Source organism: Erithacus rubecula (assembly GCF_903797595.1).
Source record: "Erithacus rubecula genome assembly, chromosome: 3".
NCBI lineage: Eukaryota > Metazoa > Chordata > Aves > Passeriformes > Muscicapidae > Erithacus > Erithacus rubecula.
Genome location: NC_136689.1, coordinates 64,701,887 through 64,759,560, shown reverse-complemented (window position 1 = coordinate 64,759,560; position 57,674 = coordinate 64,701,887). Strand labels below are relative to the sequence as shown.

The 57,674-nt window shown below is 42.4% G+C and overlaps 1 protein-coding gene across 4 annotated transcripts; it reads left to right on the top strand.

The window, feature by feature from the left end:
* Positions 1-7,256: 7,256 nt before the first annotated feature.
* Positions 7,257-56,954, top strand: DSP (desmoplakin). Of its 4 annotated transcripts, none has more exons than XM_079301517.1 (24): positions 7,257-7,393; positions 28,864-28,966; positions 30,601-30,749; positions 31,096-31,270; positions 33,393-33,521; positions 34,671-34,721; positions 35,644-35,805; positions 36,721-36,825; positions 37,928-38,023; positions 38,225-38,350; positions 39,099-39,251; positions 40,295-40,449; positions 40,818-40,944; positions 41,483-41,687; positions 42,165-42,382; positions 43,097-43,263; positions 43,580-43,718; positions 45,381-45,574; positions 46,439-46,601; positions 47,208-47,291; positions 48,198-48,305; positions 48,876-48,974; positions 49,803-52,094; positions 53,619-56,954. In XM_079301517.1, exons 1-24 carry the CDS (start codon positions 7,368-7,370, stop codon positions 56,811-56,813), a joined length of 8,421 nt encoding a protein of 2,806 aa, XP_079157643.1. In that variant the 5' UTR covers positions 7,257-7,367; the 3' UTR covers positions 56,814-56,954. The 4 variants fall into 4 exon arrangements, with proteins under 4 accessions (XP_079157643.1, XP_079157645.1, XP_079157646.1 ...); XM_079301519.1 differs by lacking the exon at positions 7,257-7,393 and adding an exon at positions 19,558-20,028 and having other exon boundaries at positions 49,803-50,768; XM_079301520.1 differs by lacking the exon at positions 7,257-7,393 and adding an exon at positions 19,569-20,028 and having other exon boundaries at positions 49,803-50,300.
* Positions 56,955-57,674: the final 720 nt, after the last annotated feature.

The window sequence follows — 57,674 nt, the reverse complement described above, 5'->3', positions numbered from 1 at the left end:
TAGTACATTATAGAAAGGTTTGAGCAACTTCGGGGTGCCCTTTGTGCTGTAGGAGCCTCTTTCCAGAGGAGAACAGAAGCTTAGTAGGTGTGTGATAAGCAAAAGAACTTGGTGGGGGGAAGAAACTTTACCACTATCCCCTGTTGTTATGTGAGATCTCACTGTAGTTCATCTGGGGCTGGGTGGGAGCTGGGCACACAGAGAAGGATTGCTCAGCATCTTCCTCAGCCAGATAAAAAGGTTTTGAGATAAGGAAATGGATGAAACAAATAATCAAATCCAGCAGGCACAAGCATATGCTGGAAACTGTCCCTTGCCTTTTTGTTCCATTTGGGAAAAAGGAGGTAAGAGGTAAGATTAGAATGGGGCTCATAGAAGCAACATCCTGAAGGATTGGTTTCCCAGTCACTCAGCCATGGGGTGAGCCACCATCTGGGGTGTTGTAGCAAAAAGGACTGGACTCTCCTGACATCACCTGGACACACTATTCTTCCCCATCCATTCCCAAAATGGAAGATACTGCTGCTTTTATTTGGAGCAGCCAAGAGTGTAGCAGGTCAGGACTAGTTGTAAAAGAATGTATTCATCCATACCAAAATGTAACATTCCAGTGAAAATATTCTTGTAGCAGAAACTTATCTAGCCAGTTTAACTAGGAAAATCTGGGCATTGCAGTGGATTTTTCCCTCTTTCCCTCTTTTATCTGTTGTGTCACTTGTAATCTTTGCAGGCAAGGGTCAATGTCCAGCTTGGCTGAGATCCTTCTGTGATATAAAAGATACTATTCAGTGCTCATTATCAGGATTGTTTGCTTGGATTATGTTGTCTTTTCAGGTTGAATACACAGTACAATAAAAAGTACACAGTAATAAAAAATAACAAATAATGGAACTGTAAATGTATTTTGGCCCACTCTTCAGCTGCTGTAAATTATTCTGTATGCACTGAAACCTCCTGATAAAGTGCTGCCTTTTTACATGGCATAGTAAAATATATGTTTAAGCAGGTTTAGGAAGAGACATGAAGAGAGTTAAAACCATGTGACACGCAGTTCGATAAAGTAATTTCAAATACACAACTTTTGACAGAGGTATTCAGCAGGATGGGTTTATGAGCTCTCTTTCTGAGAGATTATTGCATGTGCTTTTTTATTGCTGATTATTGCATGTGCTTTTTGAGTCAGAAGGGAAGCAGGATTAAAACCAGAGCTTGTCTGAGAATCATGTTGAGGGATGACATTTGGTATTGGCAGGAGGCAGCAACATTAAATGCCATTAAACACTACACACCATGTTGCTTCACATAGAACTCCTTGGCACTGGTTGCAAGGCACAAATTGGGCACTGAGTTTTTCCCTGAGCTTCTTACCTTTTTTCCCTTGGCCTGGTATGCTAATGAAAGCCCTGGTCCTGCTCTTTCATCTTGTCCCACATTTTCCTTTGTTGATGTGGAAAAGGAGCGAGGGAGGGGGCCTGGACTGGAGAAGGAGAGATAAAGCTAGTTTGTTTTTGGCTGAGTCAGAGGACAGTCAGATGAAGAGTTTTCTTTGTAACTTAATAGCTGCATTAATCACTGGGACTGCAGCTACTCCCACTGATGGCCAGAGAAGAGCTTCAATTTCTCACAACTTTGCTGATACCAAATGAGTTCTCTGCAAATCGCTCCCCTAGCAGGTACAATTAGAGTGCTTTAATAGGCATGAAGGATATGTGGAAAGATTTTTAATTGTATTGCATTAAATACAGCACAACCTCACAGCAGGAACAATCTCTTTATGTAATTTCAGATTAAGTGAAATTATTTTGTCCAGTAGTGATGTAGTAAGAGCATTCCGGGCAACAGGCTAAGAGTGGTTGTATCATCAAAGGAAATGAGGTCTGGATTTGGCAGTGCAAAGTTCATGGATGGACTTCATGATCTAAGAGGTCTTTTACAACCTGGGTCTGTCATTCTATGATACTGCTAATACTTTATCACACTGCATGCATTAGCAAGGGGCTTAGTGAAAAGTAATCAATTTGGTTTGGACAGAGTGAAATCATGCAGAAGTTTTTGGCTGTGTTGAAACACAATTGCGTCAGGATAATGCAAATTTCTCCCCATTTTCCTTTATGAAGAGAAGAAGGGAGAGAGAAGATTTTTTGGTGAACAGTTTATTCCAGTGGAAGTTCAGCACTTTACCCCACTGGCCTTTGGCAAATGGCTGTCTGAAGATTTTTGGGCTCCTAACTTTCATCTGGATACATATCTGTTTTCCAAGCAAAGTTTTTCTGAAATAGCAGCCTAAGTAACTACAAAACCAAGTGAAAACTCACTAAGGCATCTCTGAAAAGTTTCCTTTTAAACAGAGGAACACTTTCCTGGAGGGACAAAAATGAGAGATTATTCATTTTTCTGAATAAAAATAGCACAAGGATGAGGGAAAGTGGAGTAAAAGATCACAACCCCCTGAACGATCCTGAAGTCCTACTCTTCTTGTCAATGCTGCCAGCATTAGATCCCCAAGTGCTGAATTGTCCCAGTTTCTTTTTGTTTGGATGTGCTCAGCCTCTGCTGTGAGCAGAGATAAGTTCAGAGCCCCTAGAATCAGTTCCTTTGCTTTCTCCCTGCTGGGTCTCCTGCCAGTGCTCACACAGGGGGACAGGTTGCAGCAGCAGAGTTTTCCCAGGCTGACCCCCCCCCTCACCTCTTTGTCTGGAGCTTACTCTCTTCTCCCTAGCACTGCTGACAGTTCCCAGCTAAAAAAGCCTCAAGGCTCTCCTTTCTGCTTGCCCTGTGTTTGCTGGAGCCAATGTAATATCTGATTTGCACAGCACACAGGCTCCAGTTTCTGTTTGCCTGATTGCCCAGGGCATGTGGGGTTTTATATTGTCCTGTAAAAGTGATATCTTCTCAATTTCCAGCAGTCCCACAGATGAATGCAGGCAATCCCACCTGCTCCTAGCACTGCAGTCTGGCAGTGCAGGCATTGCTCCTATCCAGCCCCATTGCTTATACCACCACAGGCTTTTTTGGCTTTTCCACCTCCCTCCCCCTCTCTCTCTCTTCAGTTTGGTGATTTTCAGTCTGGAAGGCAAGTGAATGTCAGGGAGGAGCTGGAGGGTGTGCAAATAGAGAGTGGCTACATTCCTGGTTTGCTGGTACAATGCTGCAACAGAATGGACCTGTAGCTGCCAAGGAAAGTGGGCATTTCCTCAAGTTTGGAAAATAGAAAGGTGACTGGATACACACTGCAAAGCACTCCTCTCCACTGATGGTTGTCCATGTGGGTTTATTTTCAATCTTTCTTGTGGTCCCTTCTATAATGGTGCTTGCTAGACCTGTAAAAGCAGCACCTCGTGCTCTCTGCAGGGCTGCCTGGTAATTACTCACAGCCACCAATGACAGAACCAAGGCAGGGAGGCAGCCAAGGGGCATGTTCCTACCTGCAGCTCATCCAGGGGCATGTTCCCACCTGAGCTCTGTGTGAAGGATGGTTTATTGATAGTGTAGGAAAGGGAGGGAGGGAAGGGATTGCTCTGTGCTAGGGCAGCTCCACAGCAGCTGCATCAGGGATGGATGTGTGAGGTAAATTCTCCCCTCCTGGCCCAGGAAAAGGGCAGGTGCAGTGTGACTTTGGAAAGAGTCAGTGGGAAATAGTGGGAAACAACTCCTGGGGCAGTTTGGCTGGCATGTTGATGTGGTTTCTTGTAATGTGGCTATACTCTAAGACAAAACTCTTGGCAGGTCAGTTGAAAGTCCCTCATAACTAAATGTGTGATGAAAATACCTGTGGACAGCCTGTGCTTTAAGGTAAAGGCTTGGAATACATGAAAACTTGCAGGTGCCATCCACTGTTCTATTCTTTGCAAGCTTATTCTGTGGGATCTCAAATATCACCTACCAAAGGATCTGCAAAATGCCTTTCAAAAGATGATTTCTAGATCACTGACTGTTTCAGATCACTTCTCATTAATATAGAGGAGAAAAGCAAAATGATTCCTTCTGTTGTCTCAAAAAACAGATGACTCTTGGCACTGTTACAATCATATCCACCAGAGCATTATCCAAACTTATTTTTCATGAGCAACGTTTCCTTCTGAAGATCACTGCTGGAGGGAGAGTGCTGGAGCTGGATGGACAGAAAGTCTGGGCAAAATTTGAAGCCTCTGTGCTCCTTTTCCCATTGAATGTACTCACCCAAGCTTTCTACTTCCCACACTGATGTACTTCCCTAGCCTCACTGCTCCATGTGGGGATGGATGATGTTTAATAGGGCTGCTTCAGCAATCACATGGAGAAGGGAGGTGGGCCAAGGCCAGCAGAGCTAGGACTATATAAAGGAGATAAAACCACACAATATTTGAAAACAGCCATTTCTGTTATCCTGTGGTTAGCTGCAGTGCAGCAAATCCATCCCTTGTGCACAGCTACTGGTATCAACAGACTTAAATGCAAGATGTGTTTGGCTCAGTGGGTGGAATCAAATGTTTCTGTAATCTGGTGCTTTTCAGATCAGCTTCCAGGATCACAAGAAGCAGAGAGAGACCACTATCCTCCTTGGACCTCTCATGCAAGTTGCAAGAGCTTGGGGAGCAAGGCAGGGGCCTCAGCTCTCCCAGGTGATGCAAGAGGGGGCAGAGATCCTTACCCTCTTCTCATGCCTTTTATTTAACTGGAACTCAAACAAGCTTATTGAGGACTGGGATAATTGCATTTCATATTTGGGGGGTGGAGGCCTGCCTGTATTTCCCAGTTCTTTAACAGATATAACAGAAGAGACCATGAATGGAACATGCTCTAAAAAGAAGGTAATTGTCTTGATGAGATTGCAGTTTATAAATACAGCAACTCTACAATCCAAAAAAGAGTTTCTGTGCCAAATCCTTCTATGTTAGAAATAAACCTATTTCATCATAAATAAAATATTTCTCCAGGCAGCATGTTTGTACAAACTGAGCTTATTTGCTAATCACCAAAATTAATCTACAGCTCTTTTACACCTCAGGAGACCTCAGGTTTTACTGTGAATAAGTGAAAGAACTAAAAATTCTGCTTGTTATGTGGATGGACACATTTCTTAGTCTAAGTCAAGAGATTTAAAGATAACAATACCTAGCTGGCATCAGACAACACCTAATCTTCTGCTAAGTCCTCCAAGGTACCAAAAGCATGGAGTGCTATTTCACAGGATTAAATTAATTTCCTTTTGTTATACCAATCCTGCTTGTTTCAGTCAAAGTTCCTGGAGGAAAAGGGATCATGCTGCAAGAGGACCACTGAGGATTTCTTGTTTTTGGCCATGCCTCATGCTACCCCTCCTCTTTTCAGGAGGTAAGTTTGGCAAGAGCCAGTTTTGCTGTGTGCCAGGCCTCCCTCAGGATATGCTGCCTGGCAGGGTTGTGAGGGGAGGGGAAAGGCACAGCAGCTCTCTGTTGGGGCAGCACCACTGAAGCATGCCTGAAAAATTCCTAACCACAGATCTGCTGTTAGTTGCAGCAAGATAAAAGGCATATTTTATGGAAGTAACACATTCCTGTGTTGCACGAGTGAGTCAGGAGATGGACAGCATGCACATGAGTGTTTGAGTCCATAAGTTTCCATCTATAGGACCAAATCTTTACTATTTCTGCTTAACAGCAGATCTTGAGACCATCCTACCAACTTTGAGCCACATAATGGGGATGTAATAAGCTTTGTTATTTTACTGTGGTTTTCTCCTTTGTTGAAAGACATTTTTTCGAGTGTGCTGTTTTCTGAGGTCAAATGCAAGATGCAGGAGTAGAACTGTGGTAGCTGGGATGATGTAAAAGAGAAAAAAGATTTGGTTTTTTGACTAAAAATCTTTGGCTCAAGTAATGTGGCTGGAAAGATGGACCAGCTTTCCACCTCAGCATCCCTTTATCATGTCTCTTTTTTTTCTCATCTAAGCTTTCCTAGCTGGTCCCATACAAGGGGCACTTGCTCCCACTGCTTGCTAATCCAGGGATAAGGAAAAGTCAAACTGCCAGCTTCATAGACCTGTGATACAAAATGAACCTGTGAAGATATCTTTTCCTCTTGAAGCCCTTAACCACCTGACATACAGTCATCTGAAGTAAAAGTGGAATTGACCATCTTCCCAAAAGTTATGCTTTAACTCAGCCATAAAATGTAGGTTTGATAAAAGATTAGATTTACAAGGTGAAATTGCATAGTTTGCCCTGTGCCAGGGACCAATTATATTATCAAACTAGTTCCTTCTGGTTTTAAAATTTCATCTCTGTGAGAAGTAGCCCACTGTTTTAAGCTACAGGTGTATGCAGGATAGAGCATACTTAGAAAATGGCCTCTGGTACATCTCTTTTAGCCATCCTGGCTGCCATATCCATCTGTTTATTGTTTGCTGTTTTCCTGTTTTAGAGGTTTGCTGACCTTCTTACAGTGTCTGAGGGCATTCACAGATGAGAAGGTGCACAAAAAATACCCTTTTCCTGAAGCACACTGAGATTCCTGCAGTTGCAGGGCTGGATGATTTTCCCCACTCTCTCGTGCTGCACAAGCTGCATTTTTGCAGGCTGTGGGAGCCATGGGATCCTGGGTCTCTGTAAAGCTGCTGGGTTTTGAGCAGCAATAAAATCCAGTTTGAGCCCTGTGCCCACCCATGCCTGCCTTGTTCCTGAATCTCCATGTTGCCCTACAAGGTTTTGCTGCTAAGGCTCTCACTGTACCACAATTTTACTGAAGTAAATCCTTAATAGAGGGCCAAGCTGCCCTCTGCTAAAAAAATTATAACATTCATAGAAAACATGCATACCATATGCAGAAATATTGTGCTGCTCTTTTCTGCAAGAAGTGACCAGCCCTCTTCTTGCAGGTATTAACGTCAGTAGGTCTGGAGAGGTAAGATCTGTAACTCACACACAGAAATTTTTTCTTAAATCCCTTAAAAAGTGACAAAATGTATTCTTTCAACAGACATCATTGGTATCTAAAACTTGCAGGAAAAAACCAAAATAGTATTTTTATAAATCCTTGCTGTACATCATGGATTATCCTAAGTGCATCTATTGCTGAAGTCAACCCCACCTCCTGCCACGCTGGCCCTGCACACCCCCTCTCTCCAGGTTTTCCTGTCTCTCTGCACTGAGTTTGGAGCCTCTTGCTTTCACAAGTGATGCCCTTCCTGACCCCTGTCTCTATATCTGCTCACACATTCCTCCCTTATCTTGCTCTCAGGCTGCTCCAGATTCCCTCTGGACCATACTAGACCACACGTGTTCACAGAGCCCAGCTTGGTGCCTTCCAACAAAACTGGCTTTCATCCTGACACTGAGTCAGATGACCTTCCTCTCCTTTTTCCAAAACCTTTTGTATGTGCATGAACCCTCTAAACGACGACATCCGAAATGTTTCTCCGACCATCTCCATATTTGTAAGTCTGCATTTGTGATCAATGTTTGTATTAGGTAGCTGCTATGCTATTCTGAGTCTGTTCTAGCTGTATTTTACCTAGACTGTGGTGACCTCCAGGCAAAGACTGTTCTGTGCATGTTTATAAATCATTAAATATGCCGCTCAATATGATGCTCAAAAAATAAGAACATTATTCATCTTTTAAAGTACTTTGAAATTAATTTTATGTATGGAAGCAGCTTAAGAAAAATCTGTGGGGTGAGAATTTAGTCAATAAAGTAAATGGGAATTCTGCCACAGGGTGTTTTTGAGTACAGTCTTACAATTATTGTCCTGTTGCAGGTTTAGGTTATTAGTTTACTTTGACTTTATTTTTACATAGATAAACATTGTCTATATTAAGCTTCCTTTGTCTCTTAAATGTCACAGATCCAAATGTCTCCTGGCTTTATAAATTTGTAAAATTGACTACATTTTGCTTGTTAAAATAAAGTGACCTCAATGAAACATATCTTTTCCCCAAATGGTTCACATGGGGCAACACCTCCTCTTTCAGGGCGATACCCAGCTCCAGGGAGAGCAGACTCTAAAACGCACCGAATGCGTGTTGCTGTAATACACCTGTGCCTAAACATGTGGTGCTGTTACAAACTGCAGCCCTGTAGAAACCCAATTGTTTATCATTGTGAGAGGCTCCACCCCAAACAGTAATTAGAGCGAAGCTCCTGTCATAAATCCGCTGGCATCCCAAGTGAAGCCGGTGCTCTCTGGAAACAGAGGTTATCTCCTCCTTTTGCTGCTGGTCCTTTGAACTTCCTGTGGTCAGGGAATCCTCCTGGTTTCAGCTAGAATAACAATTATGAAACTATCCCTGCTCTCCTGGCTGGGGTTCATGTCTAATTAACTTTAACAGGAGTCATAATTTTAAGAGTGATTTCTCAAAAGCATTATAACTTAAGACAATTAAGGTTTGAGAGAGAGCGCGCGAGACAGGGAAGGGAGGAAAACAGAGGCACTCCTTGGGGCAGGGCACTTCATGCGTATTAAAGAGACGTGACTCATTCCTGCCTCTAGTCCCAGCAGAAGTAATACCTTCTGAATAAGTTCTGCATGCTAGATAAAAACTTGTTTGCTGGTGCAAAAATTGTATCGTGCGTGTTAGAACAAGCACCCTGATGGGCTATTCCCATCAACAACGAGGGCACGCAGCAGTGGATTTTCAGAATGTTGGTGTAAATTTTACACGGGGTTTTCAGCTGTGGAAACTCATCAAAGTTTGCAGAAAAAAAGGGATTAAGGGGAAGGAAAAGCAGACCAATGAATGAGTGAATGAATGCAGCTGCTCTTCTGGAGCAGGATGTTTTTATTCTTATGTGTGAAATATGTGGTAGTGTATATAGAATACACCCATCAGTCAATTTGATAGGCAAAACCTGATTTTCTTGAGGACATGTAAAACTGGAAGGGAGATCATAGCAATGTAGAAGATGAAAATCTTGGGGACCTCTAGGTCAGACTTTCTGTGTGTTTACTTAAAAGTAGCTCTGCATGCAGTACTGTATATACGACAGGTATTATCTTAAGCCATCCCACAGACATGATGGCAAGGAGGACAACATCTCCATGCTTGAAGGATCCAGCCATCTGCAAACATACACAAAATCAAGTTTTGTGAAAGAAATATGAAATGTTTGTTTGAAATCTGAAATGGTTTTAAGGAAAACTCCTGCTGCTGCTACATGGGTGATACTTCTCATTACTAGTAGTATGAGGATTCTAGAGGAAACAAGGTAATTTTTTACCACAAAATTGGATCAGAGCAAGTCTAACCAAACAGAGCCAAAATCCTAACTGATGTTCCTGGGGATGGACTGTTGATAAACCCACAGTGGACTATTTCACTGAAGAACTGTATCCACAGTTTTCACTGGAGCAGCCTTCCAGTGACCCTGCAGAAAACTGCTCACCTGCTCCAGTGAAGTAACACAGCAAAATGAGTATCTCAGTATGATGAGAGACTACAAGTGAGCCTACACAGCCCGTGGTCTGCTCAGGAAGCTAACCCTGACCACCCTGGGAAGAAAAGTCTGACCTAGGCAGTGGAGCATCTTGTGTCCTTGGAGCTGGGACCTGGGAATTTTGTGCCCTCTGGGAGGGAGAGAGTGGATTTTCTCAATGTAGAAGCCTGGGGGCAAACCAGCACATAAGTGGTACGGACAATCAGGGGCCCAGGAGTGACAGAGGGAGCAAACCGCAATGATAGTGTAGATGTGTCCTAAGGATGATGCCTAATGGTTTTACAACTTATTGTTGTAAGCAATGAACACTAATCTTCAGCTGTAAATCAGCTTGTTTACTCATAAGAATTTTGCATTGTTTTCTGCTTGTTGCATTTCTAATGTTAGCATAGCTGTTATGTCCTCATCTCATTAGTTTTTTGGCTCCTTTGGCACCTCTCAGACATGCCAAAAGGGGAGATTATTGGGAAGTATTTTGTCACTATTGTTACTGGCAAAAGTATGACCAGCTCTAATATTTTAGCATGCTTGAATTTGAGTATCACTAACACTTGGACACATCTATTCCCTATTCTTCCATTATAAAAATAATGTTAACAGCTCCATCTTCTCCTAATTGTTATCATCTAGCAATAACAAAGAAATTTAAAAAAACATACCCTAGGAAAAGGCTTGTCTTCATCCACCCAAAAGGCAGAAGCATCAGGGTCTCTACTGAATGTCAGAATTTGTGTGTATGCTACTGAAAAACAAAGAAGGTGATTTATGCCCTTTGGAAAGAGGACATTCCAGGGCAGATGTGGTGTGATCATGCTGCTAGCAAAACCTTTTGAGGGAGAGTGGTGTATGCAAAAGCTTTGTTACATGAATGAGAAGGTGTTGATTTGGAATAGTCAACATGGATTTACCAAGGCTGGATCATCGGATCACACAGGCTTTGCAGGACCTCTAGAGGTCTCTCATCCCACCCCTTCACCAAGTATATCTGGGTAGAGCAAGTTGATCAGGGTCTTGCCCAGCTGGATTTTGAGTATCTCCAGGGTGGAGACTCCACAGCCTCCCTGGGCACCTGCTCCAATGTTTACCCTCATGGTAAATTTATTTTCCCTAATATTGACTGGGAATTTCCCCTGCTTGAGAAAACTGATTGCTCTGTGTGATAATGAAAGAAGAGTGGTTGTTATCTGCTCTGAGTTTAACTTAATGTTAGGCATGATTTCCTAGAGCACCTTTGTATCTAGGCTGGAGCATTCTGGTTTGGACAGGTGGATTAGTAGATGGGTGAAAAACCACCTTGTTTTTTGAGTTTAAAGGGTTCATATTCTACCTACAGGCTTTTATAAGCAGAATTCCTCAGGGATCTATCCAGGCAATTTAATATATTTGTCAATGCTGTGAAAATGGAGACAGTATGCGCCCTCATCAAGCCTGCAGCTGACACCAAACTGACCAAAGGAGAGTGACTGGCACATGCCAGGGCAGAACTGCCACTCAGAGAGACGTGAGTAGCAGAGGAAGGGACCAAAGGGAACCCCATGACATTTGACAAGGACAAACGTGAGGTCCTACTACTAGGGAAAACAGCTCCTTGCGGAAGTACAGACTCATGAGAGTTCCTTCCTCCTCCTGCCCAGCTGCATAGGAGCTCTCCCTGGGCACAGTGTCTCTCTCTTGCCAATTCTCATGTGTGCCCTTTGCCCAGCTCACAGAGAGGTGGAGGAAACCCTGCGTGCTCCAGCCTCTCCCAGAAGAGCCAGGATGTGCTTCCTCTTCTTGTTCTTGGAAGGTGCCTTAGCTACAAAAGCACAAGACAGCACAGTGCTCTGCACAGCAGTCTAGTTCATAGTTATTATTTTATTGCTTTCTTGCAGACAAAACTTTTTCAAGGATGTGGCTAGAGTCTGTCCAGGAGGTGAGGCCATGCTAGTCCTGCAACTGGCAGGACTGGACTCGTTCTTAGTTTAAACTCATACTAAATTAACAGAGTGGCATGGGCAAGTGAAATTTCTGATTACATTGAAGGAAATCATACACACATACAGTGTGTTACACAGTCTTTCATATTGAATGGTTTTCTAGTGTCTGTTCAGGTGTTTTAAATCCTACTTGAGCACACTTAGGTCACTGAGACCTATGCACAAGGCATAGGAGGCATTTATACAGCGAGCTGATCTGGATTCCTACAATGCCATTTGAAGGTAATTTTCTAGGAATCCATGCAGAAAAAAAAATAGTACTGTTGACCCCTCAGTGCCAGCATAGGAGCTCAGAGCTCCTATGCCAAGAAAGACAACACAAAGTAATCATTTTTCTTCCTTGTTTCCCATCAAAGCAGTTTTGTATGTCGAGGGTTGACTCTGCCTGGAAGTCAGGCACCCACAAAAGCCATTCTATCACTCCCCTCCACAAGTGGGCAGGGGAGAGAAAACAGAACAAAGGGTTAATGAGTTGAGATAAGGACTGGGAGAGCGATGACTCACCAAATACCATCATGGGCAAAACAGACTCAACGTGGGGATATTAATTGAGCTTATTGCTAACAAAATCAAAGTAGGATAATGAGAAGCAAAATAAATCTTTAAAACACCTTCCCCCCATCCCTTCCTCCTTCCCATTTCTACTTCTTCTGCCATGGTGGCACAGGCAGACAGACAATGGGGGTTATGGTCAGGCCATCACAGAATGTTCCTGCTGCTGCTGAGCGAGCAGCTTCCCCTACTCCAACTTGGGGTCCCTCCTACAAGGAACAGCTCTCCATGAACTTCTCCAGTCTGAGTCCATCCCATGGTAACTGTTCTCCACAAAGTGTGCCAGCATGGGTCACCTTTCCACAGGGTGCAGTCCTTCAGGCACAGCCTGCTCCAGCGTGGGTCCCCTGTGGGTTCATGAGTCCTACCAGGCACAGCCTGCTCCAGGATGGACTCCACTTTCCACAGGTCCACAGGTGGAAAGAGGAGTCTGCTCCAGGGAGCTTCCCACAGGTTCACAAGCATTCTGGCATGGGTCTCCTCCATGGGCTGCAGGTGGATCTCTGCATCCTCACTGTCCTCCATGGCAGCTGCCTCACTGTGCTCTTCACCACAGGCTGCAGGGGAATTTCAGCTGCTGGAACACCTCCTGCTCCATCACCAGTGACCTAATATTTGAAGGCTGCTCCTCTCACATATTCTGACTGCTCTACTCTGGCTGCAAATAACTTTTCTTCCTTCTTAAATATGTTATCACAGAAGTGTTACTCTCACTCCTGGTTAACTCAGCCTTGGCCAGTGATGGGTCTGTCCTGGAGCTGTCTGGCAGAGGTTGTGGGGAAACTTCTGACAGTTTCTCATAGAAGCTACTCCTGCAGCCCCTCTGCTACCAAAACCAGACCATACAAACTCAACATAAATGTCAGCCTTGCTTGTTCTTTTGCTGTTAATCATGCAAAACATGAGCATTTTTATGGAAACAGCTGATGTCTCCTAAAGGGAGCTAAATCACCCTAGCAGAAAAGTGGATCTAAACGGAAAACAGGAAATAAAACAATAACTTTATTTCCTACATATTTTACTCAGACCTACTTACATAGAGAAGATGCCATAGATACCCACACAACCAAATCAGATGGAGAGCTGGGAAGAAAACACTGATGCAAAATAGCTTCTTTAGCATCTCATCATATTAGGACTTTAATTCTCTGGTCTCTTTATCAGACTTTTATAATTACATGGGGCAGAGAATGAGAAGGCAGAAAACTAAATGTAATTGATTCTGCTATTTGAACTACAAGATTTGTGTAGGTGTTTGGGGGAAGAAAGCAAAACACACCAGCTTCTGAATGCTGAGCAGCAGAACTACAGTGATAAGTGAAGAGGAGGAGAAGGAGGAGAATACTGGAAGTCTGAGAGAAACTTAGGCAGCAGTGGAATTTGATCTAGACTGGAGAACACTTTCACATTTACATCACCACATCTTGACAGCTGCAGAAATCACAGATGTTTCATGATCTCCAGTGGCTGTGTTGTAGTATCCTGGTCCCTCTAATAACAATGGCTCGAGGTCTACATGAGTTCTAGCAATAGTTGTGCTTTTATAAGGAAGGAAAATACAGGTGGAATAAAAGAGCTCTCATTTCTGATCAACATGACTCAGCTGGAGGGAGGAGAGAGGCTGACTTCAACTTCTCACTTCTGAATTTGTCATTAGAGAGTTAAAGGGGGTGTGTGAGAGAGAAGGCTGCCTCTTTTTCCTTTATTTTCTCACTTGTACTGCAAACTTGACAATAACAAAATCCCCTGTTGAATGATGAGAATAAAAAGGACTCTTAGGAAACTTTCTGAAGTCAAGTTTTATTTATTTGGAAAGGCTTTTCCCGTGCCCATTAATTCTTAAAGCTGCCTTTGCCAAGTAGCGCGAGGTCCCTTTGGTGTGGTGAGTTCTGGCTGGCTGGGTGTACAAGCACGCACAGCTGGAGCACACAACACTGTGATAACATCTGGAATTTGTACAAAAGGTATCTTGGTAAGGAGGTTTCCAATTCTACCAGAAGATAAATTGCCCTCCATAGCCTCAGGGTTTCAGAGAACAAAATATTCCTTTAAGGATGACACCTCCACTCCTCAGCTGTGAGAAGCAAAGCTTCTGGCACAGTACAGAACTGAATCTTTACTTTCCCTGGTTGTTATCAAAATAGTTGTGGTATGACCCACAAATTGAACATGAAATGACAGGTCTGCTTGCAAAAACTAGTGCAAAGTGAGTTAATTGGCATTCCTTTATATATGTTACATCCAATTCTCCATTATCCTCCACAGTCTTGTATATGCCATAAAAGTTCAGCATAGGGGAGATGTGCACAAAAATATTTTTATAAAATTCTACCCTTCCCTCCTCCATTAAGTTGGTAAAAATGCTTGGAACCTTTATAACTGCTCAGCTCTGGTATTCTACCTTACAAGGTATTTTAAATTATGGTGGTAACATTTTAATAAGGCTATCAGTGCCTCAGGCCAGTGCCATAACCCAGTTATTTGGGATGTTGGGATGACAAACATCTGTTACGATGTGCAACCTTGCTGATGGAAGATTCACTCTAATGAGGGGGAAACCTGGGTGTCTACAGGGCAACTGCAGAGGCTCCCATTTGATCCTTCACTTTCATTTCAAAGAACGAGGGCACAAGCAGAAGAAAGGGATGGGTGTCAATAAAATCATGGTGTTCCTGATTCCCTTGGGCTTGAAGACACCTGGGTGTAAATTAGAGCAGCCCCAGTGTGAAGCAAGTGTAAAGATCCTTTGAGAGCTTCTGCTGTCCTGCTTCTTACCTTGTGCTGCATGTGGTTGAACAGCTCTGTGGTATCTAAAACCAATTATCAAACTATCTGAATAATGAGGGGCAGATGCATCTTGCCAAAAGTTTGTATTTTATTAAAATAATTAATTTTCATAAATGAATGTATTTTGCATGCATGGCATGTGACTGAAAAGATTTTTGTCCAACTACTAAAGAATAATTAGTCAGAAATAGCCTTGTATTGCTCTCAGCACTGTTAAGTATCTTGAGATATATTAACTTTTCAAGCTCTAGCAAACATCACCAGGTGTTGATGAAAGAAACAGAATGGTGAAGTGAGACTTTGAAGGAACCATAATAATGTAACATTAAATACTTAAATTACATTAAAATTTAAGTAAAATATTAAATATTTGACCTTGTACAGTCACAGTTTGAGTGCTCTATGTGCAGCAACATGAAATCAAGAGCTGTGTGAGAAATACTGTGTGCATGCTCTGTAGATCATGGCAGGACCATGCTGGGAAAACAATGTCCCATCTGGTCTCCTCCACCTGAAGCTGAACAGTGAGGCATCCTGAAACTTTTTGTCTGAGTAGTCAGTCAGGTTTGACAAGGTTGACACATCCCTTACCACACCCTCTACTTTTGCATGGTATAGAAGGAATTGTGCAGTCCTAAGCTTCATTCCTCTTGATGAATTCAAAGGCTTTGTTTTTTTTTTAACCCTGCCAGAGACTGAGATGGTAATATTCCAGGGATTGTCTGAAAGGAGCACAGCAGCTGTTCAGGAATCTGGAAATGACAGCTCTTGGTAGGCAGTCCTGGACTTAACTGGACACTAAAAGGGGCTCTGAGTGAGCACCTTGTATCAATTGTACCTTGCCCTCCAAAAACTCTCCAAACAATCACTAGGCACATCTACATTTTAAAGTGCATTTTGCTGGAGGGCCCTGTAAATCTGCCATAATTAGACACTGTTTGAGTGTATTTAATATATATCTTCCCCATGACAGGGATACAGCTGAATAAGTTGTCTGAGCCTTCTCAGTTTGTTATTAATGACATTTTGGACCATGTATGCTCTTGCTCAGAAGACTTCCTACTGGCACCAGCCTCTCTTCACATGCACAGAGCAGCACAGACTCTGGAGAGTTAACTGTCAATTTTCTAGGGAGAATTCTGTCTGAGCAAAGGGAGGAAGAGGAAATTCCCAGGATTGACTGTCGTGTCATCACAAACATGGACTTTATGAATGCTGCCCCTCAGCCCAAGCTGCCTCTTCCCAGGCAGCCCCTGCACAGGAGGGGTGGTGCATATCAAGCAACTCCCAAAGACACATAGCCAGATTAGTGGCTTGCACGTGCAAACTTGTCCTTGCTGCCCAAAAGTGTAGGAGTTAGGAACACAAGAGTCACATACTGGTTTACCTGGATGATTTGATTTGTTTGGAAGGCCAGAGCTGTTTTTTTGCAAGCTACAATAATGGAAATCAGTTACCAAGTCACATTCAGATTTGTACTTCGGATGTCAGATGTCAGTGGTTATCAATGTGTTTCAGCTACTTTAAATTTATTTGGTTCCTTTCCAGGCAAGGAGGGCATTAAAGAGAGGATGCCAATAAATAAGCTCAGAAGAAGCCACATGAAATAGGAGGGGCTGGCAACTACTGCCAAAAGCAATGAATTAACAAGCCACTGAGGGGAATTTCAGTGTGCCCCTTGGAATTCAGTTCTTAAGATAAAATACAGAGGTTTCCCTGCTACAGACAGCAACCAGCATAGTGTGTTAAGTTCATTTCAGGTAGTGTTCTGGTTAAAAACCAAGTATGCAGCAGCCTAAGCCTAAAATAGGGCTTTTGGGTCGACTGTTTGGGGTTGGAAAGGAGCCTTTTATTAAAACCAAAGAGATGTGCCTAGCACTAATACTATGTATAAAGGAGATTCCCTCTGTTTACTTAAGCAGTCATCAGCTGCTGACATTTTGCCTCTTTGGATATTGTCTCCTAATATCCTCATAGTGTCTGCAATTCAAGCTCTAGCTTGGGTTCAGGAGCTTGTAGGGAATATTATATCTCCTTTAGACTATTTGCTTAAAGAGAGAGGCTCCTAAGATCTACACAATTTTAATAGGTCCTTACCTTAGGAGAGAGAACTCTGCCAAAGGAGATGAACTATAAACTTCAAATTACTACATTTTATTCTCTCCTCCATGTAGTTTTCCTTGGGAGGAAAATCATACAATTATGGTTTGGTTTGAGTGGGAAGGGACCCTAAAGATCAGCTACTTTCAACCCCACTACCATGGGGAGGGACATCATGAGGGAGGGACATTATGAGAGTGCACTTTGCAGTTTACTGGCTATTTGCACTCAAAAACTCTTTGATACCAAAGAAAGTCAAGGAATTTAGGATGTGGCCCTAGGTATGTCAGGATTGGGCCTTTCCAGGAATAGTGGTTTAAGTGAGATCATCCAGCTATTACATTGATATTTTCATGCATTTAGATGAATTTCAAGCAATATCTATGTGACTTGATCCTGCTTCAAGATAACGGAGTCCAGCTAGGGTAAGGATCCAAGAAAAAGTTATTATTTCAACAAATTCAATTATTTCTGCTTATTTCTTTTATTTCTCTATCTATTAAAACATCTAAGATAGGAGAACTGTGCTGCCCACAGTACCATCTCAGTCTTACCCTCTTATCCTCATTTCAGTAGGGCTAATTGTGCAAGTAGGACCACCAGAACCCTGTCATTATTGAAGTATTTAATGATTTTTCTTTGTGTCCAGGTAACAGTGACTCATCCAGGCCTCTGGGTGTATCACACATGCTGTCTCCATCACAGATAATGGTGTGTCTCACTGAGCTGGCACATCAGTCCAAGCTGAAAGGTGGGGCTGATTGGAGGTGGTGCTAAAACTCTGCAAGAACCTCAAATCAGTGTAATACTTTTGGATCTCTAAATATGCATACATATAAATGGTCAGCTTTCAAAGGCAGTTGCTGGGAAAAAAAAAAAATACAAACACCTGGCTTGATACACCACCATGCAAAAATCTGACTTTTATGTATATTGGTACTAATTCAGAGATCTGTATCAAAGCACAAAGTCCAAGTTTCCCTCATTCTGCATTTCCTGCCTATTCTACAGCTGTTTTCTACTTTTTTTCCTTCCTTCTTTACAGTAATAAGCCTCTATATTTGTTTTTCTTACTCATCCTTGTTTTGTATTCTGCTCCCCTATGGCTTTGAAATGTAATGTCAAACCATCCAATCACGCAGATGTAATCTGTATTCAAAACAGCATCCCAAATCCACATATAAACACAAATATATATGCATGTCTGTATACATATATATATATGCACTCATATAATCACTCACATTACATATAATACAGCATATATATTACAATATGAAAGTCACTGTATGACTTCACATATAATAAGCCACCTTGCATTCTGCCTCTTCATACCTCCAGGCAGTGCCACCAGGAAGCCCCTCAGGACCAAGCAACCCCACTTGCTTGGAGGAGCTCTTATGCCTCCTCTACTCCACACTTGGCCCATCACCTCCAGCAGCAGGGCAGGTTCTCATGTGACCTGTGCCGTGGTGCTCCCACAGTCCCAGCAGTTTCAGTGGCACTGGAGAGAACTGCACTCAATCGGTTTTCTCTAATAGTTTATGAAGTCTTGTCCTTTGATACATTTATCTGGTTGTTACTGTCCCATGACCCATCATTTGGATTTAAAATACCAGGAGAATGAGGAATGCAGAAAAGACATAAACAGGCACAAGAATTTACACATGATGTGAGTTGCTGGTAATCTCACACAAGTTTAAAAACTTCCAGCAGGTGTGTTGTCACAGAGCATCAGGTGGCAGATATGGCTGGCTCATGTACTACACATCGGGATGAAAGCCTCAGGATTATCTCAGAAAAGCCTGGCACAGTTATTCATGAGTGACTGCTGCTTCTTAAAATCTGGCCATCTTTGTTTTCTAACACCATGGACAAGTGGCCAGACCAGCTGAGGCACTGCCACTGAGCCTAGCTAAGAAATGGTGCTCAGTTGACACTTGAGACTAATCCGATGGTCACTGGCTGGCAACAAAGGCCCCTCTGGGCATCCTACAGCAAACTGCCTTTGCCAGCACCCTGTATGCACACGAATGTGTTAAAATAACTTTGCCTCCTAAGATATGGCCTATTTGAAAGTTAATCACAACTTTCAGAGCACCAGAAATCCAGAACCAAGAACATCTGAGCAGAAAAGACAAATTTAAATGCCTGTTTCCGAATGTCTTCTTTCTCAGGCACAAACACAGTCAATGCACGGCACTAATCCAACATTTCATGCACTAGGGCACAAGTCTCAGCCCTGTTTCAGAAACACACTGGGCTTGGAGTGCCCAAAGTGCTCCTGAATGTGGGACCATGTGTATTTTGAAATTGACGAAGCACGCAAGTCGTTTTCCCTGAGATGCGCAGGGCAGAGGGCAGCTGCCAGCGGTCCAGACCCATCCTCGACGGAATGGTGCCTTGTTCTGGTGCCGGGTTCTTTCCGGACAGGCACGAAGCTGTTTGGTATCGAGGGCACCCTGGTCCCCCTCCATCCGAGCCGCAGCTCCAGGGCAAGCGCCAGCCCGCTAACAGGGGACAGGACGGGAGGAAGTTTCCAGCGGACTCCAACCTTCGCAGGGCAGCACAAGCACCGGGACAGGTGGTGGAAACAGCGGTGCGACGGTGACAGCGCCCGCGCGGTGTCCGGGGAGCGGCGGGGCGGGGAGCGCAGGGACCGGGACGGCCGCCGAGGAGGCGCGGAGCACGGAGCTCCCCGCCCAGGAGCGCCGCTTAAAACCTCCGCGGAAAGGTGTGGCCTCGCCTTTCCTCCGCCGGCGGGGAGGGGACAGGACAGGACAGGGTCTCCGCTCTTGCCGCCGCCGCCAGCAGCTCTCACCGCCCGCCCGTCTCCGCACCGCGCTCCTGCCGTGCCCTCACCTGCGGGCCGTCCCGACCCCGGCTCTTCCCGGCTCTTCCCGGCCCTCGGCGCACTGCGAGGGATCGGCGGCACGGCGGCGGGCGCTGCCGGCCGTGAATGCCTTTGGTGCCGTCGGGTCCGGCCCCGTGTCCCGGTCGCTTCGCCCCTCGCCCGCTGCCATGAGCATCAACGGCGGGTCCCACCCGCGCATCAACACGCTGGGCCGCATGGCGCGGGCAGAGTCGGGCACCGACCTGCGCTACGAGATGAGCTCCCACGTCGTGGGCGGCGGCGGCGGCGGCGGCGGCACCACCCACACCCACAAGACCTACTACTACCAGAAGACCTACGGGGGGGACTATGCCTCCGACGGATACGGGTAGGTGCGGGTCAGCCCTTCGGACAGCCGCCGTGAGCCCGCTCGCGGTGCGGCTCCCTAGGTGCGCGAACTTCCAAGTTTCTTCTTTCCGTTCCTCCCTGAGGCGTCTTAACTTCTAAAAGGCTTTTAAATGCAAGCGAAGAACTTACTTTTAAAAATCCGCTTTTGGTGGTGACTCTCCTTGAAGAGAGTAGCAGGACTAAAAGCAGCGCGTCCCGTTTGCACTGAGGGCTGTAAATGGGTCTGTGCCGGCTGTATTGACCCAACAGCTCTGTGCTGATAAAACCCCACTTTGCTCAGTGATGCAAAACAAGCTGAACCGAAGTGAATTGCTTTATACCCCATACACCCAGGCTCTGCCTTCCCCGACTAGTTGCATAAGTAGGGCTATAAAACAGTTTTAACTAGTGGGAAGTGTTCTCTTGTTAGTATTTGAGTTCATTTCTAGCTTGTGTGAGGCCTGGGAGTTTAAATCATGATGTTTTATACAGCGATCCCTGACATTTGGTGGCAGGGGACAGAGATACATGACTAGCAAAATCGGTCTGCTCTCCTCCCCCTCCTCTTACCATTTTAGCTTTCTGCTTGCCCTGGTGCTGTGGGCACAGTCAAGATCTTGTAGGCAGGGTGCCAGCTGTGGATCCTGGCTTGGGGAATGCCTGTTCTCATGGATGCAGCTGTACCAGCAGTCTGTGCACATCAAGTCTGATAAGGACTTTCTGCAGAGTGCAGTAATCATGACGACTTCTCCATTTATCTCCTTGTCTGGAAGGTCACAGGACTGAAAAGCAGTTACAGACACTGAAGGAAGCAGTGCTGGTGTATGGTACAGCACCATCACAAAGCACAGCTGGTGATGGCTGGTTTGTGTGTGTGGAATGGCTGTATTAAGTCTATTGGTCTAATTATGGATGCCACTGACTCAGGAATTGATGCAGAGGCCCTGTCATGTATTTTGTATTAGAATTTAAGCCCTAATTTTATGGATAGTTCGTAATTAGATTGCAAAAGGGTGAAAATTAAACATACGTACTAAATAAACAGCAGATGAGGAAAGACAGGCTTTTTAATATCAAACAGATCTATTTGTGGCCGTAGAGAATTAGGGTTATCCTAGAAAGCACAGACCAGTATGTCAGACCAGTTGCTGGAGGACCATTGAATGAATGACAAAACTTGTATTCTATGGATTTTTTTTGTTTATTACTTTGTCCAGTTCTTAGTTTTAGTTATTTGTTTGACTCTCGGTTTGTTGTGTGCATGAGTAAGTCAATTGTAACAAATTGCAGCTAGAAGACATCCAGTTACTGTTACATACAGTAGTATGAGAATATCTATTTATTGCTTTTTAATAAGAACATTTCAGTACTGCAGCATTGTGGAGTGCACTCACTAGGACTCCAGATTGCTGTGCTGCCTGTGTGAGGATTTGTTTTGCTAGGGGTGCTTAATTGCAAATACCTTTAGTGTTTACAGCAGACAGCCATGAAAAATGAATGGCAGCACGTTACTTCCTGTCTGTTCTCTTTCCCTCTTTTTACACTGGTGCAACTCTATTTGGATTCAGTATGGTGATTTCCATATCACTCCCAACTTTCACTAGAGGACACATGCCTTCCTTTAATTTAGCATTCTTTGGCCATAGTTACATATTTTAAGACAGTCTGTACTTTGTTAGGATCTTCTTTCTGTAGCTTTCAATGGTGATGTAGCAAGAGTGGAAAGGACAGATCAAGATGTTAACAACCTTATATCAACATTCTTTCATTTCCTTTTTATAACATAATATTCATTGCTCCTTTCTGAGAAGGTATGTCTGGCAAGAAGGTTGCAATGAAAGTTCCTGTTCACTTTACTGTGAAACTTCTGAGTGGAATTAAAGACAATTTTTATTGAGATTAAAATAAAAAAATATATGCATTTACATATTGTTTCATTTGAAAAAATCTGATCATACCAAATACTTTAAATATTTTTTTGCAACAGAGTATGCATGTTTGCCACCTTACAGTTATATGTTTATTTGTAAGCAGTACTGATATGAGTTAAAATGTCTCAAAACAAGGGGTTTATTGTCAGTTAATGAAAAAAGCAGTTTTGCCTGATTTTGCATGTGTGTTTGTGTGCACAAAATCCATTAAATGCTCTGCATGTTGTTTATCACTGATTGGGATCAGGCCATCATCTATGGAACTGTTTTTATTAATTGCATTTCTCCTGACATATTTGATGCCAAAGTTTAGTGGCATCTACTGAACTCAGAAAACGGAGACTTCTTTTTACCATGGGGAAGATCACTCTACCCTAATTTTTAAATGCAGTAGGATTCAAGTTAGGGTCTAGTCTTGTAGGTTTTGGGGCGTATTCTGCCAAACAAGTCTGTGCTGAGTGTTACATTACTCACAGAGCAATATGAGACGCTCCCTACCCTTAGGGCTCAGCAAGGTGCTTTTACAACATTCCCGGTTTCTTCTGGCTTGGGAACTCAGGATGAGCTTGGCCCGGAGTACAGATACTTAGCTTGACAGTGACTCACACTCTGCTAAACTGCCAATTCATCAGTCAAATATTTATCAATGCCTTTGCTATGGAGATAGAAAATCTGATAAACCGTGAGAGAAAAGAAAAAAAAAAAGCAAAGTTGTGCAGTTTTATTTGTCATTGCTGAAATTAGGGGAAAAAATTGCCTAGGATTCAGGGACACTGAACATAAACATAAATTAATTTACACAGTTCTACTTAAAGATTAATGTAACTTCTGTGCTTCAAGTTAGAAAAGGAGTTAGAAAATTACCTTCTCTGCCCTGACACTCCTCTGAGGAACCAAGAAACAAAGTAAACGTGGAGAAAACAGGCTCAGAGCCACACTTTTGCCTTTCCCATCAGTCTCTCAAGGATCTGTGGAGTCCTGGCTAAGCTGAGTGTGGAAGAGCTGGCGTGGTAACTTCCCCTTTGAGCTGCTCAGACGGCGAGGGAGGAATGCGTGAATTGCCGGGGAATACCTGCCCTGCCGGCAGAGCCTGCGCCGGGCTCTGGCTGCCAGGGAAAGAAAGAAAGAAAGAAAGAAAGGGAGAGGCTGCCACGCCGTGAACAGAGGCTGGGGCTGTGCCTTTGCCGTGTGCCCGTTCCGTGGGGCCGTGGAAGCCTCTGTCAGAAGGGGGTTTGCGCGTCCCGGGCGCTGCGCTCCCGCAGAGGCGCATTCCCATGGTCCCGGCTAGAGCCGGTGTTTGGCACCTCCCTCGGCCTTGGGAGGGGCAGCGTGTGAGCAGCCGGCTGCATGGGCAGGTACGGCCTTTGGGAACGCTTCTGTCGCTCCTGGTGATTCATACCAGTGCGAAAAAGCATGAGGAGTGGCACGGTCCGTTGTGAAACCCTGCGTGCTGCGAAGGCACTGAGCCCCGGCGGTCCTAACAATTCAATACTTCACTAGTGACTACTAGATTTTTGCACAATTTTAATGGGATTTAGAGCCCGATTGTGCCAGATGCAGGGGTCTTTTGAGGTTTCCAGCCATCATGGAAACCCTAGTCTATGTGCATACTTGGCAGATGGACTAGTTTGGTGAGGCTGGTCCTAGCTAGAGCAGAGACATATAGGGAAAGCTCCTGATGATTTGACAGTTTGTATTCACCTCCTTTGAGGCAGGGGGGAGAAAGCTGGGCTGTAGCACTTTAGCTGCTGGTTATACCCTTATGGATGTCGCGATTCACCACCTCTACGCCGCTGCGTTTTCCAGCGTGCACACACCCAGCTGGCGGGTGGTGGCGGATGGGCGGTGGCATGTGCAGGCTCTCTGCTGGGAATGCAGATTCCAGGTCAGGTTTTTCCTCTGACTTGCCTACCCTGGGCATACCAGGTAATCCCTTTATGAATCTTTTGCTTGTTCAAACAAGTTTGTGTGGAGGGGGATGGGAATTGTGAAGAAAAAGAAGCGCTTTTTTTTTTTTTTCTTGTTGAGTTATGGGAGTCATTCAATATTCTGGATCTTCTCAAAGACTTTCTTTTAAAGCTTCCTCCATTTTTTAATGAATAAAAAATATTTAAAAACTTTGAATTTTTAAAAGGCTAGGAGTTTTGTGGAAGGCTTGGAAAATTTAACAAGGATTATTCTAATTTGTTTTAAATAGTATCTTCGGGACAAGAGCAACCTCTTTGTGCTCCCAAAGCTTTGTGGGAAGGCTCCTCAGAATTGTTGGATGTGTTTCTGTGTCTCCTTTGCCCTGCTCCTCTGGGCACTGATCACACCTGGATAACACAGCAGCCTCTGGATGTGCAGTAGCAAAGGCAGACACCAGAGTAGCCCCCACGGTCCAGGTGTTTGTGCTGGGGGTGTGCAGGTCTTGCAGCAGCAGGAGGCAAAGGAGAAAGCAGAAGGGAGCTGGCTTCCTTGCCCCTTGGGTTCTGCAGTGACAACATCAGCTCCCACAGTGGCCCTGTGGGGGTGCAGGCTGAGTGTTTAGGGAAGGTATTTGGTTTATTCAAAATGCATCACTTGGGATAATTTTTTGACTGCTTGAATAAGTCGGTGCCAGCAATACTCAGCTCTGATGTGTTCTGAGGATGTGGGCACTGCTGACATGTCTGTCTCTATGCTCCTAATTCATCATATGCCTTGAGCATTTTTCTCAGTCCCTTTTAGGAAAAGCAGGAATAGTTCTTTCTTGTTTCAGTAGAGCTGGGGGTCCTGTAAAGATCACAGGTATTGCTCATCAGTTAAACACAAATCCTAGTTCAGACACTGAGGATTCAGCAGTGGCTGGATTTAGCTCAGTTAGGGTATATTCCAGCAGGGAGGTGTTCCTTGAGCTGCTATCCTGCCCAAATCCCAGGCAGCAGGGGTTGGGCTGTCCTCTCATTCTCAGGGAGAGCAGAAGGATATTATAGCAAGGGAGCAATGTGTTCTGCCTTGACATGCACTGAAAAGGGAGGCTCCTGTACAGAATGACGACAGAGAGATGCTATGCCTTTCCTAGGGCTCTCCTGACAGTGGAGAGCAACAGGCCTACATTTCAACATCCCAAGTAAGAGCAACTCATCTGTGTTTTAAAGTGTTTTCGTAATTTTAAAACAAAGACGCTATCCCCTTTTGTTTTCCTTTGTTCCTTTAATAGTTAATGACTATTAAAATTATTTTAATGAAGAACTCTGCTTAATAGGACCTTTTTGAAATTCATGAGCTGCCTTCCAAATAAGTGCCATGGTCTAAAATGAGTTATAGGGACAAGTACGTAGTTCAGGTCAAAAGCAGTCCAGTCTGTTTCACTCAGCACTGCTCTGCAGGGTTTACAAAACCAAAGCAGCACAGCAAATAATCAGGTTATTGTAAATGTATACATTTATTAGTAGTAGACCCTGCACTCTTTTGTTATGAGTCCTGATAAAAGACCAGTCTCCAACTCTTTCCATTTCTGCTGGAATGGTTGGTAACATATGCTGCATTTGCAGGAGTGCAGTGAAACCAATTAAAAATCTGCCCATATTTTCACTGCATGGTGTGCCTACAGTGTTGGATAGAGTAGGATCCTATTCATAGGTTAGAGGTTTGGCTGCTGTCAGAGTTAAATCAAATTGTCATAGCAGCAGTAGGTGTTACAATGACCAAACATTACTCTAAACTTGTTCAGTTTCATGTAAACAAAATCAGACTAAACAAGAGAGACACTGACAAAGTACCATGTAAAGTAACCCACTTAATCTGTGTTCTCTGAGGATTGTTGGTATCCTACATTTTTCTAAGGGACATAAATATATTTTTAGATACCATGTAGGTTGCATTTTTTTTTCTTTAAAAATCCAGCTTTGTTCTTGCCTCTATACTATGATGCTGTCCAGCATGTTCAGGGTTTGCCTCAGTTTCTTTGGCCCAGTATTTTCTGTGTTGGGTATGGTTTTACTTTGGCTGTCTGTTTCCTACTGCCTCAAGGTTGTTTGTCTTATTACTCTGAATTGGAGTTGCTGCTTTGATCTGCTCATGCCCATTAAAGGCCTGTTGGCTTTGTTAAGAGGTAGATTATACTTAGGGACTTTGAAACTGCTAATGAAGTACTTTCCTGTCACATGGTGAAATGTACTGAAGATGTGTCCCTGTGAGATTGTGCTAGTGCCATCTGATATATCAAAATCAGTATGTCTGTTGAGGTATTGTCTCACTAAGTATTTTTTATTTAAGTCCAGATTTTGATTTATGCCCTTGGGCATGTTTGTACAGCTAAATCCTCTTCAGATTTGAAGTTCTTGATTCCTGTTGGCTTGGTGGAGCTATGCCATCAAACATCAGGTCCCATGCTGGCATCTGCTGTTTCTGATTGTGTCCTAGTAACCCCACGTCGCTCTGTTTGGTCTTCTGACAGATTTGAAAGTGCCTCTAACAGGCCATGACCTTTTTATCATTATCATAGGATTGATCTCTGTATTTTTATTGGCAAAACTGGTTAGATTTTTGACAACAAAGAAAGCATTAATAAAGTAGTGTGCTCTTTTCTGTTTTCAATTTGTATAGTTCCAGCTTCTGCCATTATTTTGGTTATATCTTTATCTGCTGGATTGGAGAGATTTAAATATATGCTGCTTTCTTCTTGAGAAGGTCTCCATGAATTGTAAACAAGTAACTTGTTACTCTCTTTGGAGACCTGGATAGGGGTACTTAAGCCTCTCATTTCAAGGCCTCTGCTCTTGCTTTTGAATCAATTTTGTGCATCTATATTTAGCCATCTTCAGATTTCCTTTTTATAAATTATTTGGGCAATAATTGTTGATATGGCATTCAAGCATCATTAGAATGAAAGCAAAATGCTTGTATTTATACTTCTTTGTATTTTAATTTAATATTTTGATTTATTCAAAAATAGCTTTTCTTCACAACTTCTTATGTTAGCTGTAATAGCTGTTGTTTAGATTTCTTGCCATGGTGGAGTAATGTTTTTGAGCTCAGTGAAGTTACCCTGAAGCCAGTGGAGATAGACTGACTGGTTGCAGTATAAATCTGGTCACTATCTATACTTTATTTGGCTTTAATGGATATCCAGCATTTGTAGCTGCCAGATTATGATGGAAAAAGTGATTCAAGAAAAAATACTCTTCCAGTGTTTTAAAAAGAGAAAATTGCTCAGAAGTTTCCTCTCCTGTCTTTATTATGTTTCATTCATAAGGATAATTGTGGGTGTAATTAAATGTAAATTTCAGATGCAGTCAGATATTTCTATATCTAAACACAGCAGTGATGCCTAAGGAGAAGGAATGATTTAGAAAAGGAAGCTGACACAAAGCCTGGCACAAAATCAGACCCATATGTTATTTTTCATAATTGTTTTCTTTAAGCAGTTTCCAAGATACACAGGGGTGCATAGCACAGTGGGGCGCAGCGTTTGTGCAGCCACAGGGTCACTGTACAAGCTGGGGGCTGCATGTGTACAGCTTGTTTTATGTCACCCAGTGACTCTGCAGCTCTGTCTCTACACCTCTGAGGGTCTGTTCCCTGGTGTGGGGAAAGCTGCTGGAAAGTTGCTGGAACCTTTTCTGTTTGTTCCAGATGAGCTGGTAGGAGAACTGCAGGCTGCTGGTGCATCCAAAGCACAGAGCTTTTTTTTAAGAGCAGAAGAGCTCTTAAAAATATTGAATGTTTCTCACCACTCCCATGATTTTTCCAAAGACTCTTCTGACTTTTTCATTGTCACAATTCCTTTTGTCAAGGATGGTCAGTCTGTTCAAGTCAGTAGAAAGATTTCCATTGAATCCCGATTGCTTGCTGGTGCTGAGTTGGACAGGTTCACACTGGTATTCTTGTTGGCATCACTGTTGTAAGGAATGCTTGTCTCTTCAGTGATTTGTAATGGAAAAGGTTACCTACTGTGAGGAGTTAGAAAACTAGGCAAGGCTTGGAAACACCTTAGCTCTCACTGTCTGTTAGTTATTTATTTAGTTTCACTGGCAAGTGTTTGGGTTTAGAAGTCGCCTGGGCTTGCTTGGGAGGTCTGATCCCATCACCAAGGAATGGTTCTTCACTTGAAGCACCTCACCCCCATTCGCCTACAGTGGCTCACTTTGATGGCTGAATCCTAAATGCTGGAAAAGCAGCATTCTGGCAGTATGGATGCAGTAGATTATGTGCAAGACAGCAATAATGACCCCGTTAACTGCCTTGTTTTTTTCCCTCACTAATATTTTTCATTCTGGAGTTTTACTTAGAGACTCCAAACTCACACTTTATGTATTTGTAAGAAAGTGTCTTCTGACTCCAGCCCTACATCTATTTTTGTCGTAGATTGTGTATCTTGCAGTTCATTCCTAAGACCCTGCACTAACTTTGTGCATTTCTGCTGATAAAAGGGCCCTTCTTACACTTGTGTGGACGTGCATGCTCCTGCGCTTGACTAGCTGAGAATCCTGCTTTCCTTGTGTGCCCTGACATTTGATGGCTGGTGTGATAACATGAGCAATTACATCACACAAAGGCTATGCTCTAATGTATTGACTTTAACAAAGATTGTGAATAATTCACTCTCGCTGTAATGCTGCCAAAGTTTTGTTGATCAAAGCTAAAAATACCTGTGCTGGAAGAAAAGCTTTCTCCTTTATGGCATGCCAGTTTCCATGTTCTACTCTATTCTGTGTTAAAGTCAGTCCATGCCTGCAGTTGCAGGACTATAAAGTGGCTCTGCCATCGTGGAATTGTCATTATCACAGTGCAGTTAATGTGTATCTGTTTCTGTGAGCTTTTATGACGTGGATTATTTTGTGTAACTTCTCTTAACTGTTCTGAATTTGTCTTTCTTGTATTTCTTCAAAACATGCAATTGTTTTGTGTTTACTTCACCTTCTTCTTCTCCCCCACAACAGCCAGAATGGGACCTGTACCATGTCCAGACGCCAGAACACCATCCAGGAGCTTTTGCAAAGCTGTGCGGATTGCCTGACACGAGCTGAGCTCATAGTGCAGCCTGTGAGTGCTTCTTGTTCTTCTTATCCAAAGTGATTATGAATATTACATACATATTCTGTGTTATCTGGACTCACAGGCTCTGCTTCTTCATCTTCTTTCTCCCCTTTCAGCTGTTTGTGTGAGGCCACTGGGAGTGGAATGATAGAGCTCCTTCTTAGGTCTCCTTCTTCCCTCTACTCTGCTCAGTAAAACTGATTGAAATGCATCTGGTTAATAAATGTGGTCTTCTTGATTAAAACAAAAACCAACCAACCCTCAAACAGATTCTACTGTATCTTATTTTTTGGTTTTAGATCAGGGCCACTGTCAGTGTCAACACATTAATGACTACTTACATTCTCTTAGTGTATTCTGTAGGATACTGTAATTGTTTTCAGGACCGTAATGAACCTGAGCCACCTTAAGAAAAACCTTTTTTTATTTCTCCAGATGATTCCTGAAGAAGTAAATAAAACTAAAGTCTTCCTGGCTGTTTCAGCTCCAATACATACAGATAATCTCTGCAGTATGCTACTCTGGTACAAACACAGAGTGCCTGGGGGTGGGTTACTCACTGGTGCTCTGTTCACTCCTGGTGAACCTGGGGCGTCCTCTGTTCCTGCTGAAGTCAGAGGGGGTGCAGGGTGGTGAGTGCATCCTGCTGTTGAGGCCACTGAGATGTGAAATGCTTTCACAGTTCTGGCAGTAGATGTGATTTAATGTGCACTTTTGGACCCTCTGTGGACAGAAAATTCTTTCAGAAATGAACTCTGTGGTTAGGAGTTCATTTCCTTTTGAGAGATACAGGACATATGAGCATGTTTATGTAAAAATCAATGCCAGAGTAAATACTGCCTTTTGTTCAGGATTAATATTATTCCAGTGAAGTTGAAAGAAAGAGATGTTTAGTTCCAGCTTGGTGCCACACCATGCATTGCTTGCTTTGTTTCTTTTCTTTCTAAGGGACAGAGCAATGAGGTCCATAATATTCTATTTGCAAAATCAGGTCACAGCTGCATTATTTTTTGTTCAGCATGGCTGTGTCAGTGTGGCATGAGGTCAAAGAGCTCTGTGTTCCTGGTTGAAACACCATGACCATGGTGGTCCAACTGCACTGAGAGGGTGCATGGAGAATTTGCCTATACTTTGTGTGATAAGGTGGGATGCAGATGTGATGGGGAATGGAACTGGATCCAGGCAGACTGTGTTGCTCATGTTTTTACAGGAGGGGGAAGTCTTTGTACCTCAGGGAACCTTGTGGAAAATTAGAAGCAATATCTATCATCTCCTACGACAGTGTTTCCTTCTCATCTTCTAAACGCAAAAGCATAATGCCTTTAGAAGTTAGCACACTATGTGAAACCTTGGCTCCACTGAAATAAATGTTAAGATGTGCTGCTCTTTATGGAAAGTTTTGTTTGACATTACATTTTAATAATTTTATTCCGTATTTTATTTTAATAAGCATTTTCCTGTGACTGTGGATCCTTTGTCAGCCTTCTACCAGTTAAAACTGGCAGTCAGAAGCCTGACTGTTGAAACTTACCATGCTTCCTAAAGAAAAAAACAGTCCTCACAACATTTATTTTGAGCCAACCAAAGGAGGCTTAGATGATGAATATTTAATTTAATCTCCCATCCTTTTTTTTCATTAGGAACTGAAATATGGGGATGGTGTCCCACTTAGAGGAAACAGGGATTTGGAGGAGTGTTTTGCACAGGCAAATGACCAAATGGACATCCTGGATGGACTGATCAGGGAGATGAGGCAGATGGGCCAGCCCTGTGACATGTATCAGAAAAGGTATTGTCAGGGAAGAGTTGGGGTCGGGAATATGACTGATAAAAGTTTGTGGCACCTCAAGTGCTCACCTTCCCTGCTGTTGCAGGATGTAATAGAAATCAGTGAGGTTGAACTAAATCTGTTTGGCCACACTAATATGGAGAAGGGTCTTGCAATAATATATTTCTGATAGAAATTCATGCCTTTGTTTTCTCCGTGAAATCATAGTCTGTATATTATTTCCACTGTCTTTGCTTTCAACACTTTGTCTTGAACAACTGGTGGTCCAGTAGGGGAGATAAATTGCATTGTCTGTGTGTGTTTTCTGGGTGTTTTGCTCTCAGACACAGTGGTTCCTTCCTTTCAGGCTGCTGCAGCTCCAGGAGCAGATGCGTGCCCTGTACAAAGCCATCAGCGTTCCCCGTGCCAGGAGGGCCAGCTCCAAAGGCGGTGGCTGCTTCTCCTCTCAGAGTGGCTCGGGCTGGGATGAGTACACGAAACGTGTCACCAGTGAATGTTTAAGCTGGATGAGGCAGCAGAAGGTAAATGTGTGCAAAACCCAGGGACAATGCTAAAACTTGGTGTTCATGAACGTCACCCCATATGTAGTGATGTTTTGGGTGTCAGTGGAAAAGCGAAGGTGTGCATGAATACTCATATGTTATTCTAAGTTCCTTTTTTCCCCTTCCAGTATTGTACATACAGTGAATTCTCAATGAAATCCAAACGTGGATCGGGGTCTTCTTTTGCAGAGGAAAAAGTGTGGAAGTTAGTTTTGAAAGCTAAATGAAGCACAGCTGTTACCAGAACAAAAGGCATTGGTGTGTTTGTGTTAGAGATTATTGTGTTCAATATTTTCCTCCTTCCTTTTTTGCACAGAATTCCTTTGGTTCATATTTATTTTAACCCTTGGCAGAGACAGAACTATCTTCACAGATTTAATCATTGTTGTGTTCTACAGTTGTTCTACCCCTCTAGTGTGTCTTTATCATAGAGATAGAGTTGATTGCCACAGGACTTGGCTTTCAGAAGTCAGTGCTGAAATGCACACAGAAGTACTGAAGCTACTGTTTGTTGCATTCTGTGAACAAATTTGCCAATTCACAGCTGTTGCTGATGTAACCTGGAGTGGAAAACACACACTGGTTTTGTGCTGCTGGGTTGAAAGTTGTGAGTTTGTGGTTGGGCAGCCCTTATGAGAGACAGGTAGGGAGGATGGAACAAGGTGGCTGAAATGACCCTTTGCAGACTCTTTGCAAATTGAAATTGCATTGCTTTTATCTCTCTTTATTAGGTTGTTGCTTTGTGATTCTGTCATTATTATCTGTGTATTGCATTTGCCAGGTGGCTTTTATGCAAACCAGATGAGGAGGGTAGAGCTCTGTTGAGCTGCAGCATTTTTCTGTGAGTGCAAGTTGTAGTCTAGTCTTTCAGTGTGGTGTGTTTTAGGGGAGGAAGGGAGATGCACTCCTTGAGTAGCAATGTGTATAAGCATTGTGCCTGGACAGCAAGAGCTGACATGACTGTTCTGCACACACTGTGGGAGAGGAGGCTGATTGTCAGAGCTGCCATGGCTTGAGGAGTGATGTTGGACAGACTCTGGGCACACTTCCAGCGATGAGGGATGGTGAACAGGCTGCACCTCCCAAAGGCTCCACGTGACGCCCTGCTCAGACACCCCTCACTAGACACAGCAAGTGCTTTATAGCTGTGCTCCCACACTGAACCTCCTGTGAAAGTGAAAGGCTCTCTACCTCTCTTCCCCTTCATGCCTACAGCAAAGCTGAGGTGGGGCCAGTAAACACTTACCTTACTGGGAAAATTAATTTTGAACTTGCCAGGATGCTGCTTCTTTCTGTCATGCCTTGCTGTGTCCCTTTACTTGCTCACACTGAGACTAGGATAATGTTTCCCCTCTTAGTGTGGTGAGATGTGGGAAAAGGTTCTGAGCAGCTGCAGTTCTTTGCTGTTTTTCTGTTTTTTGTCGGGATGCTTTGCTGGTAGGAGAATCAGGTGGTGGGGAGGGTTGGTCAAATTTCCAGTGCAGAACTGGGGAAAGTGCAGTAAGATCCAGACAGCCTTTGTTCACATATGGCAGCCAGCCATGACTGCCACTGTTGCTACAGTCTCTTTAGACTGTTTAAATATAACGAGAAGGGTCAAAGTCCTCTAGCTTTTAAATGGCTGAATGAAAAATGGTTTTGTTTCTTGGATCGTTTTCAGCACTGCCTTTGAACCCCTACGCTTGAGTTCTGGCTTTATTGTCATCTGTTGACTCATAGAGATTTGACTCCCAGCTGGTAATTACCAAATTCAGTCCCAACCCAAGATTAGGATACCTCTTTCTTTACTGGGCATGTGCACAGATAGGCACTCAGACAGAGTCATAGTGTGTCTTTGCAGCATCTGAAAATACACTACTGAGTGTGCTTCATCTAGTGTAACCTTAGACAACTGAAATATTTTTCCTATTTTGTTTCTTCTGCTGTCACACAGTTCAATTGATGACAATTTAAAGAAACTCTAAGACCCTCTCCTGAACTTCTCTTTATTTCAATTTTACTCTCTATTGCATAGTCTGATTCCTTCAGTTCAATTCCTTTATTCTCCAATTTAGGCAGTAATGTTAGAAATGTAAGTACCAATCCTGTTTCTTGTTCCTAGGTTGAAATGGAGCAAGTGAAGTGGGGCTTTGATGCAGCATCCATTGAGCAACAGATTGGTGAGCACAGGAGAACTCACAATGCCATTGGAGACTATCGTTGGCACCTGGACAAAGTCAAAACAGATCTGGTAATTACTGTCCTCCCTTACATGTTGCTTCTTCTAGGTATATAGCACTGGATTACTGGTGTTCCACTACAAAAAAGAAATGTTGAAAAGTTCCTCCTCTTCAGAAAGCACTGGTGTCATGATAGCAACCACTTTCAACTCTGAATTCCTGGATAATTTTGTGTTTCACTTCTTTCCTCGGAATTTTGAAATAAAAATTTAGTAGCTATTCAGCTTTTTGTTGTTGTGCACCAAGGCTGGCAAATAAATATTGCCGTATTATTTGTGAGACAAATGATTAAGAATGATTATTCTCACTTGCTGTCTCAGTATATTAAACAAGAAAGTGAAAAAATAAGGTGGATGATGCAGCCTTGAGTCATCAGGTTTTTTTCTGTGAAAAATGCCCAAATTCTGGGCTAAGATTAAAGCTTTTCTTAAGTGTTATTATTTATTTTCTTTTTTTCTTTTTCTTTTTTTTTCATCTGAGACTTCTGTTGCCCTCTGAATTTTGTGATTGGAATAAAGAAGTGACTGAAAATGCAGTTTTAACTTCCTTTCCTATCATCCCACCACTTAGGTATAGTAGAGAGGAGGCTTATTTAATTTCCATTCATCTTTTTTCTTATTTGTCAGGAGAGAGTTCAATCTAAAGAAAAGGTGGTCTGTTCTGGAGCCCTGATCTCTCAACCAAGCTAATGAGTGAAAAGGATTTTTTTCCTTTTCCCTTCTGCTTTAAATAGGAAAGGTGATAGTCTGCCCTTGGAATGCCAGTTCCAAGGCTGGGCAGGTTCCCAGCTGTAGAAATGGGGATAAAGACTGAAACTCTCTGCTCACATTGTAATTTATACTAGTTCACAATCTCCAAAGCTTGCTCCAGGACTAGCTGGTGTAGGAGTTTGGTGCAGAAAGAAATCCAGTTTTGAGTGTTGTTTTGGTATTACAGATTATGTGCAGACTTGGTTGCATACCAAGCATCCCTGAGAGTAGTAAGTTTGTCCAAGCCTTGGTTTTGTACGTCTGAATCATCCAGTGGAGCAAATCTGCTATTGACAGATGTCTCTTGCAGGCATTTGTAGGTTACCACCTGCAATTATTATGATATTGACACTGTAAAGGAAATAGGCAACTTGTAAAAAGCTCACCAAGTATTTGCTGTCTCTGTTCCAGCGGGAGAAGGCTGCAGTTCATCAGCTGGAGGAAGAGTATGAAGGCCTGCTGGTAAGCATGGGATGTGCTCATTTCTGAGACCCTGTTTGCTTTGTGAACACCTGTATGATTGTCAAGTGACACTTCAGGTTTTGACAGTGACAGATGCTCATTTAAATAATTCCATTCAGCAGTAAACTGAAAGTGCTTTGTAGTTTCTGAAAGATTCATTTTGAGTCATGGACTTGATATTAATGTGTTGCCTGCTGTATAATTGATTTACTCTCACAAGGAAGTTTCTAGTTTGCACCTGGTGAAGGGAGTTGGTCACTAAGCAAGTGAAGAATAGAACTCTGCCTCCTTAATAATAGTAAATGTAGTGATAAAATTAGGCTGTATATGAAGCTTAAAAAGTTACTCAAAGGTTGGACTAGAATCAAATACTGTGCATCTTCCCTGGTGTGGATCTTCATGTAAAACACAGTGAGAATCTTGTGTAAATGGTTTATTGAACACTTGGGGTCAGAATCTGATTCCTGGCAACCTGATTTCAAGTAACAGGATGTGTATTATGATGTGAAGACAAAGAATTTTTTCTTGAAGTGTCAACTATGCAAAAGATGCTGCTGTAACATTGAGGATGTGCTGTGAGCTGCAAATGCAAGTTAGAGGATGTTAATTGTTTAGACATTTCTTGTACTTCCCTCCCTGCCTTTTTGCTTGGCTGCCTACATGTCTGCTACACTGTGTTTGAAATAATTTTGAGAAGCTGCTGACATCAGGATCCCATTATTCTATAAATCCTGATATGTTGTCCACTGTCCATTGCCAACAGGTTTCACAGACGTCTGAGTTTTATTGTTATTTCATTAAAAAAAACAACAAACAAACCAAAAACCAGCAAAGATGCCATGCTGTGCTCTTGGCTTTCCTTTCTCCACCCAGCTCAGGCATTTATGTGTTTATGGCTTCTCATTTCTGTACTTCCTTGCAGAAATATTCCTTTGAGAGAATGGATCAGCTTCGGCAGTTCCAGAACCTCATCCAGGCCACCAGCAGAGAGATCATGTGGATCAATGACTGTGAGGAAGAGGAGCTCCTCTATGACTGGAGTGACAGGAACACTGATATTGCCAGGAAACAGGAGTCCTTCTCTGTAAGATAGCTCAACCTCCCCGTGCTTCCCATCAGCCCTCTCTTGGAATAGTCAGGGAGGAGCAGCCTCTCTCAGGAGAGACTCATCACAGGGTGTTTCTTCACTACTTTTAAGTTCATGGGGTTTTTAATCAACAGCTTTCAATAAAGTACTATGTAATAACCTTTTGAGTCAGGACAGGACATTTTTTGGAGGATTTTGCTCCCATTCAATGAGTTGTCATAGTTTATTTTGACCTTGGAATGTGATCTTCTAGTCCACTGCAGACCAGTGATCACCTCCAGCTTGTGTACACTGTCATTGTGCTGGCATGCCAAACTAAGGAACTTGAATCAGGCAGTTTTGATTCTCCCTGTTGGGACTATGCAGGGGTCAGAGTCCCTGTATTTGGCCCTGATTACCTGTCAGCAGGAAGTAGAGCTGTGCTCTCTTCCTCAGGTGTTCTGCCAGCAGCACATTGCGTGCATTGCCAGATGTAGTTTGCCCTGCTCCTTGTCGTCTGTGGGTGTGTAGGGAAATTGAGCATGTGTGTTTGTTTAGCCAGTATTGGTGCTGATCACCAAATTGAAAAAGGAATATAAAGTTCATACTATTATGGAGGTGCCTTTTTTTTTATTTTAAATTCAGTTGTTCTGGATGTTTCAAGATGCAGTCATTTTTGCTTCCATCATTCTTAGGAAAGGCAGAACTTTGCTTTGCTCTCTGAAACAGCAAGCCCAGAGACTGGAATTGAGATGATTGCACCTTCTTTGATTCTACTGTCTTCATAATTAACTTCAGTACACCTAAGGGAAACACTTTATAGTGTTAGAGGGGATAAATTTACATTGTCACAACTATCTGGGGAATTGTAAGCAAATCATGCTGTGCAATGTGCCTTAGGAGTTTGTTTAATGCTGTGTTTTGGTTATTTAGAAACGTATGAGTGAACTGGAGGTTAAAGAAAAAGAACTCAACAAGCTGAAACAAGAAAGTGACCAGCTAGTGCTCAATCAGCATCCTGCTTCAGATAAAATCGAGGTGAGTTGTGTGATTTCACTTGCTCCTTTAGTTGCTACAAGGGAAAAGTTCTCAGTGAAAGTTCAAAGTGCTGCATTTGGGCTCAAGAAGGCTGCCCAAAATCATGTCCATTTTATGCTGCTGTAGGAGCTGCTGTAACAAATGTTAATACCTTCCTCTACAAACCTGGCCATTAACAACTACATGGTGATAGATGCAAGTAAAATAAATTCTGAGTGTGTTGAAATTACTGTATCTTGTTTGACCTGACTACAGTGCAGCAGAATTTATGGTAGGAAGACATGTCATTGATATTCTGCTGTCTTAGCAGGCATATTTTTAAAAAAGCCACACCCTTTGTTGAAGGTTTATGTGTAATCCAGGTGCAAATACTTTCTGCAGCTGAAATTCATAGTGCCTCTCTACAGCTTAGCCAAGACACTTTTGCTTTCACAGCGTGGTGTGCTCTTTAATTAAAAAGGCTGCAACAATTTGGAAGGCTCATTTTATTAAGAAATGCTGTATTTGTTGCAGTTTCAAGAGTGCATAAGAGCTCTGCAACTGAAGAAGCTAAAAGGAAAAAAACCCAATAATTTCTACCTTTCTGTGTGTTTACTTGGTTAACTATTATTGAATTGTTTAAAATCCTATTTCTTCTGTAGTCAATTTCTCTCTTAAAGGAAAGATTCTTTTAAGCTCCAGAGTGAACTAAAAGTTGTGTGTAGATTTTAAAATAATTTACATTATAGCTGCTTGAGTATTTTGAATCTAAAACCAACCAGCATAAAATATCACATTTGTGGGTGTTCCTTGAAAGAAGGAGAACATGGCCATTTGCAGCTGAAATACTTTATTTGCACTTTGTTTGCATTTCACCCCTTTTTGTTAACTCACCTGGGGCTTCATGTTGATCAAACAAATTCAGGTCATGAACAGATTTCTCTTTGTGTCTCACAAGCAGGTATTTAACTCAGTTAGGTGGATGCTTAGAAGTTGCAAAACCATTTGCATGAATTTGTTTTAGCAGATTTTTCATTTGCATTTGTGTGGAGTGTAAATAATTTTGCTTGAGTCTGGAGATCAGTGTGGTGGTCTGAAGTGTGTATATTACTGTTTTTCTTAGGCTTACATGGATACATTGCAAACTCAGTGGAGCTGGATTCTTCAGATCACCAAATGTATTGATGTTCACCTGAAGGAGAATGCAGCTTACTTCCAGGTGAGTAGTGATGTGGGGAACTCACACTATTTTTAAAAAGTGTGACTGCCATCAGAGATATATTTATTGTGCATAGCACACTGTTGCCATGTTATAAATGTGCCAGAGGTGAACTGGGGTTTCTCATTAAGGGAGTCCATCAATTTTAGTAGACATTTTTAAGAGCTACAACCAGCTAAATTCACAATTTTTTTCCCATAGTTCTTTGAAGAGGCGCAAGCCACAGAGTGCTACCTGAAAAACTTACAAGACTCTATCAGAAAGAAGTTCATCTGTGATAAGAGCATGTCACTGCAGACTTTGCTGGAGCAGATCAAAGAGCTGGAGGTACTGTCACACTCGCCTGACAGGTTATGTTCTGCTTTTCTGGGAAATCAGCTGCCCTCTTTGGATACCAAAAGTAAACCCAAGTGCTCTGCAATGTTTAAATACAGCACTGTATGAACTTGAGACCATGATATTTTTAAGTCTGGAATAAGTCCAACAAATTCCTAAGTTTCTGACATGCTAACAAATGAAAAGCGAAGGAATGCTTTTATTCTTTGGTGGTAGAATAGATTTTGCCTCGAAGGATAAATGCATTTGATAAGTGATGTTTGCCTATCACTGTAGTCTCTTTGAAAGGATAGAAGTCAGTTTTTTTTAGCTGTTTTCTTATAATGAATTAAGCACTGCAATCTGAAATTGGAGAAAAAATGGTTATGGTGTAAAAGGCCAGTTGATTAAGTCAGTTTGAAAGTGTAATTGTTCCCTTTTTTGTTAGCATTCATTTTGTGAGATTCTTTTAATTTATGCCTCTGTTTCTTAAACACCACTTTAACCACATTCAAGATCTGTATGAAAAACCTGCTATGCAAATTTTGCAAACTTTGCTTCTTGCCAGAGTTGCAAAGATACTTTGTTAGATGTTTCTCTGCTCTTTTTAAAACTGTAGTTTTACATTATAGGCCAAAGACTCATAAAGTAAGTTTTGCCTACTATAAGCTCCAGCTATATCCCTCTCTTTATAAAACAGCAGGAACTAGATGCCTTTTCTCTTTAGAACTAAATTGTAATATATAATTAATCTTTGCAGAATGAACGAGAGAGAATTCTTGAATACAAGAGACAAGTGCAGAGTTTGGTGAACAAATCTAGGAAGATTGTGCAGCTGAAGCCACGTAACCCAGACTATCGAAGTAACAAGCCCATTATCCTCAAAGCTCTGTGTGACTACAAACAGGATCTGGTATTGTATTCCTTTTTGGCTGAGAAAGAACATCATGTAAACTAGAACATTGTAAATTACATAGTATGCAAACCATTGAGCTGATAGGTGTAACCCCTTTATCTGCTAGAATTTCTTTAACAGAAGAAGCTCTGCCTTTCTTGCCATTATGAATAAACAAGTAGATTCTTACTGGTTAATATATCTAGTCAAAATTATTATTATTATTAATCTATTGAATAGCATTAATACTCATGTTTCAAATTAGAACATAAAAGTCTGGTTGATAATAGGATTAAAATTGTTGTACAGATACTTCTCAGCATCCTCACCTTTTTTTTTGGTGACTGTTCACCTTTCCAGTGCCTCTTTGGATCCTTAGGTGAACAATTCATCTAACAAAAGTGAGGAATACAGTTACTCATTAGTATTCCAACTTCTTTTCTGAATGGGCTATGAAATGAATGGTGATGTTTTTTCTTCCTCCTCAGTCCTGAGGCTGCTTGAATTTATTTGTGTATTTTTTTTCCTTAACAGTAAACTTAGATGTGCTTTCTGCTTATGTGCTTTTTCCTTCACTGTGGCCACACCCGTGGCTTCCTTGTGTCAGGATTTCTGGCAGTTGGAGCTGGTGAATCTGGCTCTGCCACACTCACTCCCAGCACCCTTGTAAATATGGACACAGCACTAAATATCTTCATGCCTTCAGCTCACTGGCTTAAAGCCATGTATGGTTGCATAGATTACCAGGCCATGTGTCCACATTTGGTCTTTGTCAGGGCAGGCCCCAGGTCTGATGATCTACCAGTCTGGGAACTGCTCAGAGTGTTCTCTGGCTCACTCTTGGGCTTTTTTTTGTTTTCTTCACATGGAGAGCAGATTGAATGAGAAGGGGTTGGTCTGTACTAATGTATTTTCCCAATATGAAGCTGAGATGCGCACCCAGACCTGGAAGCTGGGAAGCACCCCTGCTTCTGTGATCTAGGTGCATCTTCCTTGTCTGTGTCTTCTGGAAGCCCCACCTTACTTGACAGAGGACAAGCATTGTTCTGCATGCCTTTCAGAAAACGGTGCGCAAGGGCGATGAGTGCATCCTGAAGGACAACAATGAGCGCAGCAAGTGGCTGGTGACTGGCCCCGGGGGAGTGGACATGCTGGTGCCATCTGTCAGCCTTATCATCCCACCCCCCAATCCACTGGCAGTGGATCTTGCTACCAAGTGAGTTTGGACACTTGCCTCTGGGATTAGAGTTCACTCAGAATGGCAACCCGTCACAAAATATGTTCTGTGCCTTGATCAGAGTGCTCCTAAAGGACTAGCCCCTTGACTTGAGGAAACTCACTTCAGTGAAACTGGGAACTAGGCTGGGGCCTAGAAATGTTTAAATGTTAATGTCTATGAGGCTTTTCTCATCTATACTAATGAAAGTCATGTATAAATTAATTTCTAATATTTTTTCAACTAGAGAACTAGCCTTAACACACTCCACATCTGGTGGATGTTTCTTGAGATGTTTTGTAGCTGTGCTACAAGGACAGATGCATTCTGATCGTGGTTTTGTTGTTTTTTTTTCCCTCTCATGCTAGAATTGAGCAATACTATGAAGCTATTTTAGCTTTGTGGAACCAGCTGTATATCAACATGAAGAGCCTGGTGTCCTGGCATTACTGCATGATTGACATTGAGAAAATCAGAGCTATGACTATTGCCAAGGTAAGACGCCAGCTGGCCTTGCCTGCAGACCAGAGACATCCATGAGCTGATGTCTGCTGTCCCCAGCAGACCCTGCAGTATCCTGTGCAGATGTATGTTCTACAAAACCATGGGCCTTCCTTTTGCTAGATTGCACAAACACTCACACATATGGAAGTTGTAATTTTATTAAAGGAGAAACAAAATGCTTTCCTACTCAAACACAGTACAGATAAGCAGGAAGATTAGCTAAGAGAATTTATTACATGCTCGCTGTACTTGTTCCCACTGCACAAGGGCATGGATAAACAGAGTAAGAGGTAGAATTTTAAACTGCTTTTAAGGTAGGAAATGCTGTTAACAAGAATAAATGAACTCAGATGGGACTCTTAGCACCATACTTTTAGAGGCAGCCTAGTTAGGATTTATTCTAAAGTGTGATTACTTTGGGTGTTTTGTAGGTTTATTAGTCTTTTCCTTAATGATTAGCCAGTCATAAAACTTCCTCGACTGCTTTTTTCCCCCTTTTATTTCAAAATTCCCTTCTTCCTTATTTCAGCTGAAAACAATGCGTAAGGAAGATTACCAAAAGATAATAACTGACCTGGAGATCCATTATCAAGAATTCCTCAGGAACAGCCAAGGCTCAGAGATGTTTGGTGATGAAGACAAGCGAAAGATGCAGACCCAGTTCACTGATGCTCAGAAGCACTACCAGACCTTGATCATACAGCTGCCTAATCAGCCACGACAGCCTCAAACAGGTTTGTGGTTGTCCTGGCTTTTGTAGAGTTTGCATTGCTGGGGTTTCTTTGTTCCAGAGGTGGCTGGTGGTGCATCCTGTTTATGTGAAAATGTTATCTTCAACATATGAATGGGAATATGTTCAAGAACTGTCCTGCTGTCTCCCAACATAACAAAACTGGCCTTGCACAGGGGAAGATTTTGTTCTTCCTTCCTTTGATGGAATCTTGGAATAGTGCTCCAAAATTCATGTAATTTGCTGAGAGAATGAGAAGAATTTAGTGCATCTGATATGTTCCTGTTACTAGGAAGCAATTTTAAATTTCTGTGAAGTTGAGATTTTATTTCCTGAAACAGCTGCCTAAGGGCCCAGATCTTCCACCTGTTCTCAGTTCAACAGATAACTCAGTACTTGGATTCCTTGGGCACTACCTTGTCTTTCTACATGTTCCTCCTCAGTTCTCTGGCAGCTGATGCTTACCCAATTAATTTTACAGTGGTCCCAACTGAGAGCTGTCCCGTGGGTTCCTCAAACACCATTATTGTTAATGAGAGAAACCGAGAGCATGAGAAGCAGGAGGCCTGGCTGCTGATGGAGCTTCAGAAACTTCGGCGTCAGATTGAAGCTGCTGAGATTCAGATGGTTCAAAGAGCTCCTCTTGGAGTGGATCAAGGGGCTATGCACGACTTTTCAGTCAGAATAAAGGACTTAGAGGTAATTGTGGATGTTTGAGCATCTCAAGTTCAGTATGACTCTGTGCTGCAGTTCTGTTTATGATCATCTGGGAAAGACACAGATTCTGTGCAGAAAATTCTCACTTGGAAGCTAACCATGATGATTTGGATTAGAATTAAAGAATTTGCCTTCCAAGTAGAAAAAGTTGACTCTTGAATTTAGAAATCAAATTCTGACAGGCAAGGAATACAGAAAGGTAGATGAATTCATGTTAAGCCTCATCCAGAGTAGAGTCCTTTTCCAAGGATTTCACTTAACCACCTACCTGTAAAGTGCTGTCTGAGATACAGACTAGATACATAAGACTTACTATCCCTCTCCTAGCTTTTTAGATTTGTAGGAGACCATGAGAGAAGGTGGGTACAAAAAGGTAACAGGTTCAGCATATGAGAAATTCCTGTGAGGCAATGAGGTTACAAAGGTCTCAATAACAGAAGGACCTTGGCATGTCAGAGCTGAGTTTTGGAGTGAAGATGCTCAGAAAGACATATAACCTATTGTGGACAAAAAAGAAACTGCTCATTAATGCTTGCCTTGAAGAAAGCAAACTTAGCCTCTTCTGCAATCCTCAGTCAAGCTGGTTATGTAAGAGCAGACTGCTTGGATAAGGAGACCAGTTCCATATGAATATGGAATAGAATGATCATTCAACCAACCAAAGATGTGTAAACCAGGCATTCTCCTTTTCCTTAGGGTGTGCAGAATGACTCTCAAATAATGGCAGAAACCCTCAATAAGCATAAGGACTTGCTGCCTAACTTCAGAGGCTGTGAGAAGTATGTGTACTTGCAATCAGAGATAAATGCCCTTTTTCAAAAACTGGAAAATATTAATGGTGTTTCTGCTGGCTACTTAGACAGGTAAGTAAATTGAGGCTATAGCAATAAATACTCACTTTCTGCCATAATTCTTAGTCCAGAAAGCTGCCTTTTGTTACCAGTAGTCTAAAATTGCACCTTTCTTCTCTGCAAATTATGTACATGCTGATAAAAACACACATGTGCATGAATTTCTTTTCTTTTCTGGAACACTTTAAAAAAAGAAAGTGGGAAGTATGGGTATCACAGAAATTTCTTGTGTTATGTACTCTCTTCAGCCAATCATCTCCTATGAATTAAAAACAACACTGTTTCTTCCTTAGTCCGTAACGGATTTGTCTTGTATCATTTATTTTAGCTTGAATGCACTGAGGTGTCTGCTCCAGGTTATTCTGCAAACAGAAGATGTGATCAGAGTTTTTGAAGTCAGACTGTCTGAAGAGGAGACTGTTCCTTTGGATCTTGATAAAGTGGAGGCTTATCGGGCTTGTCTGAAGGTGAGGGGCCAAAACCCAAAGACACAGCAAAACAAAATTCTTAGCTGCCAGCACTGATTTATTGAGCTGGGGGAAACCCTTCCAAAACACAGGAGACAGAAATGCTGATCCTGTTGTATTTTTTGTATAAGTATACAGTGTTTTGTAAATGAGGCAGTGTTGCTGGCTGGTTAAGGGAGGGGATTGTCCTGCTCTGCTCTGCACTGGTGCAGCCTCCCCTTGAGTCCTGTGCACAGTTCTGGGTGCCACAAGATAATATAAAGTTATTAGACAGTGTCCTAAGGAGGCTGTGAGAATGGTAAAGGACTTTGAGGAATCTGTATGAGGAGCAGCTGAGGTCACTGTTCAGCCTGGAGGAGACTGAGGGGAGACCTCATTGCAGGTACAACTTCTTGTGAGGGGAAAAGAAGGGCAGGCACCAATCTCTTGTAACTGGACTTTGGTCCCATTACAGGACCCAAGGGAACAGGAAGGAGCTGTGTCAGGGGAAGTTTAGGTTGGATATCAGGAAAAGGCTCTTCATCCAGAAGTGGGCACTGGAACAGGCTCCCCAGGGCAGTGGTCACAGCACCAAGCCTGACAGAGCTCAGGAAATGTTTGGATAATGCTCTCAGGCACAGGGTGTGACTCTTGGGGTGTCCTGTGAAAGGCCAGGAGTTGGACTCAATGATCCTTGTGGGTAATTTCCAGCTCAGGAAGCTCTGATTACATGAAATGATTGGAAATAATATACAGGTTGTTACTTCTTCCACCCCTGGTTGTTGCTGGCCCCACAGCAAGGGCAGCTGCATGGAAGGTTTCTGTAACCCATTTCTGTACACTATTATCTGTGTTCATTTATATCACTAGTGAATGAAGATTTGAAGGCAGTATTTCCTTTCTTGCATACAGGCTTTTAAATTGCCCTTGTTGTCTAGATGTAACAAGTAAATTTGAGTGTTATTGTCTTGGTTTTGCTACAGAGTCTGTGTCAAATCTTGGAGTGAAAAGTATCCAGCCTGTACAAAAGGAAAAGGGAAATAACTGCTTTGCTGAGCACAAAGTTGTCTTGCAGATTCAGTCTTTTATTGGCTTTTATTTGCTGGTCCTTTTGTAAACTGAATACATTTGGGAAAACAAGAACTCTTTAATTATTTTCTGTTCTTACCTTTAGTAGGGAAAATGTGTGTAGGTGGTGCAAATGGAGCACAACCCAGTTACCTTTTTATCATGTCAAAAGAGACCTGAAGTTCAGTTGCTGGGAGTTTTTAGCTGGTGTAAATTTGAGCTCCATAAAAAAAAATAAAAAGAAAAAAAGCTTGAGCATATCACTGAAGGCTGTAGCCATCCCTGTGACTGGGGGATGTAAGGCAGACCACTGCCTGTGCTGTGTATTCCATTTGGTGATGCCCACAGTATATAAGTATGTGTACCTAAACAAAAGTGTGTGTGAGAAGAAACAACTCCTTGGAAGATGTTCATAAAAATATAAATAGGAGAAAAAAAAAATCTGTGTAGATTTTTAAGTGTTTAAAAACTGGATATGCCACTCCTGAGGCATACCTTGCTGAGTTAAAAACAACATTTTAGATCCCAACATATTATGTATGCTGTTAAATTGGTTAAATGTAAGTATCTTCTCAAGAGTAAATTAAATTACAGCATTTTGATTTTTTTCTCCAGAAAATGAAAGCAGACCTAAATATGAAGAAGTCATTACTGAATACCTTGGAAAATGAGCTGCAGAGAACACTTCAGATTCACTCACAGTCTTGCCAGTCATACACCCTGTATGACATGGACATTGGAAAGTACTGTGACAAAGTTACCCAGCTAATAGACCGCTGGCAGAGGGCTGATAAGCAGATAGATAACAGGTTTGTTCATGTTTTCATAGCATTTTCCTTATTGCTATTGCTCCCAAGATCATCTCAGCAGTGAAGTCTAAAAGAACTGATGTGCACTAATCTTTATTTCCAAAGGACAAGTGGTGACTTCAGGGCAATAAGACTTGAGCAATTGTGAATAGGTTGAACATACTTCAAAAGGAATTGTGTAAGACCAAGCAGAAAAAGGTAGTTAGTCATGCAAATGTCTAACCTATGTGCTAAAGAATTGTTCTGATTTTTTAAAAAATTCTTTCTAATGTTCTTGGATTAAGAATTTCTAGTCATCATTTTCCCCCTCAAAAAAGCAACCATGCTTATTCCTCAACACCCTATACTTGTACATGAGGGTTAAAAAAGTAACACTAAAAATTAACTAACAAAATAAAGCCTTGAATTTGAATCATGAACTGAAGGCATATTCTGACTTTTTGACGGGCAGAGGTGGAGCTTGGGGTATGGCTCGTTTTGGTTTGTTTTATTTTGTTTTTGTCTGAGGACAAAATCTAGTCCTAACTGGTTGCTGATTCTTCAGTGAAAATTGAGAACAAGAGTATTGAAGTCAGAAAACCTGATTTTTATCACTGCAAGTTTCATTCATCCCTCATTTCGCCAGGAAGGCCCAACCTCTGTGTATTAGTTACTCAAAAGTGATGTATTAAAATTCCGTGTTGGGTGACTAATAACCAGTGCAATTCTCATTTAATTTCTAATTTTTGTTCACAATCTTCTTCTTAGTGCTTCCAATAGTTTTACATAAGTTTATTTCTGTGTCTTATTTCTGAAAACTGCGTAAAGAGAGAGAAAGAGAATGCACTTTCCATTTTGACAGGATTTTCCCTTATTTTTCCCCAGATCATGGGATTTAGAAAGGCAGATCAAACAGCTGAAAACCTACCGAGATCTCTACCAGGCTCTGTGCAAGTGGATCTGTGATGCCAAGCGCCGGCAGGATTCCATTGAGTCCGTGAAGCTGTGTGATTCCAACACTATCATGAGATACCTGCATGATCAGAAGGTGTGCAGCACATGGATGAGCTCTCTTCAATTATCTGGATTTTAAATTGTTTTGCTGTACAGAAAATATCAATATCAATGCAGTCTGTAATACTGTGGCCTGTTTTGAATTATAAAGTATGCAAGCTACCAAAAAACACCGCATATGTAGAAGGCAGGAGGGAGGAAATATTACTGTCCTCATTACTTTCTGTCAGCACTGCAACAGATTATGAACAAGGCTGTGTTTGGCTCCTACACATTCACTGACACTTTTACACATCAGCTTTGAATTAATTCAAGGGACTGTAAGATGGTCTGACTTATGGGACAAATTACAGCACAAAAATAGAAATCAAATAAATACATCTAAGTTAAAGTCAAGGAACTCTGCCTTCCCAGCTCTGGGGGTATTTCAGTTGCTGGGTGTTCTCTCTGACAACAACCTTCTCATGCCCAGAGTGCTTGCTGTTGTAAAAGCTGCCCAGCTACAGGTCATTTCAGATCTCAGCCTCAGGGGCTGCAGGAGTCTCCTGCTGCAGGTGCTTTCTGATGCAGGCAGCATGTACAGGAGGAAATACGGGCAAATCTTGCAGGAGTGTTTCACAGCTCACTTTTCTCTTGACAGAACTTGCACAGTGAAATCTGTGGGAAGCGAGACAAAGTCGAGGAGCTTCTCAAGCATGCAGATCAGTGCTCAGCTGCAATTAAGGTACTTGGATCTCAGCATTTTTGTGGGGTGTGGTTTTTCATGGTCAGGCACATGCCATTGTCTCTGCTCTGCTGACAGATGAAGAGTCAGCTCCCTGATGTGTGCACAGAAATTGCTGTGTGAAGTACTTCTGGGTACAAAACACAATGAAAGCAATTTGTGTACTTGCCACCTGAAGACTATGGGATCATGCAGCAGACACCAGTGAGAGCTTCTCTTGTGAATCAATGCCTCCTCCTAGCCAGACCAAATTTTCCAGTTCACATGTTAAAAAACATAAGGAAGTCAAGAACAGATTGGTACTTAACGAATTAAGTCTGGTTGGGATCTGATCTAGGAGGCAAGACAAATGCAGATTAGCAGGAGGAATGGTGTGCAATAGCCATGAAAACCAGAAACATACAGAGGGAATGGTTTTGTGGTACTTGCATTTTTGTCACCTTTATATCTGTGCTTTCTCCAGCTTGATCTCACTCTCTGTGACAAAGATTTTGCTATATATGTGACATGGCATATGTGATACAAAAGAGATGCAGAGACTCTTATTTCTGATGAAATTTTGGTGGATAGCAGTAATTAGATCTGCTACTCCCACGAATCTTTTGCATCTCCCTGTAGCCCTCAACTTACAGAAACTGTTGTCTTCTTGTTTTTGAAAAATGTTTTTCCTCTTTTTCCCTGGTCATTCTCCTCTATGAATCTCCATAGGGGTACTTGAACTGATGAGCTTCTGTTTATGATAGAAGATCATCTGTACAGGGTCAGAAATATAAACAAGGGAAAAATTTAGCTTTTCATGAAGAAAGCAAAATAAAAAACCCCAAAAACTTGCATTTTCTGAAGTAGATTCACAGAGAATTCTTTGACAGTTTCTAAATGGGTCTTGTTTTTTGTCTTGCTTTTCAGGATTATGAGCTACAGGTTGCTTCCTACAGTTCAGGATTAGAAACATTGCTCAACATACCTATCAAGAAGAGTGTGGTTCAGTCTCCTGCAGTGCTGATTCTACAAGAGGTGCCTTTCTTTTCTACCCTTCAGTCTTCTGAATACATTTATTTGTCTGTGTGAACCCTTGTGAGTCATACCCAGCTGTATTTTAATACTTAGCATGTCAGTGGTAATGTGCACTAAGCACGTAAGCACAAGTTAATGCAGAATTATCAATGTGCTGTAAAATCAGACTTGGGCTTATTCAGACATTAGATTAGCCCTCAGGAATCTTTCTCCTTCCTATGCAGTGTCCACTGCATACATGCTGTGAGAAAGGTAGATCCGTGCTCCAAGTGGTTTGGTCACTTTCAGCCTGGGAATTGACTGCTATTAAAATTAAACTTGGGTTACTTGTGACTGTCAGACAGGAAGAGCACGATGAACCAGGGATGAAGGCTTGAATTTAATATCACATCAGCAATGGGGTCAAGCACTCCTGAAAAACCAAAAAAGGTTCGGTTTTTCTTAAGGAAGAATTTACACTTTCAGAAAGTCACGTGAATTTGTGAGGAGGAGAATTTGCTTTTTACTTTGTCAAGTGCTAACTTGACTTTGACTTTGTACAAGCTGCTAACAATTCTGTTTCTTTTCAAGGCTAATGAAGCTCAGTCCCGCTATATAGAGCTTCTTACAAGATCAGGAGATTATTACAGATTCTTGAGTGAAATGTTAAAGAGCATGGAGGATTTGAAGGTATTCTAACTCTTTTCTTTTCTGTAGCTTTCATTTTTATCACAGATTTATCACTATCACTGATCAGAGGCAGAAAGTACAGTGTAAAATAACTCACAAAATTATATCCAGAACTCAGAGGTATCCTACAAAGGAGACATATTAGCAGTGTCGTGGAAGAGCATCTTTTGTTGAAGAGTACAGTGTTTTACAGAGTGTGATGTGAGGTAGAGAACTGGTCTCCTTGGTAAATAAGGAGATGCTTATCAAGCCACATGAGCAAGCCTTCTCTGCCCATCCCAGCCTTGACCTCAGTGACAGCACAGCTACCTCAGTGCTGAAAACTTGCTCCTCATGGTTGAGGGCACCTCGCTTTAGACCATACTCAAAAGTGTTTCATAAGAAGCAACTGCTGATGTGATACAGCTCAGTGAAACAGAGAGGCTCATTAAAGAAATTGCATATATGGAATGTGATTTTCACCTGTTTGAAAACTGGGTAGGTTTTAAAGGTGACTGTTTCATACTTTGCTGGTGAACTTCTGCTACACCACATTCTACTATCAGTAACACACCTCCCTCCCCCTATCAAGTATCTTTTTCCCTCTGAAAGTCATTATGTGCTGATTTCTAAATGAGGTTCGACTCTGAATAAATAAGGATTCCAGAATTTGTCTTGATGATGTTAAATAAAAAAAGGGGTTTAGTTCTCATTGAAGCAGTAAAAAATTTTATTTTTAAGTTGTCAGTGTTACAAATTTATATTTTATTGCATGTGATGATTTTGAGGCAGTTGCCACAAATATTTATTGGAGTTTTTCTGTTTGTTTTTTCTGCTATCGTGTTGCAGATGAAAAACACCAAAATTGAGCTCCTGGAAGAAGAACTCAGGCTTGCTAGGGATTCAAATTCAGAGACAAGCAACAAACATAAATTCCTGGAGCAAAATCTGCAGAAGTACCAGATGGACATTTCTCAGCTCAAGGCAAAGCTGATGAGTTTGGAAGAAATGAAAAGACAAGCTGAAATGGATGGAAATTCTGCTAAGCAAAACCTAGACAAATGCTATGCCCAAATAAAGGATCTAAATGACAGAATAACCAGGTTGACTTATGAGACTGAAGATGAGAAAAGGAAAAGAAAGTTGCTGGAGGATAGATATGAGCAGCAAAAGAATGACTATGACCAACTGCAAAAAACAAGGCAAAATGAGAAAGACAGCCTTGGTTGGCAGAAGTTAGAGTCTGAGAAGGTCATCAAGGAGAAGGAGTACGAGATAGAAAGATTAAGGGTTCTTCTTCAGGACGAAGGCACACGGAAGAGGGAGTATGAAAATGAGCTGGCTAAGGTAAGGAACCAGTTTAGCGAGGAGATGAGTAATTTAAAGAACAAGTATGAAACAGAAATTAATATTAAGAAGACAACAATCCAGCAGATAGCTGCACAAAAGGATGATGATGCGAAAGGCCTCAGAGCCCAGGTTGACAGACTGACAAGAGAGAACAGAGACCTTAAGGATGAGATTGTGAGGCTGAACGACGCCATCCTGCAAACAACAGACCAGCGGCGGAGGGCAGAAGAAGATGCTCTCCAGCAGAAGGCTTGCAGTTCTGAGGTGTCACAGCAGAAGCATCAGTTAGAGCTGGAGCTGAAACAGATCATTCAGCTTCGAGGGGAAGACAACTCAAGATACAAGCAGGCTCTTGAGGAGGCTGCCTCAACTATTCAGGATAAAACTAAGGAGCTGGAAAGGCTAAAGCTTCAGCTTCAGGAAGAGGCTAAAAGCCGATGGGAACTTGAAAATGAGTTGGCTAAGGTAAGAAACAGTTATGATGAGGAAATTATTAGTTTAAAGAACAAATATGAAACTGAGATTAATATCACAAAGAACACAATTCACCAGGTCACCATACAAAAGGAAGAGGAGACAAATAATTATAGAACACAGCTTGATAATGCCATGAGAGAAAATAGGAATTTGTGTGAGGAAATTAGGAGACTGAAGAATACAATAAGTCAGACAACAGATAATCTACGGAAAATAGAAGAGAATGCTCAGCAGCAGAAGGCAGCTGGCTCAGAGCTTTCTCAGAAGAAACAGCAGCTGGAGATTGAGCTAAAACAAGTTATTCAGAGACACTCTGATGAAAGCATGCGGTACAAACAGTCACTTGATGATGCTTCCAAAACCATTAAGGAAAGAAACAAAGAGATTGAAAGGCTGAGAAAGTTGTTGGATGTAGAAACAAGTCAGAGGAAGGAAGTGGAGGATGAGAACAGTCAGTTGAAAAGGGTCCAGTTTGACCTGCAGAAAGCAAACACGAGTGCGACTGAGACGATTAACAAACTGAGGATCCAAGAGCAGGAACTGGCCAGACTGAAAATTGACTATGAAAGAGTTTCACAAGAGAAAAAAGGCAGGGATCAAGAAAGTGCAAAGTTCCAGAGCACTGTAAAAGACTTGCAGATCCAGAAACATAAGCTGGAGGAGGAACTGTGCAGACAGAACAAGAATTTAATGGAGGAAACATCCAGGAGGAAAAAACTGGAGGAGGAAATAGAAGGCATGAGGAGATCTCTGAGAGACCAATCAGTTAAGATAACTAATCTCACACAGCAGATAGAGGAAGTATCTATTGTAAAGAAGAGGAATGAAGATGACCTTAGACACCAAAGAGAAGTATTAGATGGCCATGTGAGAGAGAAGCAAAGATACATGGAGGAGTTAAGAAAGTACACCTCTGACATTGAGGCTTTACGTCGTCAGTTGGTCCAGGAGCAGGAGCAATTAAAGCAGGCTCACCTACGATATGAGCACTTACAGAAAACCTCTGAGGAAAAAAGCAAAGCCTTGAATGAGTGCAAAATAGAGATTGAAAGGCTTCAGTCTCTCACCGAGAACCTTACCAAGGAGCACTTGCTACTGGAGGAGGAGCTGCGAAATGTTAGATTGGAGTACGATGACCTCAGAATGGTCAGAAGTGAAGTTGATGAAAAAAATACCACCATTGCTGAACTAAAGAATCAGCTTCAGATGAGCAGCAAGCAAACCCTGGAACTTCAGGGGTTGCTTAATGATTTACAGAAAGAAAGGGAAAAATTGAGACAGGAAATTGAAAAATTCCAAAAGCAAGCTCTAGAGGTATTCACACATATTTTGATCCCAGCTTTACTGTTTCTCAAATATATAATTAATTGCAGTGTCGATTTGAACAAATTAATTCACCCTTTGCAGTTTGAAGTCACTGTACTTGTGACTAACATCCCCTTCATGACCCTTCCTCTTGGTTAAGTTGTAAATAAAGGTGGCAGGATTTGGCCACTTCCTTAGGCTCTTTACTCCCTAGGAACTGTTCTAGGGAGCCATAAGCTCTCATCACCCAGGAGAGCCTTGTTCTTAGTCCTTGCCTCAGAAAAAATCTGTATTCTGTGCCAGTGTCCAACAAATCATCTTAGTGAAAAATGGGAGCACGTGGAGTACCCCTGTGGTTTTGCAGTTCCCTGCTGGCTGTGTGCTTCCCAGGCTGTTTAAGCCAGGATGGGTTAAAGCTGTCCTTTGAGGCTGACCTGAGTGCTGTCACAAGATAAACTGCCTAAAAACCCCAGACCCAACAAGCTGTCAAGGTGCTGATTAGCTGGGTAAGATGTTGATTCCAAGTGAGGATTAAAAGTGACGTTGTCAGCTGTACATAAGGTACTAAAAGCTTATCTTTCATGGACTGTTTGGATGATTTATGTTCCTAAGTCACTAGGGGCATTTGCAAATTTTACTATTGGCCCTTATTTCTTAAACTTTTGGTGACAACATAACCAAGTTAGAGAAAGCATTTTTTAATATTTTGTTCTGCCTGGTTTCTTGTACAAAGAGCTACTCTAAATATATACAAGAGACCACGTGTGAAAATTGGTTTTTTCCCTAGATTTGTCCCTTCTATTTCTTTTCTCATATCCTTTATTCAGTTTTTATTTCCTTTATTCTAAAAGTCCTAATACAGGTATTAAAAAAATACTAACATTTAGGATTATATAACACCTGTGCATATATATATTCACTTTTATATGCATGTATTACAAGTAGATAAAATTGTATTCAGTTTAATGTGGACTGCATACAAATGTGCATGCTTGTGGGTGTTCGTGCATATGCATATATGAAGACACTGCATGAATTAAAATGGAAGGCAACACAGGTAAAATTGTTTGGAGTGATGTGAACATAAAAGGAAAGCAAAAATTGAGTCATATGTTCCCTTTTTATCCATTTATGACCAGTCCTTAGCTGATGCAAATTCCCCTGGATTAGGACATCTGCTGAGCATCAGGCTATTTATGAGTCTTAAATGCTCTGTTTGTCAGTGTACTGTGAGAAGTATCAAAAAGTTACAGAGAACTAAATCAGCTGAAGATCGAGGCTGTGGGTAACAGAATGAAGTCTCTTGAGTCTCTGGCAGTGCTGGAGACACTGTAAGTGAAGGGATAATGTGCCTTCTCTGGTTTATGTGTGTCCATAATCTTGGGTAAGGCACTGCTATGACTAGAATGTTTTCCAGTGGGAGCTTGCTGCAGGTTAAATGACAGGCTGGAGGGCATTGTAGGCAGAGGGCGTAACTGACCAGCACAAGCTCTAATTGTCCTTTCTTGGTTTATTTCTCCTTCACAATTGTAGGCATCCAGTAGGATTCAAGAATCCAAAAATCAATATAGTCACGTTATGCAAGAAAGAGAAACCCTTCTGATAAAAATGAGTGCTTTGGAGCAAGACAAAGCCAGACTGCAGAGATTAGAAGAGGAGCTGAACCGTTTGAAAGTTACCCTGGAGTCAGAATCACGTTCGAAGCAACGCCTGGAAAGTGAGAAGCAGCAGATTCTGAATGACCTCAATCAGTGGAAGAGCCAGCACTCCCGAACAGAGGAATCCATAAGGAAGATCCAGTGTGAGAGAGAGAAGAGTGAGAGGGAGAAGAGCAGCCTGAGGAGTGAGATCGAAAGGCTGCAGATGGAAATCAAACGGATTGAGGAGAGATACCGGTGCAGACTGGAAGAGACCGCTGTCAAAAACCAGTCAGAGCTGGAGTCAGAGCGTCTCAGGCTGCAAAGAGAGATTGAGAAACTCAAGCAGCGCCCATATGGGGCTCACAGATCTACGCAGACCGAGGAAGACTTCTGTATTGATGCCTCCAAGCTGGTGTTCAGTGGGCTGCGGAAGAAGATCACAGCCATGCAGCTGTATGAGTGCCAGCTGATAGACAAAGTCACTCTGGATAAACTGCTGAAGGGGCAGAGGTCGGTGGAAGAGGTTGCAGCTGACATTGAACCCTACCTCAAGGGGGCAGGTGCTATTGCAGGGGTGTCCCTTTCGCCCAGGCAGAAGTACTCTTTTGTTGAGGCCAAACGGAATCAGCTGCTCACTGCAGAAAATGCAGTCCTGCTCCTAGAAGCCCAGGCAGCAACAGGAGGTGTGATAGACCCACATCGAAACGAGATATTGACAGTGGACAGTGCTATCGCCAGAGACCTGATTGACTTCGATGACAGAGAGCAGATCTATACAGCAGAAAAGGCTATTACAGGATTTAAGGATCCTTTCTCAGGCAAAACTGTGCCGGTGGCTGAAGCCATCAAGAAAAACTTGGTTGACAGAGAAACTGGAATTCGTCTGCTTGAAGCCCAGCTGGCTGTAGGAGGGATTGTTGATCCTGTCAACAGTGTTTTCCTACCCAAAGAGGTAGCTTTATCTCGTGGCTTGATTGACAAAGACCTGTACAGGATGCTAAACAACTGCCAAGGCAATACAAAGAACTTCATTGATCCCACCACCAAGAAGGCAGTCACTTACATGCAGCTGAAGGAGAAATGCAGGATTGAACCACACACTGGTCTGCTCCTCCTTCCAGTGCAGAAGAGGAGTATGTCATTCCAAGGGATCAGGCAGCCTGTCTCAGCAGATGCACTTCTTGAGGCTGGAATCATTAAGGAATCAACAAGGAATGACTTGGAAAGAGGTGCAATTACAGTGGAAGAAGTGAGTGAGAGAATTATTGATTTCCTTCAAGGCTCTAGCTGTATTGCTGGTATCTACAACGAGGCTACTAAAGAGAAACTCGGCATTTACCAGGCTATGAAAATAGGTTTGGTTAGGCCGGGGACAGCCCTGGAACTCCTGGAAGCCCAGGCAGCCACAGGGTTCATAGTGGATCCTGTCAGCAACGTGAGGCTGCCCGTTGAGGAAGCTTACAAAAGAGGCCTTGTTGGAATTGAATTTAAAGAGAAACTTCTCTCTGCTGAAAGAGCTGTCACTGGGTACAAGGACCCAGAAACTGGGAACATCATTTCTCTGTTCCAAGCAATGAACAAAGAGCTCATAGAGAGAGGCCATGGCATTCGTCTTCTGGAGGCCCAGATCGCTACTGGAGGGATCATCGACCCCAAGGAGAGCTACCGCTTGCCAGTGGAGACAGCCTACAAGCGTGGCTACTTCAATGAGGAGCTCAACCAGATCCTTAGTGATCCAAGTGATGACACCAAAGGGTTCTTCGATCCCAACACAGAGGAGAACTTGACCTACCTGCAGCTGAAAGAAAGATGCATAAAGGATGATGCGACAGGGCTCTGCCTTCTGCCCCTGAGGGAGAAGAAGAAGGTGGTGCACACCTCGCAGAAGAACACCCTCAGGAAGCGCAGGGTGGTCATTGTAGACCCAGAAACAAACCGGGAGATGTCCGTTCAGGAGGCATACAGCAAGGGCCTCATCGATTATGATACCTACACAGAACTAGCCGAACAGGAGTGCGAGTGGGAAGAAATAACTATCACGGGATCGGATGGCAGCAGCAGAGTAGTCCTCGTTGACAGAAAAACTGGTAGCCAGTACGACATCCAAGATGCCATTGATAAAGGCCTGGTGGAGAGGAAGTTTTTTGACCAGTACCGTTCTGGCAGCTTGAGCCTGACCCAGTTTGCAGACATGATTTCCTGCCGTAATGGCACTGACGAGGTGTTCCGGCACGAGTCCGTGACTCGCTCTCCCACCGTGCTGAGCGTCAGGAGCTCATCTTCAGTGATCAGGAGCGGTTCTTTCTCAGAGACCCCAGATGAATGCAGTCCTATTGCAGCCATATTTGACACGGAAAACTTGGAGAAAATCTCCATTTCAGAAGCTATACAGCGGGGCATCGTGGATAGCATCACCGGGCAGCGGTTGCTGGAAGCCCAGGCCTGCACTGGTGGCATAATATGCCCTACCACTGGCCAGAGGCTTTCCCTCCAGGAAGCCACTAGCCAAGGCATCATTGATCAGGATATGGCCACACGTCTCAAACCGGCCCAGAAGGCCTTCATAGGGTTCGAAGGCATAAAGGGCGGACGCAAGAGGATGTCAGCGGCTGAAGCAGTGAAGGAAAAGTGGCTGCCTTACGAGGCTGGGCAGCGGTTCCTTGAATTCCAGTACCTCACTGGAGGCCTTGTGGACCCAGAAGTGCGTGGAAGAATAACTACTGAAGAAGCCATTAGGAATGGATTGATTGACGGTCGTGCTGCCCAGAAATTACAAGACACCAACAGCTATCCCAAAATTCTGACCTGCCCCAAGACCAAGCTGAAAATATCCTACAAAGATGCAATGAACCGCTCAATGGTGGAAGACATCACTGGGCTTAAACTGTTGGAAGCAGCCTCTGTTTCCTCTAAAGGCATATCCAGTCCCTACAATGTCTCCTCGGCACCTGGCTCTCGCTCTGGCTCTCGCTCCGGCTCACGTTCAGGCTCACGCAGCGGGTCTAGGAGAGGAAGCTTTGATGCCTCAGCAAGCTCTTCATATTCCTACTCATACTCAGCCTTCAGCAGTGGGTCTATTGGGCGCTAATAACAAGTGGGGGAATGTGTCTGCATTTTATTATTGTTTAGATTATCCTATATTCCATTTACTAAAAGAAAAAAAAAACCACCTACAAAGTAATTCAAAGCAAAGCCTTGAAGTCTTTTCTGAATGTGTTACACTTTTCTTCTGAAAAAGCTGTAAAATGCTTGAGTGCAAACTTATAGAATATAGATTAGGCAATGCAAAAGTAATGTTTGTGAATTTTGAGTTTCGGTTCCCATTTCCTTTTAGTCTTTGAATTTTAATAGGTCTCTGTATATTTTAAATACTGTGTCATGTGCCTTCTCCTGTTATCCACAACTATTAATCTATAAGGTGATAACTGAGGTTCGAAAGTCTTGCAGTAGTTAACTTTTTATTCACATAGACCTTTTTCAATTTGCTATTATGGAAAAAAGATACTAACAATATGGACAGAAAATGCCCTTAATACTGGTTTAGAATCTATACCATAAACATGAAACTGTCTTTCAGATGCTCTACTTCTTTATGTTGGGCTAGCCATTTTCTGAAGTATAACTTGGTGGATGTAAAGGGTTATTATTAGGCTGGGCTTTTGTTTTACTGTTAACCCATACATTTTCTACTGTTTTGCTTGATTTCCCTGTAACAAAGAAAATAAAAAAATCCAACTGTACCATGTGAGCTATTCTGGACAATAAACTTCAGAAGTTTCAAAGTATTTGGTGTGTACTTAATAATTTTATCTGGATGTTCTTGGAACTGCAAGTTAGAGAAAGAACAATTTAAAAAAAAACCGCAGTCATTAGCTTTGTTGTAAAAAGTGCAGGCACATTACATGTCATGATGCTGAGCCATCACTTTTATGAATGAGGACTTCTAATT

What these genes read in the sequence shown, in the direction of transcription:
- DSP (XM_079301518.1), top strand. Translation starts at nt 19,829, where the DNA reads ATGAGCATCAACGGCGGGTCCCACCCGCGCATCAACACGCTGGGCCGC. An exon ending in GCAGTGGATCTTGCTACCAA is followed by an intron (nt 40,450 to 40,817) that starts GTGAGTTTGGAC and finishes CTCTCATGCTAG; the next exon opens with AATTGAGCAATACTATGAAG. An exon ending in GATAAGCAGATAGATAACAG is followed by an intron (nt 45,575 to 46,438) that starts GTTTGTTCATGT and finishes ATTTTTCCCCAG; the next exon opens with ATCATGGGATTTAGAAAGGC.